The sequence below is a fragment of the Notamacropus eugenii genome, chromosome 2, assembly GCF_028372415.1.
Source record: "Notamacropus eugenii isolate mMacEug1 chromosome 2, mMacEug1.pri_v2, whole genome shotgun sequence".
NCBI classification, from domain to species: domain Eukaryota; kingdom Metazoa; phylum Chordata; class Mammalia; order Diprotodontia; family Macropodidae; genus Notamacropus; species Notamacropus eugenii.
Window position 1 is genome coordinate 531,665,826 of NC_092873.1, and position 72,089 is coordinate 531,737,914.

The window sequence follows — 72,089 nt, forward strand, 5'->3', positions numbered from 1 at the left end:
TAAGAAAGACAAAGGGCCAGTCCAGAAGGCTGGAAGAATTGTAGATAAGAATGAACCATCCCTTGTCCCTCCAATTCTTCGGGTTTTACTCATCTTAGCAGTTTCCTTCCTGATCTCCCTCCATCTTTCTCTCTGGCTCTGGGCATTAGCCTTCTGGGGTCCATTTCCTCATCTCTCAGTCTAGTCTTCCAGGCACCAGGAATCCTGTTTGATTTGTCCAAGATGGAGGCACCTGACTAGTGTTAGCTGCACAGTTTCATTCATCCTCTTCCTTGACTGGCTTTGGAGTCTTCTGGCCCAAGAGCCCGTCCCACCAATCATGGCCTCCTGCCCACAAGCACCTTTAGGTCTATCCACTCTTAGGTTGTCATTGCCCTTAGTCCACTGGCTACATCACCACTACTCTGACGATGGCCTCTTCCAGGTGGTTAGAACTGATGCTAGATGCAATGACCTCCTCATTCTTCAATCTCTTTGACCTCTTCTGCCTGTTCCTATTGGATATTCTCCTCTCTCAGCTCCATGACATCACTATCTCCTGATTTCCCTGTCTTTCTCAATCTCTTTTGATGGGGTCATCCATGACCATCAGTCTGTAATAGCAGCTAAATTTAAGATTTGCAAGGAGCTTCACATGTTCTTTCATTTGATCCCAACAATCCTGTGAGCTAGGTATTCTCATTTTACAGATGAGAAAACTGAGGCTGAATGATTTGCCCAGAGGCACAAAGCTAACAAGTCTCAGAGATAGGACTTGAATTCAAGTCTGCCTAAAAATTCTGAAGTTAGCCAGAGAAACTAAGAGAGGTGCAGAGGACAAATCTTGTGGGCCTAGAAGAGAGCCCATACTAAGGCTGAAGAAGAGAAACTGCATCATCTGTTAGAATGCCAAGTGGGATGCATCATAGAGTACCTAACAGGCCTGGAAAGTAGGGAAAATGTAGGGATTGTCTTTAGTACATTCCATTTCAGACTAAGCACCTAAGAATATTTTCTCCACTTTTTACAGGCCTCTTCTCACAAAGCACTAACCTGATTGAGGATCTTATTTCTTGAGGGGCAGCTAGGCAGTGCAGGTGATAAAGGGCCGAGTCTGGAGCCAGTAAGAGTTCAAATTCAGGCTCAGATACTCACTAGCTGTGTGACCCTGGGGCAAATCACTTAACCCCATTTGCATCAGTTTCTTCAGCTGTAAAATGAGCCAGAGAAAGACAGTATCTTTGTCAAGAAAAAACTAAAGAGGGTCATGAATGGGATGACTAAAAAACTTCATGCTTGGCCTGTCGTGATAACCTCATTGATCTTCCTGCCTTAGGTTGCTCACACTCCTGTCTCACCATGTGACTCCCCATTACCAGAAAATTCTGTTTGGTATTGAAAGCTGTCCATCCAAAGCCAGGCCCAAGTCTCGTAGGCATCTCCCATCTTGTCCTTCTACATCATAGGATGCAGTCAGCACAGCCTCCTTGCAATTTAAGACTGTTCCTCATGCTTGGAATGCCTTCTCACAAACATACTAAAGTTCATCCCATCTTCTGCAGGAAGGAGGCCTTTCCTGGGCCCCAAGGCTACTAGTGCCCACTCCTTTCAGATTTATTGCCTGTTCTGTATAAGTACACATATTCAAGTGGTCTCCTCAATAAGAATGTAAGCTCCTTAAGGGCAAGTCTCCCCCTTCCTATAACATTTCCTTCTATCCCCAGTGCTTAGCACAGTGCCTTGCATAAAGTCAAATGCATGTCCACGGAATCAAAATATGATAGCATGTCAAAATGCCCAACAGATTTAGAAGTCTACACACAGGATTAGAAATAATGAACTATTAAAATGTGAGTGAACTGAAAAAGAAACATTAGTTCAGAGCTTGGGATTCTGTATTTTATTTTAACAAACACCACTCACTTGGCTGCTTGATTCACAAGCTTTATTTACATTTGTCTACAGCATCATTTCTTAATGAAACAAACTAGTACAGTTTTAGTGAAACTAAAGAAAATCATAATCAGCAGAATTTTCTGTAATCTACCATTTGCTAAATTCATAAACTTGTATTTGCTAAGTACAGCAAAAGGTAAGTATACAAAACACAATAAGAAACCAATGGTAACATGGAGCTTCCAGATCATCTGATCTTCACAATTTAGAAGGTAAGACTTTCAAGAAGTCAGAGGCACAATTACAAGATACTAAGTGTTCTTGTGCAACCTACAACTACATTGAGCAAAGAAAAGTGTGTGTAGTATATACACGTACGTATGTGTGTGTGTAAGCATGAATGTATGTATGTAAGAAATTGTGGCGAATTTCAATTCTTTGCCAAAAAGATTATCAAAATATTTCTACTTAAAACATTTTGCTTTCATTTTTAGATCAGTCCAAGAGAAAATTAAAACTAGTTTATTTTGAAATCAAGAATGTAATATTTTGCTCTGGTTGCCTCCGTTTGTTAATTATTATTTCTGCTCCATACTTTTGAGTTTCCTCGTTCAAATGACCAAGACTGTTCCTTTATCTTTTCTCAATAACAGAAAGGCACCAAACTGAAACGGTAATTTCCTTCCATATACTTACCTTGAACTGCCACTCGAAGGAACTGTTAAAGAGAAACCCCCCTCCCTCTTCAACCAGAAGGCAGACTCAATGGAGTTCCAGAGACCAGATTTTGATACAGAAATCAAACAAAATTCTTGAAAGCATTTTAAGCCATAGATAATTTCAAGTGAATGGGACAATGACAATTTCCTGTTACATCATATAGGAACATTCGTTTCTCCTTCAGAAGTAAATTTCATGCAGTGTTTAAGAATAGTGAAAATAAATCTGAGCCCATGGCTAATGCCACCTGAGTGCAGACATCACACTGACTGGCTAGCCTTCTAACATACACTCTTTTCACACAAAAGAAGTTCTATTTCCCACGTGGTTTCTCCTTTTCCTCTTCCTTAAAGGAGTCTCAGATTTTTAGTCCTGTTTACCCAATTATATATGGATTTTCAGGAACATGTCCCATCCAAGCTCTTTTAAAAAAGCAAAACCAAAGCAAAACAACATCCCCCCCCCCCCCCCAAAAAAAAAGAAAAGAAAAAAAGAGCTTACGTTCACCACTGTAAATCAGTATTAATCAATATTGGAAATGTTAACATGGCCAAAAGGTCATATTGAGGAAATTTCTGCCTTAAACAGTTGTGCCAAAGGTATCAACACACAAGAGATAAATAAACTCTTATCAGACTGAGTGCTTAGCCCCCCAAATTAATTCAGGGAGAAACAAGCCATCTTCTCTGGTAACTTAGAAAGGGCCTGAACATTGTGTTAGGATGCAGTTTTGAGGAAAAGTAAGAAAAGGAAAAACAAAGCCACAGTGGTCTCTAGACATCATGGTTCAGTTCTCATAGATTTCTACAATTGACTGTTCTTAAGCATAATCTTAAACTGAGTCACTCTGACAAGGGTGACTATGTGAAGACTTATTTATCTCCCAAACTTGTGGGATAGCCTGTTTCCACCTACTTCCCCACAGTTACTGGCGGTCTACCCAAAGTTCAGGAAGCCTCAGGGACTTTTACTGACTCAAACCCAAAGTCGGCAGATTCTTTACCATCAGGAAATATTTGGAAATGAAGAACAACATGGTCATACTAGAAAACAAAGTTCTCTGGCAAATTAGAGAAAACACAGAATTTTAAATAATAGAACGATAAACATGTAACAACTACTGGGGGGGGATTATGGCTTAAAATGCTAAATATGATCTTAGTTTCCAGAATGAACACAGCTGAAGTTTTCCAGAAAGCAACGACAGACATGCACCTCTACTAGCAGATTGAGCACTTCTGACCAAGTAAGACACCAAACTTCTTAAAAATATGCTTCATGCACTGTACTGGAATTTTTTAGGTGTAAATTTTAATACATTATTTCTTTTTAGAGCTTGAACGGGAACCCGAATGGGATGATCCAGACGATGACCTGCGGCGCCTGGAAGATAAAAATGGAGAAAGCGTGCGAAGCATTGAGTGGGCGCTGACCAAGAGCAAGCATACCAAACACCTTGATGGTACAGGGGGGCTTACTCTAAAACTGGGACTGGGTCAAGAGTAGGTAGAATTCGGGCTTTCAGTCTGTGCTATTACCAGTATAATCTGAATTTACAGTTTCAGGAATAAAAAATGAAAAATAAAGATTCCATCTCAAAATATAGCCAGCTCTCAATTATTTAGAACAAAGAAAGAAAGCCCCTCTTCTTCAGGATGCCCTCCGAGAATCCCTGCCCACTCAGACTCATTTAATTTCTAGGGCAATGTGAGTTATAGATAACAGCTATCACTATGTCTTCAGTGAGGCTTGGTCTTGTCTTCTAAAACATAGCCTTATCCCTTGAATTTTCTGGAGTGTAGGATTATAAGCTGCTGAGAAGGATGATGCTCCTAGGATTCATGTGCTCAAGCTACCTAGCATCCTGTGGGGATGCTTATCTTCTACTTTCACTCAAGTCTGACCTGACTGATGGACTGGCTCGGGAGGCTGATGGGGCAGCAAACAACATGGCCTAAAGCCGCGGGGTAGAATGAGAAGTAGAAGGCAGGAGAAGCAAATAAAACCTTCTGCCAGGCCAAATACAGAACAGCAAAGAGAAAGCAGAGTGGGTATGGCAGCCCTAGGCTTGAGGGTAGTCCCAGCAAGCAGTCTGAGTGTGAGCTGCCTCTGCATGCACTGGGGCATGGAAAGTCTGCCATCAGGAGGGAACTGAAGGGGACTGAAAAGCGAATCACCCAACTTCATTGCCACAGGCTCCAAGGAGGCAGATGGGGGAATCCCCCAGCCCAGAGGACAACTGTCAACATTCTCTAACAGGAATAATGCAGACGGTGACTGGGGAGGAGGAGGAGGTGGTCAGAAGACAAGGGGAAGAAAGCATCAGGTCTCTTGGGGGATGGGCCTCCTCTGAGCCACATCCTCATCCATCTCTAGAGTGGCCAGGGGCTTGGTGGACAGACAGCTTTAGGCTTCAGACAGGCAATACCAAACTAGAGCTAAACTCCTGCGTTAATACTCCAAAGAGATTAATTAGCCTCTTCCTTTCACTTACTTAATGAAAGAAGGGCTAAGAAATAGTGACGAAAAATAAACAAGAACTAAAGACAAAGTGGGATGGAGACAAAATCCGTACCGGAATAACTGGGAGTTGGCTATAGTACTAATGCCTAAACATTTAGAAATGTCCATCAATGGGCAATTTGGCCTCTATCCCTCCTAGACGACAAGACTGGGTTTAAAACAAAACAGCATCATTTTAAAGTTGGAAAAGAAGGTGACTCCAATTCAGCCCTTTCCCAAGCCTTTAACGTAAATGTGTTCCACACTCAAATACACCCATTCTTATTTCTACAGAAACCCAAACCTTTCGGGTGACCGTGATCTGGTGCGCCTTTTTTTTCGATCACCGGGTGAAGAAGATCTAGAACGGCTTCGTTTTCTGCCTCTCTCAGGAGATGATGAGGAACTTGAATAAGATCTTTTTCGTGGGGAGGAAGACCCCCTGTGGGACCTGGAGCTGGATCTTTATTGATTGAGAAATAAATTAAACATGGAATTAAATGACAGAGCCAAGAACCCCATTATTTAGCTATCAGATCCAAGACTGATCACAAGTCTACAGTCTCCTAATGCAAACATACTTACTGCTTCCTCAATAGAAGACTCTGGTTCACCCATGAAAATAAGCTAATATTTAATGCCAGGGTTTTAAAACTTGCACCTTTTCCTGAACTACAAATATGATGCATTCTCGATTATTTTCTATTTGCATCAGACTAAATCTTTTCTTTAAGTCATACAAAAAAGGGAAGCAAAGGGGGCATGGAGAGCACAATGTACACGACAATGAAACATGTAATTGTGCACTTTAAAATTAAACTTTCCCATTGAAGAAAAGCAAAAACATCAAAATACCTTAAAAACAACTTCCTGAGGATAAGAAAATTATTAAATCCATTTGAAATTAGGCAACTTAACACAAGTTGCAATTGAGAAAGCAGGGATGGCAGTGGGAGAGAAGAGGGGAGGGAAGGAGAAAGAAACAGCAAATGTGTCAGATCAGCATATACTTAAATGAAAACATAACCAATAATTTACTAAAACTGGTTTAAACATTTACAAATCTCATTCAAGAAACACTATTCATGAAACATGACGTGTTGACATTCACATGTTTTACTCAGGGGAAAAAGTACATATTTTTAAGTGTAATGACTATCTTCATTCTCACTTACATAATTATGGCTGAAGCATTTAGCTCAAACATCCCAAAAAATTCACCTTTGGGCTGAGATTAAGAATAAAAAGCCCAAAAGGAGAATTCTTTGGAAAGTTGTGAGCAAGCAAAAATGTGAGGGGAAGGAGGCTGCTCCACTGTAAACTGGGGGGCGGCAGCACTCGCTTGCTAAGTGGGGGCCCTCCAAACCCAGGCAAGCCCTCACAAGCCAAGAGGACTCGATGGAGCTACGGCGCCCAGGCATGGGACTCCCAGCTGTTCTGATGGCCGTAATGCCTCAGGGAACTCTAGGAAAGACTAATGCCTTGGGTGGCTTCTCGGTTTGAGCACTTATTTTGCCAAAAAAGAAAAAACAGCCTATGTTGTTAAGATCTGATTGGGGTGTTTTAGATTCTCAAAATTGTCTTCTATTTCTTGCTAAGGGCCTCTGTAAGGCAGGTCTCAATAAATTATCTAAACAAATTAAAAAAAACAAAACACTGCAGCTCTAGACTTCACTTGATTTCTGCACAAACAAAGTTTAGGACATTGTTTCATTTCCTTCTCCCCCCATCCCCACCCCCAGTTTTCACAGTAAAGGCTACTCAATGCACGCTCAACCACCACCAAGGTTCCTTCTAGAGAAGCTGCCAACTCTACAATGTGTCCTGGGCAGACATTGGATGGAGAGCTGATATCTACTGCTCTGAGACCCAAACTATTTTAGGTGAAATGTCCTGGACAGTGGAATATTCCAGTGGCATTCTAGGTGAAGCCGAAAAGAGAAGGCAGATGATAAAGGGGTCTTAAAAATGTCTCAAAAGGCAGGCAGTTTGGATTTCACTGGAATTACAATAGAGGGGAACTATTACTGGTCCAGATGGCATTTCTGGGCTAAGCATTAGGGGGTAGCCCTTTCCTTGCTCTGGCCAGGAGGCATGAAATCATTCATCTTCTTAAGAGCTGCTAGCACATTCGTGCCATTGCTGCGTTGCGGGCTGAATGAGAGCTTCAAATTGGATCCTACCACCAACATAACAAATTTAATCATGGGAATGTCTTGGCACACTGCTCGCAATGGAAACATTTCAGGGTGAGAAAATTAAGCTGAGGCAAGAGCATTAGTTTTCTAATGCTAACATAAAACTGACAAGTAAAAGCAAAACAAAGTTGTCAAAGCAGCAGCAGCAGCCACGCCCTCGGGGTGCCTTTTGATTTCCTCTCTGCAGGGCAGAGCGAATGCTACCTCATTCACCTGGATTTCGACCCACGAGATCTCGAGAGTTCTCTGGAACTGGACCGAGACCTTGACCGGGAACTGGAAGAGCTTCCTGAACGGGACCTGGAACAACACGGAAGGGTTTTTCCAGTATCATGTAAGCAAGTCTTGGGCTATGAAGATGCACACAACATCTGACTTTCATGCAACAAGACAAGGATCTGGGACACACATTATCAGGACAAGTATTAACAAGGACTTTTTCCTCGTATGTCTTTGGCAGAGCTTACAAGGACTTGGGAACCATCACCAATATCCTAGTTATTTTCAAATTTTATAAAAAAAAGTCACTTCCTAAAAATGAACAAAAAATATCAACTTTATTCAAAATTCCTTGAAACTCTCTAAGAACATAGAAGGACGTCACTACCACTGATATAACAAGAAAAGAGTGTTTTTCTGAGTTTGTGGTTAAAAATTCAGTTTCACCTTCATTTACATTGAGTCAAACTGGGGGCCTGCACTTGTAGGGATTTCCACTGTCTTTCCACTTTTCTTTAGCACTCAGCTGATGCTACTTTTAGGTTGACTCATTTCTATTTCTAGTTAGTAAGAAGATGTTAACAGGCTGGTCTATTTTCCACTATTTGAATGTTTCAACAAGATTACCTATTGAAACACTCAGTGGAGAGAAAGTGAATCAAGTCCATCGGAAGTGGGAGAGAATGGAAGGGCATCCATTTAAGCCAGCTTTGGTTTCAGGTGCCTTTAACAGAGGATATTAGGAAATGGCAAGGCCACACATTTGTATTAAAACATATTTTTAACCTACCACCTCAAAACAAGTTTTCTAATTTATGTCAAAGAATAAGACCTGAAGAAATATTTCTGTGATCTTAAAAACAAAACTTAACAAATCTTTTTTTCTTTAAGAATGCTTTCAGTTTTATTAGTGTTTGAAAAAGAACATATAATATTATATTCCTTATATGCCACTATAACTTATTATCTACATCATTACTTCATAAAGCATACCAAGTTAATTTGAAACAAATGGTATAAACTTAGAGCACTGATGATTTTCTACCTGCGGTTTTCTTTTCAATCATAGAATTTAAATACTTCAGGGAATGACTATGGATAAATCCACAATACCCAAGTGAAATCCACTCAGTCATGCAATGGTCTCACTGTACCTAGGTGTCACAAAATACAAGTTATACTCAGGTATACAAAGATTTCAACAGGAAGGACCAACTAGAAGAAACTAGAGAAAAAGAAGGAAACAGACTTCTGGTTTTTACCAACCCACTTTTCTGCAGGTAAGCTAAGTTTCACATCTAATTGTTATGTGGAGGCAACAAGTGTACAACTTATAACACAAGTACACCAAAAAGAATAGTTCCATTCCAAGTACTGGAGAGTCAAATAATGACAGGAATCTGAAGGAACAGCCACAAAAGAAATTCTAACTGCTCTAAGATTAGTTACAATTAAAAAATAAAAATTTTAACTCAGTTCTGATCCACCCTCCATCAGATCAACACACCAGTGGTAAAGTCATGGATGTCTGCTGTCCTTCAAGTAATCTGCAGTGAATCACTGAGAGCTTCAGAAACATTAACAGAGGCCTCTCCAGAGACACAGACAGACAGACACTAATGACAGGAGACATCACTCCTCCACGTCTCAGCAGCTTAAATCTGATCTTTTCATCATTTTCCAGAATGTTAAGAAACATCAGCACCAAAGTTAAAAAGCATTCTTTTATAGCAACGGCTTCATTCAAGAGCCTTGTTCCATCCTCAGAAAGAGGCTTAAAAAAAAAAAAAAAAGGGGGGGGGAGTAAGCATTTACCCAGTGCCTGCTATGTGCCAGGCACTGTGTTAAATGCTGGGAATACTAGCAACATCACCAACTAACATTTAGACAGCACTCACTGCTGCGTGCCAGCCTCTGTGCTTATTATCTCATTTGATCCTCACAACAACCCTGGGGAAGTGCTAGGATTATCCTCATTTTATAGATGGGGAAACTGAGGCAGACCGAGTTTGAGTCTTACCCAGGATCACATAGCGAATAAGTGTCTGAGACCAGATTCAAACTCAGGTCTTTCTGAATGACTCTAGAAGCAGAGCTTTACCCCCTGCACCCTCTGGCAGCCTAAAAACAAAACACGTCTCTTCTCTCTTCATGGTCATCAACTTAATGTTTCTTCACAATCAGAGAACAAAAAGGCCAAATGTGTCTCACATATTAATTAATAAGAGTATATATATATGTGACTACGTGTTGGTTAAAGCTGAACGCATTCAGTATTTTATTTGGACTCTTCCCAGCTAAAATATGCAACACCTTAAAAGGAAGCTTCATTTGAAATCTTAATTTTGGAGAAGGGTTGTATAAAAACCACATTAACAGATTAAAAAGTTAAGTTCAAGAAATGCATTATCTAAAGGAAATCACTTGTTATCAAAGATGAATTCTTTAAAATAAAGTTGAAACGTTAATTCAATCAAGGAAAACCAAAATGAAATAAAGAAGTTAGATACTGACATTTTGCCTGGTGTTACCCTTGACCTGTACCCGTTTACCTGGACCTAGACCTTGAGCTCGAGTGGGAGGATGAGCGTGAGGAAGATCGAGAGGGGGAAGATCGAGACTTGGAGCGACTTCTTCTGTGGGATTTCTTTTTACTGCCGTCCTCCTCTTCACTGGCATCAAGATTGTATTTTGATAGATCTGCATCATCTTCATCCTCATCCTAATGAAAATATATCCATCAGAATCCATGAGATTTAGGAATCTAGGCACGTAATGAAAACTCTGTCCTCTGCGTCTGGCACAAGCTGCTTAGAGACAAATCTATTATTTACCTCAGCAGGCTGGTTCAGAGGGAAAAACATCCACAAGGCAGCTTCCCCGGCTAATGGAAAAATCACTCGGAAGCCATTTCTACACAGAATTGATAATATCAGGACAAAAGAGAGCTTCCCCAGGAAGCTTAAAAGGAGGGTACAAAGTTCAATTTCAGGGTCTGATCCTTCAAAGACAACTAGAGACATGTCCATGAAGGGATAAGATGTCTTCCCGGTAACCAGGGTCAGGGACAACCTCGGACAAGCTCAGCAGGGGACAGAATTAAGGGACGCTGCCTCCATTCCTCCCAGAAATCCTCCCAGTCTGGTCAGTTGTTGTTGTTACTGAGAATGAAAGACCCACTCCCTTCTAACTTGAGCACTGTAAGTAAGATAAGAGTTTCCTGGCTTCTGAGGGGAGCCCCCCACTATCTCCATTTTCATGATCTTCACTGGGAACTAAGTGGGTTACCTCAATTTGCTGTTCTTCATGAACCCACCTGGCAAAGACGCCGATGGAGTTGGCCATTCCCTTCTCCGGCTTAAGTGACCTGCCCAAGGTCACACAGGAGGAAGCATCTAAGCCTGGATTTGAACTCAGGTCTTTCTGACTCCACTGCCCTACCAAGCTGTTTTATTCCCATTTTACAGATGAGAAAAAGGAGGCAGGCAATAGTTAAGTGACTTGTCTAGGATCACAAAGCTGGTCAGTGTCCGAGTCTGGAATTGCACTCCTGTCTCTGTCTACTGAATATCCTTAAGTCTGATGCACAGGTAAGGTTTTCTATTCCAGGAAGATCAAGGACCTTAGATTAGGATACTATGTCAAAAGAGCAAGGAAAAAAAATCTTTAGAGCTCTCTGCTTCCTGTCTAAGTGGAGGTTCCACATTATCTTCAAATGTCACAGTCAGCCAGGAGGTAGCCTGGGGTGCAGGAATTCTCTGCAAAGATCAACAGGTGGGTCCCAATACCCATGGGTGAAGCAAAGCCAATCTTTGTAGGCCTGTGCCAGGTCCAGCTGGTGGTGTGGGCATATTTCATGCCTCCCTATTTCCACCAGGGTCCAGGGAGACACAATTGGCATGGGGTTCTGGGAGAGTATAACATTCCATCAAATGTGAAAAAGGGGATTGTGAGAGAGAGAGAGTATGTGTGTTGTGGGGTGGGGATGCAGAAATTCAGGTGGAGAATACTGAGTGGAACAAAAACAACAATGGAAAAAGGGCAGAAACAGGAAAGAGCTAAGTTCAGGAAACATTGCCAGCCTGGGTGGTGTAGCTATTCTGTTCTGGAGGAGGGGCAGGGGCTTCAGTGTCCACTACAGCTCCTTCAGTCTCAAGTTATGTTGAAACTCCATCCATTCAAAAAGTGTGAGAATCAGTAAGTGGGAATTCTATTTTGGATCTGACTCTCCTAAAAGAAGACTCAGATACTGGAATAAAATTATGATAATCTTGGGGGTTAGGGGGTAGAACCCACCCCTCCCGTTTGTAATGGAGAAGAAAAGGCCATCTGGGAATCATGTGACCTAGATTTGGGGAGATAAGACTTAAAGGGTTTTGAAGAAGGAACAGTAGGATACCATAGCGTTGGCCAAGGAGAGAATTCTAAGGAAGAAACGGTTCTGACAAGGATCCAAAGGACCGCTGTCTATGAAGATCAATGTGAATGCCCCAATCAGCTTCGATAAAAAGTCAGAGAAGCTTGCAGCTAGGCTGGTAACAGAAGAAGGGCAACCTGGGCCTGCAACAACAGTGCCAAGGGTGAAGTCTCAGAAGCTGAGGGGGAGGAATAATAAAAAGGTGCTGCTGTGGGGTGGTTACTAAGAGGCCACATAAAGAAGGCAGGGGTTTAATGAGAATTACACAGCCTCCCTCAGACCAGAAGAAAGACTAAAGACGGCTCATAGGGAGTTAATATCCAAGGTAAGTAAGGCCTTACTTACAGGCACCTTCCTGTGATGGATACCCTTGAGTCACCTGGCCGATGAACACCATCCTCTATTAAAGATCACAATCCCTCCTGCTATGTGCCTGGCAGTGTGCTGAGACCCTCATCACAAGCCTGGGAGGGAGGGGCTTTTACATATGAAGAAACAGAGGCTCAGTGACCAGCCAAGGTCCCACAGTCCAGTCTCCCTGACTCCAGGTCCAGCACTCCTTATCTCATGCTCCACTAGCTACCTCCCTTTTGCAACCAGAGGATGTGACTGCTGAACCACTATCAGGAATACTGAAAAGATCCCAGAAAATGGAAGTACCATAGGACTGGAGAAAGACAAATGATGTCTCAACCTTTAATGAGGGGAAAAGAACAGAAATCTGCAAAACACAGATTAGCGAGTTTGACTTGGACACCTGAGCAAATTCTTGACCGGACCATGAAAGAAACAATGAACTGTCTAGAAAAGGAAACGGTGACCTCAAGAACAGGTGATGACTGAACAACTTCATGCCCCCCTTCAAGTTACTAAACCCGGCCCAGGGACGCTCCAGGTTTTCATAAAGCACAAGAGCACTTCTCTTTTGGAGCAACCAGGTGGTCCCAACGTCTGCATTCCAAAAATGTCATCCTGAAGGGGGGTGCGATGATGACTGGGGGGCCAGTAGCTCAAAAGAGCCCCGGATGACCACCTTCTCAAACCTACAGACCCTCCTGCATTGCACTGGATGAGTCAGGCTGCAGAAGAGCATCGGCTTGGAGGACGAAGCCTGTGCTAGAGCATTAAGGGGAGTTCTCAGAAATGGAGGTGTTCAAGAGTCAAACCCTCCAGTTCAAAGAAGTCCATACCAAACCCCACAAGTACAAGATAGGCAAATGCAGGTGAGGCACGTGAGGGATAGGCAGTCCTCTGAGAGATGCAAAGGCCTAAGTGGAGCTGGGACATGGCGGTCAGAGAGGCCAAGCTTCCAGGAATGGGGGGTGGCTCTGATCCCTCCAGACTCCATTATGGAAGCCTTATTTTTCTTCTGGGTACCATCTCTCATCAATAATGATTACCTACTGAGTGCCCAGGGAGAACACCAGGCTGACAGTGAAAGGCTCTTGGCTCATGCCAAATGTGACTGGGCCATTCCCCAGCAGAAGATTAAGAGAAATGATGTCTGTTTTCTACTTTCTGAAGGGCTCTCATGTGGAGGATGGATCAAACTTGTTTTCCTCCTAAGCAGATGGCAGAACCCGGAGCAAGCAACAGGTGCAAAGAGGCAAAGTCAGGTTTTATGCCAGGAGACACTTCCTCACAATTAGAGCTAGTCTGGAGGAGGCCTGGCAGGAAAGAATGCATACATTCAACAAGCACTCAGAGAAGTTACCATTGGTGTGAAGATGGGCGAACCTTAAAGGAGCGGAAGACAGAAACAAACTTAGATCTGAAATAATATCAAACTGACCCCCGTGGAATGGACAAGGACCTACTGCCAGACCAAAGGTGGATGAGCCGCATGCCAAGACATTGCCTGCCAATGCTAAAACTGCACAACTCTGTGAACAGCATTTAGTTAAAAAGAGAATGGGTGGCCTTGAGGCCAGAGCTTCCCCCCATTCAAGGAGAGAATGGATGACCCCCTAATCACTTGCCAGAAGGATTAGGGAGTGGTGAAAAAGGACATTTGAAGTCCCTTTCAATTCTGGAAACCTATGATTTTGTAAGTTTAAAATCCAACTTTGCCACTCAGTTATTCTTGTAACCAGGGATAAATTACTTTAAAATGTACGAAAATGAATGACTTGCCTCTGAGAGTGATTGTGGAAGAGTGTTTTATAAAAATGAGATGTGGCTAGTTCCATACTAGCTGGGAAATAATGCTGAAAAAAGAACATTGTTACCTCATCCAACTTATATTTGGATAGATCTTCATCCTCATCCTCCTCTTCTCCTTCTGATTCTTTATCTTCAACTTCCTTTAAGATTGAGGCAGGACCAACTGCTTTCCCTCTATACTTTTTCTTTTTACGACCAAACTAAATAGAGAAAAACAGAATTCCTTAAGAGAATCTCTCCCTAGTCAACTAGAAACATGTCTGTTTTTGATTCTAACAAAAATTACATTCTGGACAACTACAATATTAAATCCCCCCACCCGTAATACTAAAAACATATTCTTGTTGTTTTCAGTTGTGTCTTATTCTCTGGGACCCCACTTGAGATTTTCTTGGCAAAGATACTGGAGTGGTTTGCCCTTTCCTTCTTCAGCTCATTTGACAGATGAGGAAACTGAGGCCACCAGGGTTGTGACTCGCCCAGAGTCACACAGCTAGAAATGTCTGAGGCCAGACTTGAACCCAGGTTGTCCTGCCTCTAGACCGGGTCAAAACACATAAGCTAGTAATACATAATTTTTAATAAGAAGGTACTCAAGTTGGGCAAGAAAGGGAAACGACAGTTTTGTCAAACAAAAATCTAACCCAAATGCCCATTTGCCTTTCTTCGTTCTCCAGACACACTCCTGGAGCCGGACTTTCCTTCCCGTGCTTCCCATTGGATTTACCTCGTCATACTCTCCATCCGATTCTTCCCGTTCAATGTACTCCACATTTTCTCTTTCATTAAAGCCTCCACCGTAGCCTAAAAAAAAAATCACCTAGGTCTTTATCGTGTGTTTATACCTAGAAATACCTTCTGGTTTTGGGCATGAGAGCCATAAGAAATGCCCTCCCTTTCGCCTTTCCTTCCCCTCTGCCCCAAGAGCCACATCCTGAGCTCTTTGGGGAAACGGTGCTGAACAGCAGCACAGATTGGGCAAGAGCTCGGTGTGTGAAGGCTGCTGAAGTCTGAGAAGATATTATTCACCGATAAATTGGTAAATAAATAACGAAGCTTGTCTTTCCCCACCTCTGTGAGATGGCATCCATCAATCAATTGATTAAGTACTTATAAAGGGCCTACTACATACCAGGTGCTGCACTAGGAACTGAAGATACAATCATCACTCCCCAGGTGGAGACTACCTTCTAAAAGAATAACAGAGAAGAGAAAAAGCAAACCCTTATCTAGAGAAACAAAGGTCAAACTCCTGGAATGGAAGGGGCAGTCATGTCCAATGGGACTGGAAAGGCAGGTGGAGCAGGGCTTGAATTCTGTTTAATTCTAAGGCCATAGGAAGCCAGTGGTGTTCACTGTGTAGGGGAAAGATGGGATCAGGTGGGCATTTAAGGAAAATCACTTGGGAAGCCATGAGGAGAGAAGCAAAAGGAGGCAGAGAATTGAGGAGGAGGACCAAAGGGGAGGCCTTAATAAAGCTCAGGCTAATCTTGTTACAGTAAACCTCATAAATCTGACATACCTTTGTCATACCAGAATTTTGCTGTTAAAGGACTGGGTGAGATCGAGCCTGGGGCTTACAGTGCCCAGGATAACAGACATCAGACCACGAGAGTCTGCTGAGGGCAATTCCCTTAATCCCATCTTACAAATGGCATCTAGGGAGATTCCAGACCTTGCCCAAGGCCACAGAGAGCAGCGGGTTTGGATCTTCATTCCTCTAATGGCAGACTACCACATACAACTTTATATCATCAAGACAACATATACCCTCTAGAAAATGTTGAAAATTGTTAGAACCAGCAACTTTTTAAGGGAACTGAGGCAAAGATTCAGTGACCTGCTCAGAACTCTGGTCTTCCTGACTATAGGCCCAGCCTTCCATCCACTGGGTCACTGAGATGCCTGTGCTACAACACTAAGAAAATGATAAGGCTGAGAAGGGATGAGCAAGATGAAAAAAAGAAACAGCTAAGAATCCAATTCTAGGGTTGGAAGGGACTTTTGAGAGCTGATCAACTGCCTAATGTCACTGATGAAGAAACTGACCCTGAGATCCAAGTAACCTGCCCAAAGTATTCCCTCTCAGAATCCAGGTCTGACTGGATTTCTCTTTCACTAAATACTGTCATTATTTGAGTGGAAAAATGTAAAACACAAGTGTTCCTAGTGAATATATTTTTAATATAATAGCATTATTTTTTTGGTACTGAGGTGACAGTGTTGGATCTGTGATTTACCTGGCACAGGAAGTTCTGAGTCAGTAAACTCTCAGGGGCCATTTGAATCCATCTTTTAACTTCAGACACCAGAGCTGCTTACAGCCCTCACACACTGCCTGGAGGATGTGTCAGTGGGTGCTGCCTGAAGTGTTTTCAATGTAGGAGGGAAGAGATAGAGAAGTGGGGCTGTCACACTGATTACTGTGAACAGCTTCTGCTTCCCTTCATTGCAGGTTAGTCAAGAGTCACCCTCATCCTTTGTCCAGTGACTGAGAACAGTTCATCACTTTACCCATCCTCCGTGCGTGTGTGCAGGATCTGTTGGTGGTGATGATCTGAGGGTTCCAAAGCTGTATGTGTGTGTGTGTGCATGCACTGTACTCCCCAGGTCAGCTTTCTATCCACCATACCAAACTACTTCTCAGAGCAAGTTGTTAGTATATATCTATACGTACTTTCTCTCTGCAGATATAATTTTAAGAATGTAGCTTATGTTTAGGCCAACAGGATATGGCTAAAATTACACGTGTCTACATTCTCTGCAACATTTAGTACACACATTGATGCCAACTTCATCTTTACTAGTTCATACATTCTCAAGTTTATGCAATGCAATGGAATGTTCTCGTAATGACTGCAAATTATATACAGCACATACACAGCAATCATATATATGAATAGCAATATAGACTGTTCTCAGAAAGATTTTATCAACGCACATGTGTAGACTAGGAACGGGCTTTTTCCACTGCCAGGGTAACAATAAACTTGCTGCATTTGGGACTTGTTGGTCCAATAATATTTAACAATAGTGGAACTCCATGAAGGAGTAAAGTGCCAGGTGATTATTAGACTCACAGAAGACCCGACGTTAGAAAAGGCAGCTAACGGGAGAACTGGACTTCATTTCTGAAGAGCATCAAGTAGAAGTTAAGGAAAGCTCTAAGAGATGCACAAAGGAAGTGCAGGACTGCTGCAGGCAGCACAGAGACTCCTCATACATGCCGAGTGTGAAGTAAATGTGCGATGACTTGATTACAGTCTAGTAAACGTGCTAGGATACTTGTGACTTAAGAAAGGTATACCCCTGGCCTGCAGGAAGTAAAGTCATCCTCCCTCCACTCAATGAAGTCAGGTTTCTTCTAAGGAGCCATGTTCAGATCTACAGCTAAAATATACAGTAAGTCTGGAGAATGCCAGAGAGAACGCACAAGACTGTTGAAAGTGAATTCCCATTAAGACAGACAACATTACAAATTCAAAAGTATACTATTTTCCCACAGAAGGCCCATAAATAGAAGACCAATTCTGTGCAATTCCGAGTAACCAAATCATCATGACCAACAAATCTTGCACACACACAAATGGAGGATGGACAAAGGAGGAGGGTAACTCTTGACGTGAATGGGGAGCAGAAGCGATTCACAGTAATCAATGTGACAATCCCACCTCCCCTACTGTACTGGAAACCCTTCACAAAAGGGTCACAAAACATTCTCCAGGCTCCGGACAACCAACAAATAAAGACGAGAACTAACTCCATGTTTAATTGTAGATGACACAAAGAAAAACGTGACGACAGCTATCCTGAAGGAGTTTACAGTAGAGTTGTTAATTCTGTGACAGAATACAGAGAGCTGAATCAGACGAGACAGAACAGAATGGACCTGCCAGTTAAGGGAAACATCAGCTGATCCAGAGTCATTTCATGCAAGAGGCAAATCAGAATGGATCCTTGAAAGACAAGCAGGATATAAAGCACCTTGATGGAGAGAAGGTGGCAGGAGAACATTCTAAACCAGAATAGTCAAGTCTTTGGGGAAAAGGGAGACTTCCAATGAATGAACACTGAGATACAGAAGCCCAGAAAGTCAAAAGACAGCTTTCAAGCACAGAGGGACAGGTCAAAAAGTAAAAGAAGAAAATCCAAGCCATCTCCCACCAGGCTTGTTGCCTCACTCCTGACACTCTATAGCTTATCAATGCCTTTCAGAAAACTTGGTTCTCAGAAGCCACTGGGTATTCCAGAAGTGATCTGACCATGACAAAATGCCTGACCACTGACTCCCTAAACGTGTACACTAAGCACCTAATGCAGGTGAAGATCCTCATGATACTTCTGCTTCCACAACACTGCTGATTTGCCTTCTACTGACACAAGCACACCTCCCAAACTGCCGTCCAGCTATCCTTCTCCCCTAGTCTATTCCCTTCAGATCCCCCTCTCCACAGCAGTTTTTCCAAACCTCCTGTGGCTCCTCCCCCGCCTGCTCAGCTGAGACCCTGGCCTCACATTTTGCAGAAATTTCATAGCCATCAGCCATGAAGAGCTCCTTTTTCTCTTTATCTCCTATCACTCAGATGCCTTCAGCCACTATCTTCTCCTTCACCTGTCACGCGAAGAGGTAGCCCTAACTTTTGGCCTTGTTGAGGCTAATCCCTCTACCTATACAAGCTCTTGTGTTCCTGCCTGCCTTCTCCACTACACTGTTCCTTCACTCATCCCCTCTCTCGCCTTCAATCTCCTAATGGCTAAAAACATGCCCATTTCTCCCCTGTCCTGAAAAAGCCCTCATTTGATCCATCGACCCATGCCAGCCATTCTTCTCTACCTCTCCTCCCTTGGATGAGTAAACTGGAAAAGGCCATGTGCAACTGAGGCTTCCATCTTCCCTTCTCACACTCTCAAATCCCTACAGATGAGTCCAACCTCATCATTCAACTGAAAATGTTCTCTCCGGAAGTGACTAATGCCATAATTAGGCCAAATCTAATAGCCTTTTCCCAAACCTCATCCTTCTTACACTCCCTGAAGCCTTGAACACTGGCTGACCACCCTCTTCTCCCCAGGTATTCATGACACTGTTCTCTCCTGGTTCTCCTCCTGTTCATGGGACCCTTCTTTCTCAGTTTTGTTTGATGGGTCTTCCCCTAGAGCAGAAAGGGCAACCTTTGGCCTTGAGGTCATATGTGGCCCTCTAGGTCCTCAAGTGCTACTCTTTGACTGAATCCAAACTTCATAGAATCCCCTTAATAAAAGGCTGAAGGTTCCCTACCCCTGCCCATGGGAGTCCCCCATGGCTTTGTCCTGGGCTTTCAGTCCTGCTATACTCAGTTGACAAACTACTGGGCTGAGCTAAGAATGCATTTCTACATTTTTAAAATAAAAGTTTTATTGTACTCAAAAATGTCAAAATCATTCTCAAGTGGACCTGTTCTTGACACCATTTTGCTCTTGGATTCAATGATCACCTCTAAGCAGAAGATTCTCAATTCTACCTGTCTTGCCCTAAGTCTTCTGCTGACCTGCAGACCCTATTTCTCCCCAAGGCCCCTCGCTGCCCCTAACTTTTCTGGAGCTCTCTCCCTCCTCCTCATTCTCACCTCCTCCAATCCTCACTAAAGTCTCCCCTTCCCACCCAGTCCTCTTGAATCCTAATACCTTCCCTCTGAGCCTTCCACTTCGGGTTCTGGCACACAGCTGCTTGCGTGCTGTCTCCCTATCAGATTGTTCTTTGAGAAAAGACTTTTGTCTTTCTTTATATCCCTGGTGCTTATCACCTCAGTGCCTGATACATGCCTGACGGGCACACATCAAGACATTCTGGGATTTGGGTTCTAACGTCCAAATCCGACAGCTTGGCTCTTCAGGCCTTTGTTCACATGACACCTGGGCTACAGAACTAGACAGCCCTCCCTCATTCTATCAAATCATTCAAGGTCATTCCTTGAGTCCAGGCCATCCCACAGACCCACCCAAGTGCCTCACCCACACCATTCTAGCTTTTGTAAAAGAACAGCATAAGAGAATTCCCAAGGCCCGTAATAAACAGCCTTCCATCTCGGACTTCATGAACAGTGTTCTCTGGTTCTCTGGGTATTATATTCCATTGGATGGTAACATCTGTGTGGGCACACAATAGATATGTATGGAATATTCTTTCCATCACCATACTCTAATCCCTTAACACTCTGTGCTGGTTTCATTAGCTATGAAATAAACCGAACACTTTCACCACTGATCTTGCTGAGAGGAACAAATGAAAATCACGCACATCCAAAGAGCACTTAGATCAGCAAAGTGGCAGAAATGTCTGCTATCATTTTTATACTAAGATTAAGGTTGTACAGTTGATATAGTCCAGTACAGGGTCACCAAGCCAGAGGATACCATGGCTGAGTTAAACTGCCCTGGTTTACACTGGGTACTCTCAAAGGGACATTTATTTTTCAGAGTACAGTGTACATGGAAACAGGACCTGAGAGTAAACTAGGCCTGTTTTCTGTGCGTGTACTCATTGCTGGGGTTAAATATATCCCAAAGTGGCCGAGTTACTCTCTGGAGTACGGCTCTTGGCATCCACTCTTGCATGTGACTTATGAATTGAAAATAAAATTAGAGGAATGCATAAAAAGGTAAGTGAACCAACTGTTTTTGTCCACAAGAGGAAGAGCATCCCCAAATGCCATCATTCCTTTAAAAATTACCAGTTTTCTTCAAATGTGACTATAACTTACCCGTCCTTTCCTCCAGCTTGGCGTACTTGGGAGTGTTGCACATATTACACTCAGATCTCCTGGCCCAATTCACATTACTGCAGCTTTAGAATGGAGAGACGAGCATATCAGTAGAATGTAGCAGCCCATCAGAAAAGACAGAGAAAACAGAGACAATTAACGACAAAGTGAAATGGAGCTAATGTTCAGCACCATAAAGAATAAGTTATTGAGACAGAAAAGCAAGAACACTGACCTATGACAGACTTGTTTCTGAGTTTTAGACAAGATATGTAAACTTTTTAGCTACTAAAGGATGGAAAAATAATCTCTAAAGTAGATAGAGTGGGGCTATAAAGACATGTCTTTACTTCAGGGAAAAAGTCACCAAATTCCAGGCTGGATAGGAGGATCTCTGAGGGACATCCAATTCTAAGATTCTCTGATATATAATGAATCCAAAATATGGGTTAGTCTCTAAACTCATGCAAATCCATTAAGAACCCCAAACCCCAAGTTTCAAGTGTAGTGTGTGACAGCAATCCCCACACTCAATGCTCCAGCACCCAGTGTATGCTTAAAGACAGTGTAAGAATGGAAAATTGTACTTTGTAGCACCCAAAACATCAGAAACTTATGTCAGCATCTTTTAATTCAAAACACTCGTACTCAAGTTCACAGCGAAATCAAGAATGGAACCTGGGAAATCAACAAGGAATTAAAAACCAATCTCAACATCACTGAAAGAGGCCAAACATGACCAGAGCCCCACTGAACAGCACACCAAGCCAAACACATCTCAGGGGGAAAAAATCATAGGATGTGCAGCTATAAATGCTGTCAGAGATCCTCTAGTTCAACAGCTTCTCACACATGGGGAAAATGGGGTACAAGAGTGCTGGCCTAGGTGGTCAAAGGCTGCCTGGTTTATGGCTGTCAAGCCGAGAGCACTGTCACTCTGTCATACTGCCCCACAAGGGCAAAACTTCTAAAAAGCCAAATTAAACTTCTTAGGATTCCGTCACATAAACAGGAAAATGCTATCAAATCTTTGGATGACAAAAGCAGACGTTCTCTTAAGTACTTAAGACTGTCTAATCATAACATGTTACAACAGAGAAGTAGCCTTGGAGAGTATCTATCCCAGCCTTCACTGGATAATGAAATAGCAGAAGGGAAGCAGAATGACTTAAGATCAAAATGGCAGAACTAGACCAAGCCCAGCTCTCCTGACCCGTAATCAGTCCAGTAATGTTCTATCTACCACACAAGGCTGGGACATGTTTTTATTCAAATTTATTTTGTTACGGTGATTGTGTATGCTTACAGTCAAAAATTAACAGCTGACATGGGGCAAAGAAAAGAGAATTCAAAGGCCTTTTACACAACAGGGAATATGAGTTAACAAGAAAATGACAACAGAACAAAGCCTGAAAAGGATACTCTGGTCAATGAGACATTTAAGGAAATTAGGGTGATTGTTTTTTCCAGAGCATGACAGCTAACATTTTTTAACAGGAGAGAGAGATGGCCTTAAAACTCCATTTAATTCCATGGATATCTGATAAAACTGGCAACACCAGTGATAAGCTCTAATTCTACATACAGATACAGTGGTGAAGTCAAAACAAAAGAGTAATTCCTAAAGACCTACGTTTTACATTGCCAGTCATTAGCACTAAATAGGCCCCGGCTCTTCTCAGCAAGGGTCTTTCCAATTTCAGTTCCACCAGCTTTCATCATTTTAGCTTCAGTTGTTTTTTCTGCAAGTAGAAGAATAAAGATATAAAATGTGAAGAACTAGACAAAACTGTCTACCTGGTCCAGAGGCAATGCTACTTGTATATTTACCTCGACCACACCGGTTACAACTGGTTCTTCTTGCAAAGTTGACGTTTCCACATCTAAAACAAAATAAAGCACACTTCAGAGAAATCCACATTAAACATCCTTTTTACATATATAGTACTACCCTAAGAATCTTCCTAATTATCTTGTGATAAAAAAATAGTGGGGTTTTTTTTTTTTTTTGGTTTCATTTTCAGTTGCGTCCAACTCTTCATGACTCGAGTCATTTGGGTATTTTTTGACAAAGGTACTGGAGTGGTGTGCCATTTCCTTCTTCAGCTCATTTTACAGATGAGTAAAGTAAGGCAAACAGGGTGAGGTAATCTGCCTAAGGTCACACAGCTAGTAAGTGTCTGAGATTAAATCTGACCTTGGGGAGATGTGTTTTCTGACTCCAGGCCTGGTACTTTAATACTGTGCCAGCTGCCTACTAGATTCTATAATATCCTATAAAGCAATAATTATAACTATCTGGTCTTGGAAAAAGAGAAGAAAAATAGATCAATGGATGAGAAAATACGGTCCAAAGTCAGTAAATCAGCAAGTATTTACTATGAGCTAGACCCACCCTGTACTGAGTGCTGAGGATACAAAGACCACATAAAGCATGCAATACACCACAGTAAGCTAAGTGAATAAAGGAACATGGGATTTTTCCATGTATACATGGAGAGCTGGTAAGGCAGAATTCTACTTTCTTGAATCAGTGCTTACCAAGCATTAAACTGAGCTAGATGCTGGGGACACTGACACAAAGGATAAAAGAATCCTTACTCTCAAGGAGTTTACCTTCCAACGAGGGAAATGAGTGCATAGAAAATACATACAAGGTATAAGTATAAAGTGAATGCAAATATAAAGAAAGTGGTCAAACATAACTTAGAGAGATTAAAATACGTGAGTACGTATAAAGCTACTGTCTGACAGGTTCTCGATGTAATAAGGTTAGTGACGTCCACAAGGGTCTGATCTCCCTCCCTCTTTCAGGTCTCTTGAGAAGCTGTCACTGAATGCCCACAAGGCTGTCCCACTTCCTGCACAGCTGCTCTGTTCTGTCCCTTCTTTGTTTTCTACAGCAGACCATGACGGGGAGGGATCAAATGGGGCAGCTCAAGTGCCTCTGAGAAAACAAAAAAGCTTAACCCAAAATCCTGCCCAAGACTTTCCCATCTTCTCTCTGGTTTCACCCTCAAATGCCCCCGGATGCTGTGGCTCAGCTGACTTTCTCGCTGAGCCTTTGGCAAACTTGCTTTCCCTCTGCTGCTTCTCCACACTGAATGAAGTAACCCTTCCATCATCCTCCATAAGATTTTGCAAATACATTTCTATTCCAAGCTGGGGTCGCCCTGGGCAGTTCCCTCTGCTTTCTCAGGAGATTCAATGTTTGCTGGTGAAGACAACTTTATGGTGATTCACTTAAATCCCAAGAAAAAGCGATAATCTGCGCCTGTCTTTTCTTCGCCCACTACCCATTTTTTTTCTGTGTCAGTAGCTTAAGCTGGACAGTGTGGAATTACCTCGGTTGTATGCTAATATAATTTCATTTTTGTTCTTTCTTCTAAATTGGTATTGATTTTGATACCTGCTCCAAAAAATTAGTGTCTGACTATATAACAGAAGGCCAACTTGGAAATGGAAACCAACTATTTCCTGTCAGTTAAAACACAATTTCACTTTGGTGATATTATTTGGAATTCATCTAATACTGCTTTCTTTTTGTCATATTTATGCAATATCAGAGTGACTTTTGTCTCAGTGACAAGCCTTTGGCTTTTTGCATTTTAGTCTTTTAACATCATTTTGCAATTTTTTGTCTGCCTTAATTCAAGTCACTGAATAGTAAAGTTTACATTCACTTGATTTAGAAATCTTCTATCAAGTCTTTCGTAAAATTTCTCCACCTTCTGATTTCTGGAACAGGTGATTTTCAGACAAATGCTTCTCATAAGTACTGTAAGAAGAGGTATCAGATCTCCCATGAAATGATCTTTTCTGAGACAAAACAAGCATAGCACATCTTCTTGCCTATTTAAGGAGAACTTGTGCAACTTCCTTTTGTCTCCTGGTTTCATTTACAAGGAGAATGTAAGGGAAGGACTGATAATAAATTATATTCTAGTAATACATCCAATTACTCATCCTTGGACAAGTGACTCACATTTTCAATACCAACAGCTAAGAAAATGTTCCTAGGATGTCTCCAAACTGAATCCAAAGCATTCTTTTACTCCCCTGGACCATGACTGCCAGTTATTTCAGAAACAGGAGGGGCTCATATATTCCATTTTCCTTTGATTGATGGATTTCCATGATTGAAGAATTAATCGCTAAGTGTTGGGTCTGCTGGTTTCACTGAGCTAGTCCTTGGGAAGCAGTTGGTTGCTTAGGAGGACAAGCAGGAGACATTCTGCTGCTGTACAAAGCCAGGTCTGGACTAGTACTGAATGCAATTCTGGTCAGCTGTCTCAAAATGGACCTGGAAAAGGACACTCACCTGATGAAGGGTGAAAGGGAACTGCTTGCAAAAAGAATCACAGAACAGTAAAACTGTAAGAGGCTACCTACTCCAACTGCCTTATTTTACAGATGATGAAGCTGAGGCCCCCAAAGGCCAAGGAACTGCAAAACTTGGAAGGAGCAGCCAGACTAAAGACAAGTCACTGCCAAAGGGACAGTACCAGCAGCAGCAGCAACTCAGATCCCAGTGGAAGAAACAAGCCTAAGAAAACATGCTTAATCAATCACTGTGATTACGGTTCTGGTAATATCAATTTCCCCTCACTGAATCTCAAATATTAGTACTGAAGGACTGAAGGTCTGAAGTCTGAAAGGTAATTTTTCTATGAATTAAGTATAATAAAACTCTGCTGTAGGATACTGCAATTTACTAAACTGAACACATTTTACTTCAAACCAGCTTGCAGGGCACAGCTCCAGGTCAGCCAGCCGAGCTGGGAGCCCTGCTAGGCACATGGAGAATGCGGGTTAAAACTGGGAGGCAGTAAAACACTCCCAAGGAGCAACATGTTTCTCTACATAGTATTTATTGAAGCTATAAAGCAGGCTACTGCATGCTAGAGAGACTTTCAACAGAAGCCAAAATGAGGATTTTCTGGTTAGCCGGAATTAACTACAAAAATTAATTCCCCAACCATCTCCTTTCCCAAATACTCTATTTCCTTGTACTGATTCACATAGCAGGAAACATACTTGCAGACTCTGTTAAGTCTCAAGGAATATGCAGAGGGCTCAGCAGGGTTTCTTGGGGGCATCTGGGGGTCTACCCTAGGTCTTCTGAAGTAGACACAATAAAGGGCAAGGAGCACTCTGCCCTGGACGGCCTCAGTGTGCAGTGTTCTGCAGCGCCTACTATGTGCAAAGGACTACGCTAGGAACTTAAAAAGATGACCAAAATGTGCTTCATTAGGGGCGCCCTACATGCTAGGCACTGAGCTAAAAGCCGGGGCTACAAACACAAAAAGTCCAGGAGCCCCTAAATACGGGAGATAACACACAGGCAGAGGGGGCTGAGGGGGGCTGTGCTGGCTTGGGAAGCTCTCAGAGTAACTGGAAGGGGCCCGGGGAGGTGCCCCCTGGCTGCAGCCCCAAGGGAGGATGACCGTTGTCCGTGGCAGGGCCAGCACCTGGAAGGAGGCAGTCTGCGGGCAGCGAAGGCCACAGAAGGAGCCCAGAGGGCCTCCCTGGCACGGGCAGGGTGAGAGGAGGGGACCAGGCCGGGAAGGCACAGCGCAGAGCAGGGGCGTGACCTGCCGCCTGCTGCGGGGTCCCAGCCCCGCGGTAACAGGACCAGACCAAGCTCCGGCAGCTGGCAGCGGGGCAGCAGGGGGCACAGCGCACGGGGCCCAGCCTCAGGCCCTCTCCAGCTGTGTGACCATCTGCCTCATCTCCTCCCTCCAGCATCGTCCCCAAGAGGGAGGCCCGCCTGGACGCAACCAGAACCGAGGACCCCGGGGCAGTCTGGGGGGGGGGGGCTAGGAGAGAAGACCACCGAGAACCGCGCTGGATGGGGGAGGGGAGAGAGGAGGCGGCGGCTGTGGGTCGGACTGGGGGCTCCAAGGGCGGCGCCCCGCACACACGGGGAAGCGTGGAGGGCCCCCCGGCCCCGCTTCGTCAAGGCCCCGCTGTCGCCCCCTAGCGGCGGCGAAGCGCAGAGACGTGGACGCCCCGACATGCTCCGTGGGTCACTGAGAGCTCACGTCCGCTGCACCGGATAAACGGGGGCAGGGGCCTCCGGGGCAAGAGCGCGGGCTCGGGACGTGGGCTCTGGGTTCAAGTCCCGGCTGGGGTCGCCGGACGCCCTCGGGCCAAGGGCTGGGGCGGCGGAACGGGAAAGGCACCCCGCCTTCCTTTTCCCCAAGTTCCGACAGAAATGCAGCAGCAAGCGCTCGGGGAAGGGCCCGACGGCCCCCGTGGATCGCTCAGAGAGGGTCCCCTGCACCCACGCCCCGGGCTGGAGGCCCGCAGGCCGAGGAGGGCACGGGCAGCGGCCAGGGCTGCGGCGTTCACGGGGCCTACTGTGACACGGGAAATGGGGGACGGGGGGAGCAGCCCTGACGCCCCTCGGGCCGATGATGGGCCCGCTCTTTAACCCAAGCCGCCAATCCGGCGGAGGGTCGAGCCGAGGCGGGAGGCCGGGCCCGGGGGTCTGCCGGCCGGGCCCGAAAGGTTTAGGCGAAGCAGCCGCGGCCCCACGAGCCCCTTCTCCGGGAGAGCGGCCCGCGGAGCACACAGCAGGCGCTTAATGCGTGCTGATTCGGAGGACCTGGAAGGCCGAAGAGCCAGCGGCCGCGACGGGTAGGACAATGGAGGGAGAGGGATCCCGAGCCACGTGACCGCTGCGGGGCGGCCGACCCTCGTGCCTCAGTTTCCCCGCCCGTACCACGGGGCCCGCTCCCCGGCCCGGATGGCGTTGGCCCGGCGCCCCCGGGGCCTGCAGGGGCGGGGGGCAGACCGGGCTGGTCCCCGAGGCGCCCACCCGCTCCCTCCCCCCGGCCCGGGCCGCGCCGCCGCACTCACTTCTTATCCGGGCAGATCCAGTCGCCGTCGCTGACTCGGAAGTTCTTGGTGGACATCGTGGCCGCTGCCGCTGCCTCTGTCGTCGCCTTCACCGCCGCTGCTGCCACCTCCACTTCTCCCCCTCCTCTTCCTCGGCCGCCGCCGCTGCGCCAGGACCCCAGGAAGCCGGCCGGGGGCCTGACGCAGCTCCAGGGCTGTCCGCTCCGCGCCTGACTCGAGCTCTCCGCCGCTCGGGGCCTGCTGCGGGAATATCCGGCTCACCGCAGGCGGAGCCACGGCTGGCAGGAAGCGAACGGCCGCGACCTGTGGGCTGAACCCCCCCCAAAATGAGATATTATATTCACTTCTCCGGCGGAGCCGACAGGCGGTGCCGGGGACAGCCCGGAGGGGAGACCGCCGTGGCGCCGTGCGTATGGAGCAGGCGCGCACTGCCACCTACGGGACCGGAAGACAGTCAGAGGAAAGTCCTCCCCACCCCCCCACCCCCCCGGGCGGGGGGCGAGGGATGGACTTCTCCAGTTCCACCTGGTCGGAAGAAGGGTGGGCGATACCAACGTAGCGCGGCGGGGGGGGGGGGGTGTAAAAGGCTGGGGTTAGAGACCATCCCACCTGCGCGGGCTGAGGGGGGAGACACAAGTGTCATCTCTCTGGTGCACACGCGTGTCTCTGGAATGTCACCTCCTGGAGCGTGTCATCCCCCTCCGAGGGTCACAGGCCTAGTGGATGTGAAGACCCCACCGAGAGAGGGAGGGAGGGAGGATGAATGAGTGAATGAATGGGTGAATGAATGAATGAATGAGTGAATGAATGGGTGAATGAATGAATGAGTGAATGAATGACTGAATGAATGGGTGAATGAATGAATGAATGAGTGAATGAATGGGTGAAAGGGTGAATGAATGAATGAGTGAATGAATGAATAAATGAGTGAATGAATGAATGAGTGAATGGGCGCCAGCAGGGTGCGGCTCCTCCGTGCTTTTCTCCAAAGAAAAGACCCCCAGAACTCAGCCCCAGGACACCCACAGCTATTTTAAACCAGTTGTTTTAACCTCGGGTGAACGCAGGAATCTAACGCAAGCCTGCGAACCCCAGACTGCCGTGGCGTTCCTTAATAATTCTGATCACAGCCTTGAAAGCTTGCAGCACTTTCCCGGACTCGCCTCTCTAGATTTTTACCGTAGATAGCCCCTGGGGACAGGTCCAGCACTTACCCCATTTACAGACGGGGACACTGAGGCAGACAGGCTAGATGAAGTAAAAAGGGGCTTCAGTTCTTCCTGCTCCTTTCATCCTGACGGGATCTTGCCTCGCTTTTCGAACGCTCTCACCAGGCTCCCAGGACTTTGGGTGTCTGGGATTCCCTCCCTGCCCGTCACTGAGTGTTTGCCGGGGAGGCGCCCTGCTTCTGTGGTCAGATGCCAGGCAGTCCTGAGGGATTCCGACTGCGTGCTAACTCAGAGTGGCCGCCGAGTCCCAGAGTTGGGAGCCTGACCATCAACGGAACTAGCTTCTCGTGCACATTTTACCTGATAAATGCTCATGCCACCTCTGTTGGAAGGCCACCAGGAAAGACCCCTAGAAAATTCCCCATCATCCTTCTTCTGGTTGGTCGTTGCGTTGAGCAGAGTCCTCAAGTCTCTCATGGTTTGTCTCTTTGTTCAAGCTCATCCCCCCGGGAGTGAGTAGCAGAATTGGATTCCAATGTAGAGCCTCCAATTCCAAATCCAGGTCTCTTCCTGCTTCTTGCCACTGTCTCCCTGCAATTCTGTCTGTCTCCTGCTTCTGCCCTCTGAGACTAAGCAGTGACTGAACTTTCCTGGCCATCTGAATAAAGGCACAGATGGCATTGATCAAGGTGACAAATGACCCGAGGCTGGGAGAGATCCATAGATCGTTGGTTGACAGTCAGGATCCAATAAGAATCCCAATAGACTGGAACTAAATGAGGACAGATTTAGTCGGGACAGCTGTGAGTCTGAAGCTTGGGCTCAACTTCACATGTATAAGGTGGGGGAGGTGTGGTTAAACAGGAGTTGATCTAAAAAAGATCTCGGGGTTCTAGTGGACTCCCAACTCAACAAAAGTCAACAGAGCAATATGGCAGCCAAGAAAACAGGAATGATCCCTGGCTGCATTAAAAGAGGAGGGGCTTTGAGGAGTGAGGGCCTGACCCCCCCACACCCTGCTCAGATCGCAGGAGGACTATTTTGTTCTGCTCTAAACTCTCCATTTGAGGAAGGGCCTCCTGAAGAACAGCCAGTTAGGAGGCTAACCTGATGAAGGAGGATGGAAAGTTTATATCAGATCACAACAAAAGGCCTGGAGGAGAGAAGACAGATATGATATGATCTCTGACTCCAAGCATTTGAAGGACTTTCACATGGAAGAGGGATTGGCTCCAGAAACCAGAACCAGGAGTGGGGGGAGTGAGGGTGGGGGAGTTGTAAAGTTGTGAGTTAGGCTCAAGGACCGGAAAAACCTTCAGAACAAACTGGTGTCATCCAAGAGTATGAGGGGCTGCCACCAGAGGCAGGGGCTTCCCCAGATTAGATGTGTTCCAGTAAAGACCAGATAGTAATTTGCTGAGGATGACTTCTTTTTCAAACTTGGATTGGATTGGATTGGATGGGTCCCTGCCAGCAGCTATGGGACCTGGTGGATAGAACATTGAACTTGGAGTCAGAGTCAGAACCTGCCTCAGTGGCTCACTCAGCTGTGTGACCCCGAACAAGTTCCTTTCCTCCTCCCCCTAGGGGTCTCTGCTCTAAGTGAGGATAATAGTAGTCCCTTCCCTTCCTCCTGGGGTAGTTGTGAAGAGAAAATGCATGCATTCATTCATACTTATATATATGTGTGTATGCATGTATGTAGGTGTATGTGTGTATATATTTACACAGAGATATGTGATCATCTTAGGTCATAGCACATCAACATGTGTGTATGCACATACATGTTTAGCTGTAGCTATACATATATAAGTTGTGGAGACAAAATGAGACAATAAGCAAACCAATGTGGACAAACAAACTCTAGATGGGATAAATAATGAACGGAGGGAATGAAAAGGGAGGGGGAGGGCTTTCTGCAGAAGGTGGAAACAGCCAAGAGGTGGAGAACTGACTCCATGGAGTTCAGAATTGCACTGGGTATGCCTCACCCTAAGTGAGTACCTGCAAAGGTCCTAAAGGGCTCAAGGTCTCCCAGTGCATCCTGGGTCATCTCCAGTCATCCTGATGAATATCTGGTCACTGGATTCAGATGGCTCTGGAAGAGAAATGAGGCTGGTGACCTGCACAGCCCTCCCTCACTCAAAACAAAGTCAAGTGCAAGTCATGTCATCGTTTCTCTGATGGCATGGTCTTCTTTGGCAATGAAGGACGAACATATTCCCTGTTATGAAAAATATTAAGAAATCATATTTTTCCAGTCGAAATTACTTCTGAACCTGTGAGAAAAAAATGAACCTGGTTGATATCCAATCACTTCTAAGGAGTGTGTCCTACTTTAGTCAGTCAACCAACAAACACTAATTAAGTACCCACTCTTTACCAGGCGCCAAGCTCAGTGCTGGGAGTACAGAGAAAGGCCAAAGACAGCTCTGCCCTCAAGCTGCTCACAGACTAATAGGGGAAACTAGAGGTGGGGGCAGAGGAACCTACTGAGGAAACGGGACTTGAAACTGAGCACCAATGTTCAGCCTTTCTGGGGCAAGTTTGAGTGAGGCTGCAGCCCAGCCCCTGGTGTCTCCACAGTAGCTACTTTTTTATTCAATAAGCATTTATTTGAGCATCTCCTATACATGTAGTGCCCTGTACCAGGCACTGGAGAAGGTCTAAGGAAAATGAGACCACGGAGCTTACAATCTAGATGAGACATGAAGAAAAAGAGCAGCATTCCCCCCTGAAAATGTGTGTGCTTGCATGTTAATAAAAAACGGAAAAGTTAAAAAATCCCAACACATACAATTGAAATGTTTTATAAAAGAATTTATTTTAAATTCCTTTGAGGAAGAATCCAGTGGTGGTTGAAATGAGAAATAACACCCTTCCATTGTGTAACCACAATGCATCATCACATCCCTGGAGTGGCCCTGGCTATTGATTTGTGGCTCTGGATTGGTAGATGGAGAGGGCATTTTGTAACAAGGTCAAGGACAAGAGACTGACTTGGGACTTTAACTTCTTCCTTTGACTCTGGCTTGAAGCTTCAAGGTTGAAATTGCCAGTAGGTGAGCAGCCAAAGCACATTTGAGAAGTATGCCACTAACATCAATTATTTACTAGGAGGTGCATAGAGATGAGAGCAGAGGCTCTTTCACCTGTCTCAGCAGGTTGAGGGCCAGTTAATTTGAGAACAGAGTCAGGGTAAAGCAGCAAATAACCATTGCAAGTCAATTGAATTTTTCATTCATTCATTCATTCATTCAACAAGCATGTGCCTTCCTTTCACCTGTCTATGATTAATAAATATTTTTGATCGAGTTGATTGAATTTATTGAGCTCTAAAGTATATTGTTAAACCTATAACAAAAGGGACATAAGGACCACGTTGGTTCAAAGTAAGATGGAAACTACTTTAGGCTGAATACATAAGGGAAGCCTTTGGTGGAGTCTCAGCTGTGCCTCAAAGGACAGGGTGGAATTCTGTGGGCACAATTAGAGAGAAAAGCATCCAAGGTGAGAACATAGTATGTGTGGCTCCATATCCATGTATGGATATCAATGCTTTACCCCAGGATTGTGGGATTTCAAGGAGGTGATAATGACTCAAGTCCTTCTACAGTGAAGAAACCATGCCAGATTTAGCAATAACTATTAAAAGCATTTATTAAGTCCTTACTATGTGCTAAGTACTGTGTTAAGTGATGAAGGATGAGAACACAAAAGCAAACGCAGCCCCTGGTACCCTCCAAGAGCTTAACTTCTAATGGGACAGACAACAAACTGAGGAGAGTGGGTGGCAGATCGTGATGCTCTGGTTTAGAAATTTACAGTTGGAGGTAGAGAGGAAAGGAGTGGTGACCTCAGGGAGTAAATCAACACTACTAGAAGTCAAAGACTTAGATGATGACTGTGGTTCATAGTGGAATAAGGTGGAATCAAAGTACATGAGAGTGAAAATAATTTCCAAAGGGGTTAGAAAGGTAGGCTGAGGTCAGATCTTGAATGACTTTAAATGCTAAACCGAGGAAATTGTATTTTATCCCTGAAGTAACTGGGAGCCACCAGAATTTCTTGAGTAAGAAAGTGACATGGCTAGCATGGAACTTAGGGAAATGATTTTGTCAGCTGTAGAGACGATGAGTTGCGGCAGAGGATACTATAGCGATAGGCCAGATGAGAGTCTAACCTAAGAAAGTATTTGAATGAGTGGAGCGAAGGAGCAGATGTAAAGAATGTTATAGAAACAGAAATAACAAAATTTAGCAAATGATGGGTTATGGGAGTTGAGTGGGCATGATGAATTGAGGTGGTCAAGTGGGCCTACTGAAAGGATGATGGATGATGCCTTCAAAAGGAACAGCTTGGAAGAAAAGTCGTTATTAGGGGAAAGATAATGAGTTGTGTTGGGTGTGCTGAGTTTGAGATGCTTGCAGAAGATCTCCAGGAAGCAGAACAGTGGTGCACTGGATAAGTGTTGGACCTGTAGCTAGGAAGACTTGTGTTCAAACTTTACTTACTAATTGTGTGACTCTAGAGAAGTCATTTAACCTCTGTGTGCCTCAGTTATGTCATCTGTTAAAAAAGAAGCATAATGGCAACTACCTCCCAGGGTTATTGTGAAGATAAAATAATATAACATTGTTCAAGTGCCTAGTTATTAAGCAGGCAGGACAGCTATACGGTGCACTGGTTAGAGCACTGGACTTAGAATCAGGATGACCTGAATTCAATTCTGACCTCAGACACTTGCTAACTATGTTTTTACTAGCACTTACTAAGTGCCTATTTGCACAAGAGACTGTTCTTCATGCTTCAAAAATATTATCTTATTTCCTCCTTTCCCTCCTTCTCCTCCTCTTCCTCACAGTAGTGGTATTTATATAGTACCTACTATGTGCCTAAGACCTAATAATTATTATCCCATTTGAAACTCACAACAATCCTTTGAAGTACATACTACTATTACCCCCTATTTTACAGTTGAGAAAACTGAGGCATAGAAGTAACGTGACGTACCCACACAGCCAATAAATGTCTGAGACAGAATTTGAACTCAGAATTTCCTGATTCCACGAGCACTGCCCTCTCTACTGTCTTATCTCTCTCTGCTATAAGACAATAAATCAAAGGATCAATTATTCTATTTTTTTTAGCTCCTCTATAACTGTTGGAATGGAATGATCACAGATTTAGAGTTGAAAGGGGTCTCAGAGGTCAACTAGCCCAACCCTGTCATTTTACAGATGAGGGAACTGAGACCTGAAAAGATTAAATATTTAATGCAGACTCACACAGGTGCTAAATGGAAGAGGTCGCATTAAAACCTGGGTCCTTGGGCTGATAAGGTAGGTAAGGGTCAAATAGAAGAAAAGCCTTGAATGTCAGGTTCAAAGATTTCTGATTTTTCTCTCTTAGACAGTGAGAATTTTCTCCCATGCTCAAACAATGAAGAGGCCACAAAGGTTCACCATTCAGAAAGAATGGCAGCTCTCAACGCCTCTTCTGTGGGCCACAGATTTAGCTACATTTTCCTTGTACTCCGTAAATCACAGAGAATAAATACATTTTAAAAAATGTAAATTACATGATATGATGAATAACTGTGCATTAACATTAAATGTCCTGTCTGTATCTGTCAGTGATTACTCTCCTTTTCCCACTCAGTTCACTTACTTTGTTTTCTGTGACCTCACAGTAAAGCATTCTGCCTGCTCCATGCTGGGTGTTACCCTCCTAAGAGTCAAAGGTCTTTGCGTTCTCACTTCAAAGGAGTCAGAGTGAGCTGACTGTGGAGAAATGATCACTAATTAACCAGCATTAAGAGCTTCCTCCCTAAACAGGAAATCTAGGAACTGTAGATTTTGTCCACGAAAATGGTCCTTCCTTGGACAGAAATGACAGGCCATTTCCCTTCTCAGGTACTAGTGAGCACCAAAGGGAGTAACCAAGTTTCCCCATTAGAGGATATCTGCCATTGGAAAGGTCCCTTCTTTTCCCCATCTGCTCAGTGATTGATGACTGACATTCTACCCCAGGAACTCCATGTCTTTCTTTAACTTAAGACTTTGATCCCAGTTAAGTTGTAAAAGCCTCTGGTGAGTGCAAGTATAATCAATAACCAGTCAATTGTACTTGAGTGTAGATGGGTTTCCAATCCTTGCGTGACAGCAAGTTTGGATAGAGACAGTAAGTTCTAGCCTAGGAGTCAGTCACTGGGGAGGACTGGGGGTGGGGAAGGGAAGCATGAGTGGAAGGCTGGGGACACAGAACAAAAGCTTCCTATGCTTAATACTATAATCAGGGTTTTTGCATTAAAGGGACCCTTAAAGCTATGGACATACCTTTGTGTTAAAGACTACAGAAGGGAGAAATTGGCTGTTCTCAATGAGGCCTAGGCATCCTCAAATTGGGGAAAGCCTACAGGTGCCCCCAGTGTGCAGAAGAAGTCTCTACTTTATGATTTTTCCTGGGGGCACCTCCGATTCACATAGGGTCTCCACAGATTAAGGTGTCCAAAGTTCAAGCTGCTGTGAGGGTCAGCATCCAGTCAAAACCCATAGCTCACAAACTGCCCCTGATACAATTACATTTGCAGTCAGTCAGAAGATATAATTTGTCCTTTGTTGCCAAAGGAGACCATACCATCAGGGAAATGATGATATGACTTGCACTTGACTTTGTTTTGAGTGAGGGAGGGCTGTGCAGGTCACTAGCCTCACTTCTCCTCCAGAGCCATCTGAATCCAGTGACCAGATATTCATCAAGATGACTGGAGATGACCCGGGATGAGGCAATTGGGGTAAAGTGACTTGCACAAGGTCACACAGTTCGTGAGTGCCAAGTATCTGAGGTAAGATTTGAACTCAGATCCTCCTGACTCCTGCCCTGGTGCTCTATCCACTGTACTACCTAGCTCAGAAGATATAATTAATTAAAAGCAAAAGCATTTATAAAATGACATCCTCATTCTTGTTAACATTTCTATAAAACTTTAACACATGCCAGGTACTCTACAGTTATAATTTCATTTGATCTTCAAAACAACTCTGGGAGATAGGTGCTATTATTATCCTCATTTTACAAATGAGGAAACTGAGGCAAATAGAGGCTAAATGACTTGTTTACGGTCATGAACCTAGTAAATGTCTGAGGCTGGATTTGAACTCAGGCTTCCTGCCCAGTGTTCTAACCACTGTAACACTTAGCTGCCAAAAGCAAGAAAAGGTAGTAATACAGCATTTTCCCCATAAATTTGGGAAAAAAATCTCCCACAAAAACACATGCCATTCATAGGAAGAGTGAATACACACATGGTGTGTAGTCTTGGTTAGGTGTGTGTCTCTTTTTGGGTGTGTGGGCATGGCATATAGTCTCTGCAAGGTTTTGCTGTCTGCCAGGTTCCTATGTGGCCCCTGGGGTCATTCCTTCCACTGGACATGGTTTGTGAAGCTTCTCTCTTTTCAGCTCTTCTTTCAGCTGTAATCTTCACTGAGGAGCTGTTTTCATGACATAAGATGAAGAGTGGGCTTAGTGTTTTGGCTTAAAACCCAGAGCTTTTTACCTCTTAATGCTCTTTTAAAAAGTCATGGTCTTTACATATCTGTTTATTGGACAAGTAAAAAAAATAGTCCTTAGCAACTTTTCCTCCTTCTGTCCTCAGAGTACTGGCTTCTTAAAATTTTTTAAAAATTAATTTATTTGTTTTCAGCTTTCTACAATCACTTCCGTATAACTTAGATTTTCTCCCCTTCCCTCCCCCCTCTTTCCAAACTCTCCCCATCCCTGCCTGAGATGGTATGCAATCTTATATAGGTTCTACAACATACATTCATATCAAATACATTTTCAACTTAGTCATGTTGCATAGAAGAATTATAATGAATGGGAGAAACCATGAAAAAGAAAAGAAAACAAAACATAACACAAAATAGTCTGCTTCATTCTGCTTTTCAATTCCATAATTCTTTCTCTGGATATGGAAGGCATTTTGCCTCAAGTCCACTGGGAATTTTTTAGGTCATTGCATTGCTGTGAAGGGCTATCTACCAGAAAAATTCCTGGCACATTGTGGTGGTTGCTGTGTACAAAGTTCTCCTGGTTCTGCTCCTTTCACTCAGCATCAGTTCATATAAATCCTCCCAGGGCTCTCTGAAGTCTTCCTGTTCATCATTTCTTATAGCTCAATAGTATTCCATTACATTCATATACCACAATTTATTCGGCCATTCTTCAATTGATGGGCATGCCCTTGATTTCCAGTTTTTGGCCACCACAAAGAGAGCTGCTATAAATATTTTTGTACATGTGGGACCCTTTCCCATTTTTATGGTCTTTTGGGGGTACATGTGGGACCCTTTCCCATTTTTATGATCTTTTGGGGGTACAGTCCTAGAAGGGATATTGCTGGGTCAAAGAGTATGCACATTTGTGTAGCCTTTTGGGCATAGTTCTAAATTGCTCTCCAGAATGGTTGGATCAGCTCACAGCTCCACCAACAATGAATTAGTGTTCCAACTCTCCCACATCTTCTCCAACATTTATCATCTTCCTGTTGTGTCCTGTTAGCCAATTTGTTTAGTGTGATGTGGTACCTCAGAGTTGTTTTGATTTGCATCTCTGTAATCAATAGGGATTTAGAGCATTTTTTAATATGACTATAGACAGCTTTAATTTCTTCCTCTGAAAACTGCATGTTCATATCCTTTGACCATTTATCAACTGAGGAATGACTCGTATTCTTGTATATTTGACTCAATTCTCTACATATTTTAGAAATGAGGCCTTTATCACAGACGCTAGTTGCAAAAATTCTTTCCCCATTTTTTGCTTCCCTCCTAATCTTGGTTGCATTGGGTTTGTTTGTGCAAAAACTTTTCAATTTAATGCAATCAAAATTATCCATTTTGTACTTCATAATGTTCTCTATCTCTTGTTTGGTCAAAAATTTCTCCTTTCTCCATAAATCTGACAAATATACTATTCCTTGCTCTCCTAATTTGTTTATAGTATCAATCTTTATACCTAGATCATGTATCCATTTGGACTTTGTTTTTGTGTATAGTGTCAGGCATTGCTCTATGTCCAATTTCCACCACACTGTTATCCAATTTTTCCAGTGGTTTTCATCAAACAATGAGTTCTTATCCCAGAAACTGGGGTCCATGAGTTTATCAAACAGTAGATTGCTATATTCATTGACTACTGTGTTGAGTACCTAACCTATTCCACTAGTCTACCCCTCTATTTCTTAGCCATTACCAAGTGGTTTTGATGATTGCTGCTTTATAACACAATTTGAGATCTGGTAGGACTAGGCCACCTTCCCTAGAATTTCTTTTCATTAATTCCATTGAAGTTCTAGACCTTTTGTTCTTCCAGGTGAATTTTGATATTATTTTTTTCTAGCTCTAGAAAATAACTACCTGGTAGTTTAATTGGTATGGCACTGAATAAGTACATTAATTTAGGTAGAATTGTCATTTTTATTATATTAGCTCAGCACTAGGACATGGTCAATTTTTGTATATGTGCCATGTAACACTTAGAAAGAGGTATATTCCTTTCTATCCCCATTCAATTTTCTCCAGACATCTATCATATCTATATTATCTAGAGTTTTATTCACCTCCTTAACTTTTTTCTTGTTTATTTTGAGGTTAAATTCATGAAATTCAGTGAAGGGGAGGTTGAGGTCCCCCACTAGTATGGTTTTGCTCTCTATTTCTTCCTCTAACTCCCTTAACTTCTCCTCTAAGAATTTGGATACTATACCATTTGGTGCATATATGTTTAGTAATGATATTGCATTGTTGTCTGTGGTGCCTTTTAGCAGGATATAGTTCCTTCCTTATCTCTTTTGATTAGATCTGTTTCTGTTTTTGCATCTAGCTTACCCCATTGCATATAATGCTTGCTGATGCTTTTAGGTAGATAGTGCTTATTATTTTATGGAAGGCTCCATTTATTCCTATGCTCTCCAGTGTTTTCAATAGGAATGGTGGTTGTATTTTGTCAAAAGCTTTTTCTGCATCTATTGAGATAATTATATGGTTTCTGTCAGTTTTGTTGTTGATATAATCAATAATGCTGATAGTTTTCCTAATATTGAACTAGCCCTGCATTCCTGGTATAAATCTTAACTGATCATAATGTATTTTTCTGGTGATAAGTCGCTGTATTCTTTTCACTAATATCTCCCTTACAGGAATGTAAACAGTTTGTCCATATTGAATAACAAGTATTTTTTCACCTGTTTACCTTTTTATGCCTCTCTTTAGACTTGCATTTGAAGATCAGATTTTCTATTGAGCTCTAGCCTTTTCATCAGGAACATCTGGAAATCTCTTATTTCATTGAATGTCCATCTCCTTGCCTGAAGTATTATGCTCAATTTTGCTGGGTAATTGATCCTTGGTTGTAGTCCCAGCTCCTTTGCCTTACAGAATATCATATTCCAATCTCTCCAATCCTTTAGTGTAGAAGCTACGAGGTCCTGTGTTTCTGTAGTTCCTCGGTATTTGAATTGTTTCTTTCTGGCTGCTTGCAGTATTTTCTCCTTCACTTGATAGTTCTGGAATTTGGTGATGATATTCCTTGGTGTTTTCTGTTTGGGATCTCTTTCAGGAGATGATCAGTGGATTCTTTCGATGGTGATTTTGCCCTCTGGATCTAGGACTTCTGGGCAGTTTTTCTTGATTTCTTGGAAGATATTGTTCAAGCTCTCAGAGTTCTGGCTTTAAAAGACATTTCCTCTTGAATGGGAGGATTCTTAACCAATGAACCAAGATCCAAATACACAGTCATCTCAAATCACTGATGCTCACAGATTTAAATCCACTTTTTAACCTTAACTTCCTGCTCACTAAGAGAAAGGTTATTATTAAAAGCCCTGCTCTGAGTTAGAGTTAGAAATTCCCTGAATATCCCTAATTAATCTCTGTTAAACTACAACCAGCTCAGAAACTGGCCTTCAAATAAATTCTCTAGGAGTTTCTGAGTTCAAGGTCTTCAGTTTTTCTCTATCCCAAGATTCATTCATTCATTTTCTCACAAAAATGAATGGGAGGTGAAAATACAGGATCAACCCTAAAAGAGAGTAAAGAAAGAAAGGTCATTGTCTTCACACAGACTGGCTGCTTTTTTTTCATATTAGGAAATATTTTTTGTTTGGGATTTACTTCTCTCTGGTTTTTTTCTTCTTCTCTGAGCTTTCATTTCCTCATCTGAAAAATGGGGATAATAATAGCATATTGTTGTGAATTTCAAATGAGATTACTTAAAGCTCTTTGGAGACTTTTAAATGCCACATAAATGTAAGTAGCAATAATTAAAACTTATTATTAATACTAATGACTAAAATATCTACCCTACAGTAGTAGAAATGATCACAACAAAGTTCTTGATATACATTATAATTAATAATTGCTCATTTTGTAACTGAATCCTATGAACTGGCTGGCCTTGGAGGCAGTGTGGATTGATGGATAGAGCCTTAGGCTTAGTTCAGATTTCACTCTGGACCTTAGCTATGTTACCTGGTACAAGTCATGTAAACTGTCCTTGCCTTGGTCTCCTCATCTGTAAAATTGGGTTGTTGGAGACTGGGAAATTATGCCTCAGATTTTTTTGGGAAATGTGTCACTACTTTTCTTGCTGTTACTTCTTTTCTCATTTGACTGTGAGGTAAGTGCTAATATGACAAAAAGCTTTGCTTTTTAATCCATGGTGTCATCTGGCTGACTACAAGAGTAATCACATCAGTGGCAGCTTGGGAACTATAGGTTTGGATTGGATGCTGACCTTTAAAGTGACTTGAATTTGGAATACTCTCATCTGAGGGATCCATATAGGAACTGAGGGTGCCCCCAGGTGCCATGCTGTTATACAGCTAGTAACCAGCATTAATCCTAGAAAAAAAAGCTGGGAAATGGACTGGGGTGTATGCATGCTGAGGGAGATTCATCTGTAGACCTTTCCTTTTTTGAGGATCTCATTCAGAAGATTCCATTTCTCCCTACTCCAGTTTATAATATCCTGCCTTTAATTATGCATGTGACCAGCATGAAGACCTACTGTACATGTTTTTTATATCCCTTTGATGTACATATCTGTATCCCCCAATATATCTTCTGATTCTAAGTTTTACTGAGACCTTTCTAGAATTTCAACCTAGAGCACCCACCCAATGTACTAGGAGACCTTTAATATCTCAGAGGTTCCAGTGTAACACTTGGGCTGAATATCTGTTATTTCTCATTCCTTCTACATTAGAAATCATAGTAACAGCCACATTTACAAAGCACTTTAAGGTTTGCTAAAGCTTTACAAATATTATCTAATTGAATCCTCCCAACAATCCCTATGAGATAAATGATGTCATTATCCCCATTTTACAGCTGAGGAAACTGAGACAGACATAGGTGAAGTGATTTGTCCAGGGTTGCATAGCTAGTAAGTGTCTGAGGCTGAATTTGAACTCCGAGGCTGACTCCAGGCCTGGCACTGTATTCATTGCTCCACCTAACTGCCTACAAATGAATGAATGGATGGATGAGCATTTAGTAAATGCTTAGCGGACGTGGATCTAGTAGGTTTCTTGCTGCTCCACAGGGCAGACTGGACACCAAACTGGTCACAGACTCTGCTCTTTACCAAGGCTAAACCCTTTACCTCCATCCTATCTCCTCCTCCAGGTTGCTCCCTCTCTCAAAACCACTCTTAGCACTTACTTTAAACCTCTCTCTGCCACTTGCTCCTTCTGTGCTACCTACAAACATGCCCACGCCTCTCCCATTCTCAACACAAACAAGCAAAAACCAAAAAAATCTTTACTTGATCCATCCCCTCCACTTATCCTTGTATCTCTTTTGCCCTTTGTGGCTAAACTCCTTGGAAAGGTCTTCTATAGCAGCTGCTTCCACTTTTTCTCCTCTCATTTTCACTTAATTGTTCACAATCTGACTTCTAGCTGCCTCATGCCACCAAGCCTGTTTTCTCCAGTTACCAATGATCCCCTCATTGCCTTATCCAATGTCCTTTTCTCAGCACCCATTCTGCTCAACCTCTCTGCAGCCCTTGATGCTGTTACTCACTCTATCCTCTTTAGGTTTTTGAGATACCCCTCTCTCCTGGTTCTCCACCTACTTCTCAGACCTCCCCTTCTTGGTCTCCTTTGCTGTATCCTCACCTAGATCACACCCTCTGTTCTGTCCTGAGACCTCTCCTTCCTCTACACTACTTGACTTGGTGATCTCATTAGCTTCTAAGGATTTAATGACCATTTCTATGCTGATGATTCTCGAATCTACTTACCCTGTCCAAAATTCTCTGCTGACTTCCTATCTCACATCTCCAACTGCTTCTTAGACATCCTGGATGTCCTGTAGACATCTTAAATACAACCTGTCCAAAATGGAACTCACCTTTCCCTCTAAACCCTGCCACCCTCCATGCTCCCACCCTCTCTATTCCTATAGAGGGTAACTCAGCTCCTCCTCTCCTGTCTGCCTCTCCCTCCCCTTCCTTCTCCTTTGCAAAGGAAGGTAAATTTGGATGGCCAAAAGATGCCCAGTTGACTGGGTTTTACTGGTTAGTTCCTCTCCTCTCCTCTCCTCTCTTCTCCTCTCCTCTCCTCTCCTCTCCTCTCCTCTCCTCTCCTCTCCTCTCCTCTCCTCTCCTCTCCCAAAACCTTAAACCTACTGTACTCTGAAGCTGGGATGCCAATGGGGCTCTGCCTAAGGTCTAGTAACTGTTGCTGTTTCCCTCCAGCCTGATGTCTTTCTTTATCTTGGCCTCATTAAAGGAGCTATGCCCTGGCTACCTCTTAAACAGTCCTATTCAATGAATGGGTGTTGCCCTAAGTGAGTGCCTGCAAAGACCTTAATCTAAAGGGACCAAGGTCTCCCAGTGCATCTTGGGTCATCTCCAGTCATCCTGATGAATATCTGGTCACTGGATTCAGATGGCTCTGGAGGAGAAGTGAGGCTGGTGAGCTGCACAGCCCTCACTCAAAACAAAGTCAAGTGCAAGCCATGTCATCATTTCTCTGATGGCATGGTCTTCTTTGGCAATGAAGGATGAATGCAAGAGGGCAACACCAACCTTCTAGTCACTCAGGCTTGCAAGCCAGGAGTCATTATTTGATATTCAATTTGATCATTTTCGAAGTATTCAGTGGTTAGATTGTAAACAGAGAGCTGACTTTGTAAGGAATCACCTGTTTGTAACCAGTCATGTCTGAGGTGTGACTAGTGGACAGATGGAGAGCTGCCTATACCCCAGATACTCTCTAAGATGAGAAACTGCAGGGCAGGTGCCAATATTGCTTGGTGGAACAATATTCCTGGAAGGAATGAGTAGCTCACCTTTGCCAATGAAAGCACAGGTTTGGACTCCACTAAAATACCTAGTCAATTTCATTTTTATTACATCATTCAAGGTTCTTCACGCCCAGAACTTGCAAATTCAGTTCCTGACAAAAATATGTGTGAAGTGCAGGAATAAGGCTTTGGAGACATGCACAGGGCTCTGGCCTCCTCATTGCTTAATCTTGAAGCACATTTTCCACTGAGGTGTAATTCCATTCGGTCTAGTCCAGTTTCCCATGGACAAGCTGCTTATGACTTCTATTCCCCGAGTTCCGGTGTCACTTTACTGCAGCACAGTTCCTATCAGTGGTAGGACAAGGGACTCCTTAGCACAGCTTAGATGCACCTTTTAGTCAAGCAATTCCATGGAGTGGGGAGTGGGAGGGAGGAAGGAATCCTGAGGTTGAAAGTACAACAGCAATAGAGAAAACATGTTTTTTCTTGATTGTACATTAAAATGTTGACAATTCAGTGACATCTTGGAAGTGTTCTTTTTAAGTCATGATGACAACTCACTTTCTCTGGACATCCAGCCTAATGAACTCATTTAAAAGAAGAACACAGTGGATGATGTGTAATGCACATTAGAGGTTAGGAATATGGAATGCCTTTATTTTATCAGTCAACCAGGTAACCTGGAAATAGGAAGAGATTTTCAAAGTTTGAATCTCAAAGAATCAAGTGCAGACTCAGTTATCTGGGTTTCTTCAATAGGGTCAATCAAAAATGGCCCCCCACCGCAATCCTGTGGGCTCATTAGAAAGAGATGTTCCCATTACATGACACTGGTGATTTCTTCCCCTTAATTGGTGATTAGTGTTCCTATCACATTGATGATTTCTTCCCCTTAAGATTACCTTTTGTGAGCCTCATTTTCCTCATCTGTAAAACAGAAAGAACAATGAGATCATGTGTGGAAAACACTTTGCAAACGCTAAAAGCACTCTATCAACATCAGTAACAATAATACCTAGCACTTATATAACGCTTTAAGATTTGCAGTGTTCTTTGCAAATATTATCTCATTTTATGCATATAATAACCTTGCAAGGTTGGTATTATCATTATCTCCATTTTACAGATGAGGAAACTGAGGCAGACAGAGACAAAGCAGCTTGATCAGAATCCTATAGCTAATAAGTATCTGAAACGAGATTTGAACTCAGTTCTTTCCGACTCCAGCTCCTGTACTCTATCTATTGGCACTAACTGGCTGCCAGTTAACAACAACGACAATAATAAACAACTATTAGTATAAAGTAATGATGCTTAAAAACAGCATTTCTTCTATGGCAGATGTTAGTGTAACAGAGATAAAATTATTGATATGTAATACCATCCTTCAGCCTGCTGTGGAATCAGGTCACCTAGGTGACCTTAGAGGCAGCATAGATTAAAGAACAGAGTTCTGGGCTTGGTTCAGGTCCTAGCTCAGGGACTGCCAACTGTGTGACCTAGTGCAAGTCACTTTATGTCTCTATGACTCCATTTCCTCATCCGTCAAACAAAAGTGTGGAACCAGGTTACTAAGCTTCCTTCCAGCTTAAGGCAATGATCTTATGACCTTGAATCATAAAAGAAGCTGCAAGGAGAAAGAGAGAGAGCCTTTAAGAAGAGAGAGCCTCTGTGCTTTCCGAATCTTGGGTGAGGAGAAAGAATTGAGACTAAATTCTGCCACTAACTGGCTGTGTGACCTTGGGCAAATCACTTAACCTCTGAACTCCCATTTCTTTATCTACAAAATGAGGGGGTTGGATCAGAGGATCTCTAAGGTTTTTTTCATCCCTAAAGCTATGATCCTAGACTTGTGATATTACATCTATGATCTTCGATGCCTCCAGCCAGTTCCCCTTACCTTCTGATGGCTCTACAGCTTTCAAAGACCATTCACAACCGATCTTAACTGGACCTCACAGCAACCTGTTGGTGTGCTCGTGAGCCTCTGTGTAATGTTACATTGTGTCATTATCAGTTACATTATATTGTGTTATATTGTATTATGTCATGTTGCTTTGTACTTTGCTATGTAACTATTATGTTACATTGTGTTGTAACATTACATCAGTTTATATGATTATACTATACTATGTTACATTGTATCATGTCATGTTGCATTGCATTGTACTGTGGTACCTTGTGATGTTATACTGTGTTCCTGGCTTGGCTGTGCTCATTAGAAGAATGAAATTCCCAACATTTGTGATTTTCTTAGGTTCAAATTAGTCTGTGTTTCTGAAAGGCCATGGCTACTTGGGGGCCTCTGGGCAACAATCCTCACTCAAGAGATGAGCAAGCTAAGACCCAGAAGATTTAGTTATTTGCTGAGATTCATACTGCTAGGAGGCAGTGGACCCAGAACAAGGATTTGGGCTTGAGAATGACCATGCCACAAAGGAAAGAACAGCAGGAAAAGCAAGATGGATTAGTGGCTAGAATCCTGGGCTTGTTGTCAGGAAGACCTGGGTCTGACACGTAAAATGGGGATAGTTTTAGCACCTACCTCACAGGGTTGTTGTTGCATTAGAAGCCATACAATTCAACCTCCTCATTTTACAGATGGGAAAACTAAGATCCAGGGAGGTGAGGTGATTCCCTCCTGGTTAGATGGGAAGTAATCATCTGAGATAGAATTTGAACCCAGGCCTTTTCACTCCTAATCCCAGGCAATTCTCACTGTTTCCTGCTGCTTCAATCATCTCATGCTTTTCCAGCTCTCTGTGCTATGGCCTGTGATTTTCTGGGAGAGTGCTAGATTTGAAATCATTCAATTCTGAGCCAAACCTGAGCTCTTCCTAACACCTGACAAGAATGGGGCCTAGGGCAGGTCATTTCCACTTTTTCAGCCTTCATTTCTCCCCTGCAGAAGAGGGATAAGAATATTTGTATTACGGACCTGCCAGGGTTATGAAGAAGTAAGTCCTTTGAACACTCTCCATTCCTATGGAAACATGAGTTACTATTATTATTCTGAATTACTGTCCAGCAGTAATTTTTCCTTGCTGCCTCTCTAGATAATAGAAAAGGAAAAAAAAAATCAAATCAAATGACAAAATTGTACAAAGTGCATTTATAAATTACTATAACTAGTAGGTCAGTCTGAATGGAATCCCATAAATGTCTCATGGAAAGGGTACACAGCTCTTCTTTACTAATTACATTTCCCTACTGGATTTGAATAAACATCTGTTTTACTCCAAATATTAATCATAATTCCCAAGAGAAATGTTATTTTGTTTTCCAGTCCTTTCTTGTGCATAAATAAAAAACCTATAAATATAATGAATGTGATACTTTGATATTTCATGGATCTAATAAACATAATTGATGAATACATTTATTGCCATTGTAGTCAGAGAACCATATTCCATTTTTTCCCTAAGGAGCTACTTGCTCTTAAGTTATAGAAGCTGAAACTAACTGTCCCTTCTCTTCTGGGCACTAGAATACAAATGTTACTGGGAAAATTATGGGGGAGGTGAAATTTGTCTTGGGGACAGAAGGGGAGTATAGAGGATAGGTGACCCTTTGGGGATATTTCCTCTTCTCTTTACTTTCATTTGCCTGACCAAACTTTCTCTTTTTTGGCAGAGGTATAACTAGTGCAGGGCTGATGAGGCTTTGCCTCAGGGTTCTGACCTGAGAGGGCATGCACTTCCTCCCCAGATGGTATGCTGATTCCCTATCACTACCCTTCACTTCAGACCCTCCAGGGGTGTGGTGCCAAACCCTCATTGTGACAAACTTGGTGACAAACATCTCAGAATTAAGAAGGTAATGGATACAGCATCCATTTCCTGGCTTCTATTAGACATTTTTCTAGATTGCTAGGACTTACTGAAACTTATCCTTCAAGAAACCAGGCGGTTGCTGAGCCAGTTTGAGGTATCTGAGGACAACTGGGTTTTTTTTCTTAGAAGAGAATAAACTGATGCTTCAAGACAAAATAGAAATTCACAGGAGGTGGCATAAAGTGCTGTATGAGGGAGCTGAGGAAGTAGAATTCAATTTCATTTACAGGGTATAAGTGGTTCATTTTGTGCAAACACCTTGAAGGGTGTGTATGATTTCAAAGGCAAATAGGAAGTTGGGGGAATGCATTCCAGGAATAGGAAAATAGGAGCCAAGGGATGGAAATGATAAAAGGTGAGATGTAACTGAGCATTAGTAAATAATCAACTGAGTTGGTGGAACAGGAAAGCAGGTAAGAGGTAACATGGGAATGTCACTTAATCAAGAACTCAGTTTCTTAATCTGTAAAATGAGGGGGTTGGAGTAGATGGTCTCCCATCACCACCACCACAATCCAATGAGCTTCTGCTGTTATTCTATGAGAAGGCTGGTCAGGTAGGTTGAATTTATATTTGGGGGGGACTTCATGCTGTAAGAAGTTGGACTTCAGTAAATAATGGGGAGCCACTGAAAATGGCTTTTTCAAATGCCTTGCTCTGGGATAAAATACTACTTCCAGGCCTTTGCCTCACCTGCCAACCTGGAGTCTGTCTGAAATGCCAGTATGTTTTGCCTGGTATAACATTTTTATATGTAGTCTTGCTGATTCTCAGTGATTGCCCTTTTTTCTACATTGTCACAAACATAATCTTTTAAGAATTTTATTAAGAACCAACGTCAAGCTCATGAGCCCACCACTGGCAGTATTCAACCTCTCTCTGCTTATGCATCTAGCCATTTGGCCGTCTGCAGTCCAATGGCACCTCTCCATCTCTCCTGCTCATCAGGATGACTTCTTTTTTTGGCCCAGGTGAACATCAAACTAACTCTGTCTGACGTCTAACCTGCCTTTTCCCATCTTGACCTCAAGGATATCATGAGCAGCCTTGTTGAATACTTTGCTGAAATTTAGACCATCTCTACCGACAATACGCACCTGATCTGCTAGCCCACTAGCCTTGTCAACAAAAAAGAAAGGAATTAGGTTAGTCTGGTTTGTCTCGTTTTTAATGAAGTCATTAATTAATCATTCAAATCACTAACATTCATTAAATGTCTACCGTGAGCTAGGCACTGTGGTAGGTGATGGGGATAAGAAAACAAAACTGAAAGTCTCACTGTTCTCATCCTACGGGGAGACATAAGAAATACATAGACATATGCGATGAATGTCCCTTCCTGATCTCCCTTTTGATTAGAAAATAAAGGGTAGCTTAATCAGTCCATACTATTTTAAAGTCCTTAGAGGACTTTGCCACTCTCTTGTATTCATCAATCCTTAGTTATCTATCTTGGCTTTTATCTCTTGTATGTTTCATTAAAAATGAGTTTGTTAATGAACTCCTTATTCAATCATATTGATTTCTTAGAGACATCCCCATGTTGCTCCTTATTGGAATTGATTATGACCCTTTCACCAGAATTTACTTCTTGAAAGCCTCTCATCCCCTTTTACTAAAATGTTCCTTTCTGAGTCCCTGACTGTGGGATCCTGTCATAGCCTGTTTTCTTTTCTGTTCCTTTTTCTTTTCTGAGCCCTTTGAAAGCTGTTCCCCCAAATCTAGGAGAAAAATAAGTTTGTGCCCCAGCATCCTCATTATTTCTCACAAGCTCTTCCATTACATGGTCCCTGCATCTCATGTTAACAATCACCAAAGGGGCAAGGGAAGAAAGCTCAAAGTGAAATTCTGATGCTCTGTTGCTTTTGTGTTCAAGAGGAAATAGAGCGTTGTCACAGACTGGATCAGATTCTATGCTGATAGACAGTTGACAAACTGGCTGACCTTTGTGAATTTCATTACATATTGTGGGAGAGGCCAGAATGGGCAGCCAGGGGAGGCTTCTGGGAGCTTGCATCAGCTTGGCTTCTCTCCTTGTTTTGTGCTTTTATTGTGTGCCCTTCTGGAAAAGTCAACAGAGAGACTGTTGGGTGGCATTTCTGCTCCATTTAGTTTAGGTGGATCTGTGTCAGGTCTGAAGCTAAGACACAGAGTCAGAGGGGCTTGAGCATTGCTGATGGACCTCAGTGATTCTGCCCATGACCAGGGTCTGAAGACCTGAACCCAGGGAGTGGACAAGTGGTTGGGGAGAAAGGGTCAGATGGGAAAGATGTTGTGGCTAACTGAGCAAGAGTATTGAGAACGATGAGAAAATTTGTCTGGCTGGGTGAAGTAGGGCCAGATTATGGGAGACCTCTGTCACTAACTAGTTGTTTCACCTTGGGGAACTCACCTAACATCCTTGACTCACAGTTTCTTCATCTATAAACTGTAATGTCACCTGAGCAGTTATTCTGAGATAACCATGTTTCCATCTGAGCTGTTCTGAGTTCTTTCTGAATAAGGGTTTCAAAATGGCTGCAATGATTTGACTCTGTCCCTATATTTGGCTACTGATTGGGGTCAAACAAGTATGATGACTGGAGTTAGTAATATTTGTAGAAGCATTGGCAATCAAGGTCATCATTCCCTTTGTGTTACTTTTTAATCTTTCCCCACATTCCTGTCCTGTTCAAACACTTGACCATGTCTACATTTTTTTCCATTAGTTTTCATAATCCTAACAAGTGAATGAACTTGCCCTGTGATCATTTGCCACTCTTGTGGTACCCTTACTCCCATTATATTCATTCTCTTTATAAGAAATTAATATGTAATAACAATAAATGAATCAAAGGACATAGACCTACATTCCGTAACTGAAATAGCCTTGGCATGCCTTTCCAGTGATGGTCTGTCACTAGCAGATGGAAATATTTTTCAAATGTTTTTCATCTAAATCACTGATCTGAATTTGATAAAAATATTGTCCATGCTTTTATATAAACACAGAGTTTTGATTTAGAGATAATTAAATCTAACCCCTTCAGTTTTAAAAATAATGGAGCACAGGTAGAGATGGGGAAAGTGACTCACTTAAAGTCAGACAGGTAAAAAATAGAAAAGCTGAAAATGGAATGAAGGTGCTCTGACTCCTACCTTAGAGCTCATGTTGAAAAGGAAAGAGCCCAATGTTCAATGGCAACAGAGCTTCCTAATTAGTTAATCAGCACTCTTTGGGTTTATTTGCTCAATCAGCTATTGATCCACCTGTTTGTGCTCCCATCCGTAAGTGTTCATATCACTCTGGTTATCTGCAAGGACATAGTGTCAAATGCCTTGTGAAAAACCCAGCTATATCAGTCTCACTCCCAATCTTATATTCCAAAGGGATCAAAGTCAAGGCAAGGCAAGTCAACAAGCATTTATTTAGTGCTTTCTATGAGCCAGTCACTGGGAAGACAAATATAGATAGAATGAGAATCTTAAGGATTCTCCTTAAAGAAACTAATATTCGAATGGGAGAAGACACAACAAATACATAAAAGGGATGTGAAAAGGGGAGGGGGAAGAAAAGTAGAAAGAAAGGTATCTCGTAGACTGAAATGTTCATAGCAGCACCTTTGGTTATGGCAAAAACAGGAAACAAAGATTTTTGCTCATTGACTGGGGAATGTGCAAACAAATTGTGGCCTATGAATATAATGGATGATTATTGTGCAGTATGACATAAAGGATTCAAGGAATTCAGAAAACCATGGGAAGATTTATAATAACTGATGCATTGGGAAATGATAAAAAACTGTGACAAGATATCATAAATGGGGAAAATTCTACCTGGCTTATGATTAGTGGTAGTGACTAATTTTGGCTCCAGAAACCAAATGACGAAACATACTACCCTCTTCTCAGTAGAGAGGTGGGGGACTACAGGTATAAAATATCACATGCAGTGTCAAATGTATTGATTGATTTACCTTAATGTTTCTTCTTTATTACAAAGATGGCTTGATGGGATATGATAGGGAGGAAGTTTAATATCTATGACATCCCCATATTCAACAAAAAAGAAGAGATTAGTTCATTTTGCTGTCAACAAGAACTGGCTTTTATTTCAAGGTTCAAAGTTGAGAAAATACTTTACATAAAAGTATAGTTATTTAAAAGATGAGGAAATCAAGGCTCAGAGAGATTAGGGGACTTTCCTGTGATCATACAGACAGCAAATAGGTGGGACATTAACACAGATCTTTTGACTCCAGTTCCAGTGCTCTATTTACAAATTGCCTATACCCTGTTGCCACTCTGTTTATTCTTTGTGAATCCATATTGACTCCTAATAGTTAGTGTGTTCCTTCCTTGGCATTCATAAACTAAAGCTAATAACCCTTCAAGTAACTTTTCCAGGCATGAGTCACAAGTTCGTTATTATTGACTATTAAATTTGTTGTCAACATTACAGTATTGCTTATCATTCTGCTGGAGTGTAGGAGAAGAAAGTAAAGGATATCGGACAGCATTTGAACACTGCGCCTTGAATGTTTTTTTTGAACAAACCCCCTAAGACCTGTAAGTTTTCTTGTCATATGCTCCTTTCTCACCATAGTGCAGAAAGTATAAGAAAAATGACATTTTTTGAGTACTGTCTTGCATCAATTTGAGATAAATGTAAGTTTACTAGATAGGTAGGCTGGAGAAAATAAGAAGGTTGTCTTCAAATATTTGAAGGAACTTCATGTATAAAAATAATTAATAATAATGGCTAGCATTTATATGGCACTTTTCATTTTACCTCATTTGATCCTGGTAACAATCCTGGAGGGTAGGTGTTATTATCATTCCCATTTTACAGATGAGGAAACTGAGGCAGACAGAGGTTAAGTGACTTTCCCAGTATTACACATCTATTAACTACCTGAGGCAGGATTTGAACTCAGATCTTCCTGATCCAAGTCCAGCACTCTGTTCACTAGGTCATTGAGTAGATGTGTTCTGCTTGTCCCCACAGGACTGAATTAGGAATACTCAGTAGATGTTACAAAGAAGGCAATCATCTTAACAGATACACATTCAAACTTCACAATCGCAGTGGTCTCCAAGTAGAATGGACTGCCTTGAGAGGTAGTGGGTTCTCTCTCCTTGGAAACTATCAATTAGAGACTGGAAGACTGACCCCCTCAGGGGTGTGCTGCAGGGGATTTCATTTCTAGTATAGGTTGACCTAAGTGCTTCAGAAGTCCTTCCAAGCACTGAGGATCAGTGACTATCCGTGGCAAAGAACTGGGAATCGAGAAGGTGCTATCATTTGGGAATGGCTGAACAAACTGTGGTGTATGACTGTGATGGAATACTACTGTGCTGTAAGGAATGAGGAACTCAGTGATCTTAGAAAAATATAGGAAGACGTGCATGAAATAATGAAGAGTGAAATGAGAAGAACCAAGAAAACCTTATCAACAGTAACAACAATATTGTTTTAAGAATCACTGAGTGAATAGGTCATTTTGACTATTATAAACACCCAAATTAACTATAAAGGACATATAAAGAAAGATACTATCTGCATCCAGAGAAAAAAATGATAAATAGAATATGCACAGAATAATTTTACACATATAGACCCTATTTGTATTTAATGGTATCCCTCTCTAGGATGGGGGGAGGGGAAAAAAAGGAAAAAATAAGAAATATACATGACAATTTTGTTGTACATTTGAAAAGAATAACAAGTTGTGCACATTAGATTTGTAGTTTTATGTACAAATATCTTTTTGTTGTTGTTGTACTATGTTATGGAAATGCTTGTTTTATTCCATAAATTAAAAACTTTTAAATGAAGAAAGATATATTTACAGAGGATAAAAAAGACTCCCAGGGCAGAAAAAGTAGTAGAATTGTTGCATAATTTCCTAGTCCTGAAAAAGGACATGATCAATCAAAAGGTGCCCATGGAGACCAAGGATTCCATGAAGTGTTTTGCAAGGGGTGTTCTTTAATGAGCATGCCCTTAAGAGCTGGGGATGGGGGCGGGGGGTGAGGGGCATTGCAAATCTTAAGACCTTCAGAAAATCAACTCTTGTCTCCCACTGTCTGGTCTTCATGGTACTTTGAATAATCCAAGTTGGAGATGATGTAAACAGCTTTGATTATACTGTAATTAGAGAAACAAATCTTCCCAGAGTTTTGGGAGTGGAGATTGTTAGGAGAAGGAAAAAAATAATTGGAAGAAACCATTTAAAAAGTTATGTAGTCATTAAACAGAGAAGACTATGTATTGGATGGATTGGTACAGCAGATGGCACTTGTGTATCACATAATATTTTATTATGATTAAGAATTCTTTAGCAGCCATTCTCTTAGAAAATGTAGAAAAAGATACACATAATGTACATATAAACACATTTTAGAATTATATTTAGAATTAAATGCATATGTGTGTGTGTGAGATATTCCTTTGTGAAGTTAGAACCTGCCATCTTTATGATTGATCCCCATTGGTTTTTAAGAGGCAGACTTGTAATAAACATGTTAGCTAACATGGGACAGAATGTGAGCATCATCACATCAAAGAATTGTCATTCCCTATCCTATTGTGCTAACATCAGATCACTTCCCCCACCACTGCATGGATGAATGTGGTGAGATACTCTGCCTTTGATATCTGCACAACTAAAGAAGCACTTAGAAATGGTTTTCCCCTATGGAATCAGACAAACAGAATGATGGCCCAACTCTGGAATTCTCTGCAAAGGGCTATGGAATTTCAATGCTTTCTTTGACTTCTCTGGTAGGAAGGTCAGGGATAGAAACTGTCTGTGACATTCTTGGTTTCAGGAACTCCCAGGGAAGCAAATTTCCTGTCCCAAAACATGTTGGCACTTTATAGGGCACTGTACAATCTTAGAGAGCTTCCTGACACTGAGGAGCTAAATGATTTGCCCAGGGTCACAGAGCCAGTGGCTTTAGAGGTGAGACTTGAACTCAGATTTTCCTGGATCTTCACTGTATCACGTTGCCTCTTGTACATTAACATTGTCATATAAGAAAGTCATTCCTTCCCATAAAAGTCTTCCTCAAATGCCTCCAGAGTCACTTGTGTTCACCTTGGCCTATAAAATAGGGATTACAATAGCATTTACCTCCCAGAATGGTTGTGAGGGTAAGAGGAAGGGGAGGACAACAAGCTTTTGAATAGGGACTAGTCACTGTACTAGGCACCTTTATAAATATGATCTCATTGAATAAATGAAGCTTTTCACAAGCCTTCAGGTGCTGTAGGGGTACAGTGGATAGAAAAATCAGCCTTAGAGACAGGAGGGCTGGAGTCCAAATAATTGTGTGACTCTGGGAAAGTCACTCAGCCTGTGTTTGCCTCGGTTTCCTCATTTGGAAAATGGGAATAATAACAGCATCCACTTCCCAGAGTTGTGCTAAAGATCAAATGAGATAATATTGATAAAAGAGTGCTTAGCACAGTACCTGGCACATAGGGGATACTATAGAAGTGTTTATTGTCATTATCATCAAAATTCACTATGTGAGCTGCTTCTCTTGGAGGAAAAGCATCTCAAGAAGTCAAACAAATGCAATAGATGGAAAGAAGGAAGAAAAAGAGGAGGACACTGGAAACAGGGTCAGCTTCTGAAGTGAGGAGACTTTAAAAGACACACAAGAACATACATGCCTGTGCACATGCACGTGCGCGCGCACACACACACACACACACACACACACACACCACACTCTCCTTATGATCTGAGTGAACGCTAGAAGAATCTGTCACTTGTTCCTTGGGATTCGCCAGCTGATCCAGGCATCAGGAATGTTTGGTCCATAAGAACTTTCTGATGAAAGCTGACTACTCTTTGGTAGATGACATCCAACCATCAAAAACTCTGTATTAGTATAATTGAGCATACATTAAATTCTTCAGTGGAATAGCTTTTGTCATGCTATGCTGTTTTTTTTCTCCAGGCACACCAGGGCCTGACAGATTTCTCAGGGAACTGAACAATTGAGAGTGGAGCAATTCTGACACAAAATAGGGCCCACGCATTAGAGCCATTACATCAGGCTTGTTTTCTGATCGCTTTCTAATAAAATAAAGGCTCTTCTGTGATGGTAACGGAAGGCAGGTTTAGAAACACATCATAACATTTAAAGTGCGTTGGTCTTGCAACATTTGTTCCAATTTTCAAGTGTGACAGACACTGAGTAATGGAATTTCTCAAACAGATGCTTTCATGATGGGCCCTGGCCTGTCCCTCCATATGACAAGGTTTCAAAAAATGCTTCATTCAGCATGTTATCATTTTGAAAGATTAGTAATTGCATATCCTTTCATTTAAGACTTCATTTGAAGGAATAGAGGGCACACAATATAGCTTATTCTAGAGATATTGTGGGTAACAGAAAAACAGAGGTTTCCCAAGGTTTCAGTAGCTAGTTTCAGCGGCTAGTGGCTGACAAACTGTGAGCACAGCCCACAACTTAACGAAATCTTCAACCTGGCTATAAAGGAAGATTTTTTGGCAATACATGCAAGGATTTCTAATTCCAGTTCTACATCTTTCTGTTTGTCAGGAAGACCAAGTACGTGGCCACTGTGGTGGGTTTGGGATTGATTTACTTCCCTAACGGGGCAGGTGGCTTCAGTTGGTTCAATCTCTTCAGGTTATTATTATAATCCACGTCCATATCCTTTCTTTTATCTATTTCCCTTTTTGAGGGCATCAATAAAATAGGTTTGGCTGGTATTGTTCTCATTGCACAACATTTTTCCTTCATTTTTATCTTTCTGATTTATGTTCAGTCTTTGCTCAAACAGACCAAGGACCTGACTATACATAGACAAGCAATTCAGAGAGAACTCCACAGTGAAGTTATGTGAGGACATAGATGGGCAGGAATGAATAACAGATGAGCTAAGATGTTGTTGTGGGGAACATTCACATTGTTGAGACCACAGGTCATTGTGAATAATGCTAATATGGAAGAATGTATAGTCAAGCCCCTTCAGAGCCAAAAATACCTGGGTTCAAGTCCCATTTCTGAAATATACCAACCATGTGACCCTGGATTATACCTCCAAACCAGAATTCATTCCTTTTCCCTTCAATTCTCTTTTCTAATTTCTTTATTACTGTCAAGGGCAACACTAATCCTCCCAGTTCCCCAGGCTTGCAAGTTACCTTCATCCCGCTCCTCATTTTCACTCACCACTCATCCAAGTGCTGTGGTTGCTCATAGGTTGCTCACCCAGCCCCCACCATGCTGCAGACCCTCCTTCCCTCATGCAGTAGCCTAGGCTATGGTGATAACCTACTGCTTGGCTCCCCAGCCTGAGAGTCTCCCCTCTCCAGTCCTTCCTGTAGGCAGCTTTCTAAAGCTCAGTTTCCCTACTCAGGAAACTACAGTGGTTCTTCATAACTGCCAGGATCAAATATAGACATCTCTGTTTAGCTTTTAAAGCCCTTCCTAATCTTGCCCCTTCCTACCTTGTATTCTGTGACCCTGTGATACTATTCACTCGGCTCTCTCTCTCCCACCACATACTCCATTTCCTCATTGTGCTTTTCACCTGTCCTCCTGCATGCCGGGAATACCCTTTCTCCTTTCCTCTATCTGCTGACTTCCTTGGCCTCCTTGAAATTTCACCTCAGATCCCACCTTCTTCTGCAAGAGGCCTTTCCCCAGCCCATTCAATGCTAGTGACTTCCCTGTTGAAATTATTTCCCATTCACCATGTATATATCTTGTTTGTACACAGTTCTTTGGATGTGGACCTCTCCAGTAAGCAGATTGTGAGCTCCTTCAGGCAAGGTCTGTTTTTGCCTTTCTTTGTATTTCTAGCAGAAGTAGAGCTAAAAGTCCATGGAAATCTTGATATTAGAGTCAGCATGTCTGAGTTCACATCCTGGTTACAACACGGTAAAGGTCAGATCCCAAACAAATCATTTAAGCTACCCAGCCTTAATTTGCCCATAAGTGACATGGGGACAGAGATACCTCCACTGACAGTCTTGCTAGGCAGTGGTGAGACAAGCACTTTGTTAATCACAGGTGACTCTCCAAATGTGGGCAAATTTTTGTTAATAATAAACATGAATACCCGTAAGGTCCCACTGTCACAATATTTAGAACCAGAACAATGCAGCACAGACAGACACCTTTCCTCCCCTCCCTCCTTCTCTCTTCCTCTCATACGTTTATAAATAAGGCACACACAAACAACCCTACAGAATCCCCCTCTCGGCATCCATGGGGAACAAATCCTGATGATATTACAGAGAAACAGAGGGACGACATAACACTTGGCAGCTGGTGTTCTATGTACGCTAGATGTCATTTTGAATCCCTCCTTACAAAAAGGTCCTGAGAGATTTTCTTTCAAGTTGTCTCCACATCATGATGACTGTTTTCTCTTATTGATTCTGGGATGCTAAAAGCAGCTATTATTTATTTATCTTCCACTTTAAGGTTTACAAAGCACTTTCCTCAAAACGCCCCATGAGAGAAGCCATTCAATCACTATGACTCTCATTTCACAGATGAGGAAACTGAGGCTTGGAGATGTGAATCTTTCAATCAGTCAACATTTATTAAATGCCTCCTAAATGATCAGTGAAGTAACTTGCCCAGGGTCACGTGACTTGGAAGGGTCAAAGCCCAGATTCAAGCCGGGTCTGGCTGGATTACCAAGTCTAGTTCTCTCCCGTATCTGTCTGAGTCTGTTTTGTCCTCACGTGTTTCTGAGATGTTTTTTCCTTTCCTTTCTTTTCTTAGACCAGGCTGCACCCTGAGTGCACTCCTTTCCTGTGAGCTTCTTTCAGCCCTTTATACATTTCCTGCCCACTTATTAACTTGGTGATTTTCACAGATACCTTTTGTATAGATTAACATACATTAACAACACAGCCCCATGGTTCTTCTATTCCTGCTTCCTTTTGGAGGATTAAGTCACTCTGTAATTTGCTCTTGCAAATTACTTCCTTGTTCCACTAATACAATACTATAACAAGCCACTTCAGCAATGTGATTTGTTTAAAACAATCCAAGATTGATTCATTACTGTGGCATTGATTTTCAGTTGACTTGGTTGGTTGTTGTCCTTCATGTTCAAAGAGGACCAAAATGACATCACCGTTGTAAAGTGAAATTTCAGTGTGTTTGACTGTGGCTAATCAGACTAATATGAGCTCAGAATGCTCCACCACAGGTTGAGCACAGACAGTCCATTTGAATATCTGGGGTGAATATCCCAAATTTGCGCATCCTGTGTTTACTTTGTGCTGTCTCAATTCTGGTTTGCTCAAAGAGCACAGCACCCTTTCTGATGTGGGCACACCATTCTGAGCGGTCCTGTGCCAGCGTCTCCCATGTTGCACAGTCAAATCCAGAGTTCTTGAGAGAGACCTTGAGAGTGTCCTTGCATTGTTTCTTCTGGCCACCATGTGATCCCCTGCCCCATGTGAGTTCTCCATAAAATAGTCTTTTGGCAAGTGCACATTTTGCATTCAAACAATGTGGCCAGCCCATCGGAGTTGCTCTCTCTGAAGCATAGTTTGAATACTTGGCAGTTCAGCTCAAGCAAGGACTCAGTGTTTGGTACCTTATCCTGCCAGGTGATCCTCAGAATCTTCCTAAGATAGTTCAAATGGAAACAATTCAGTTTCCTAGCATAGCGCTGGTACAGTGTCCATGTTTCACAAGCATGTAACAATGAGGTCAGCACAATGGCACTGTAGACCTTCAATTTAGTAGTTAGTCTAATACCTCTTCTCTCCCAAACCTTTCTTCAGAGTCTCCCAAACACTCAGTTACTTCTGGCAATGTGTGCATCAACCTCATTGTCAATGTGTACATCCCTGGAAAGTACACCACCAAGGTAAGTGAACTTATCCACAGCATTCAAAACTTCTCCATTTGTTGTAACTGATGGTTCCACGTATGGATGGTGTGGTGGTGGCTGATGGAGCACCTGCGTTTTTTTCATGTTAATTATTAAGTCCAAAATTAGCACAGGCAGCAGAGAATTGATTCATACTTGGCTGCATCTCAGCTTCAGAGGCTGCATTGAATGCACAATCATCTGCAAATAGAAAATCATGCACCAACATTCCCTCCACTTTGGTCTTGGCTTGTAGACTTTTCAAACTGAAGAACTTGCCATCAGCATGGTAGTTGACCTTGATGCTCTGTTCATCCTCATTTGTCAACATGACTGAAAACATCATGCTAAAAAAGCATGGGAGCAAGCACACAGACCTATTTCACTCCATTTGTGACTGGGAAGGCATCAGAGTTTTGTCCATTATCCAGAACCCAGGCAAACATGCCATCATGAAATTGATGTATGATATTGATGAACTTCTCTGGGCAACCAAATTTTGACATAATTTTCCATAAGGCCTCACGACTAACAGTGTCAAAGGCCTTGGTCAGATCTACAAATGTTGTGTACAGACCTCTGTTCTGCTCTTGGCATTTCTCTTGGAGTTGTTGAGCAGCAAGTACCATATCAACTGTTCTGTGATGGCTACTGAGCCCTTTTCAGCTCTATTTCTACCTTTGGTGTTCATCTGTTCCACCTAACTCTCACCTGTGGCTCTAAGAAGCTATGGCATGCGCAGGGGCCACACCCCAGTAAACCGTTTTGGCAGACGGGTCAGACCAGGTTGAGGGTAACCAAGGATTCTCAAACCCATTGGTGAGTTAGGGGGGGTGTCTACCCCAAGCATGTCCAGTTGACTGTCACTACAGTGAATCCATAGACTGCCCACCACACAACCCGAAGACCCAAATTCTCTGCCTGTGTCAGGTGGGAAGGGGCCAGTACTAATGGTAAGAGCCATGTTTAAGAAAAAAGCAAACCCTAAAAGAACTTGAGCCACAAGGTCAGACCTGGCATTCAGTGGACCCTAGGGTCCTCTAGGAGCCTGTCCAAGGGCATTGAATTACTCAAAATGCTAAAAGGACCTTGTTAAAAAAAATTCAATCTGTCATTCGTAACACAATTCCACTTAACTAGACTTTCCATGTTGCCTTCATAGGAAGGGTTTAGGAAAGTGCAATAGAAGAAAAAGTAGAGAGACCTAGCATTCAAATGGGACAAAACTTTATACCTTCAAGGGAAAAGACATTCTAAAATCAACAGCCTGATTTTGCATTCCTTGGAGGACTATTTTGGGAAGTAACTGATAAAAGGCTATGATAATGCATGAGGAGATTTTCCATATGCATATACACATTTCTATCTGATTTTTTAATAGTGTTTTTTATGTTTGTGAAGCATTTTACCTAGGTCATTTCATTTGGTCCTAACAAAAAGTCTATGTAGTAGGTGCTGCTGTGATCCTCATTTTGACTCCTTGGTGAACCAGTTCAGTTCCATACTGTCTTCTTCTCTTAACTATGTTATTCCTTTAGTCAATTGAACATTGTGCCCTGGAAAACCTCAGTCTTGTGTTATTTCCACTTTTCATGTGCTGTTGGACCAACCTAGAGAGGATCTTCAAACTCTACTTACTGGGTTCACTATAAATTTATGTTACATAATCTCAACTGGGCTCTCACTGTGGCAAGGTAATCCTTCTATACCCCCTGGCTTATCATGAAAGCACTCCCCACTTCTAAACCTTTTCATACTTCTTTAAACCCCTCAAAGCTCCCTCCACCTCCTCTCTCTGCTGAAGACACCACCTCCTATTTTACAGAAAAAGTTGAGGCTGTTCACCAAGATCTCCCTCTTCTCCTCCCCTTCTGATCTCATAGCACTGAAATGTCTTCTGCCACTTTCTCCTGCTTCATTCTTGCCCCATATGAAGAGACAGCTTCTCTTTTTTCCAAGACAAACCCATTTCCATGCACAAATGACCTGTTTTCTCCCCTTTTCAGCAAACTATCCCCTTTATCCTCCCCAATCTCATTTGTCTTCATTCTCTATTAGCTACTCCTCTACTGCCTATAAACATGCCCATGGCCCCCCAACTTGAAAAACTCCTCATTTGACCCATCTGCTACCTATTATCTTATATCTCTTTCCCCTTTAATAGCTAAACTCTTTGAGAAGGCTGTCTACAGTTGGTGACTCCATTACCTTTCCTCTCACTGTCTTCATTTTTTTTCCAAATTCTGTCTTCCAACCTCATCATTCAGCTGAAGCTGCTCTCTCCAATGTGTCTATCCCAGTTCATTCTGTTGGCCCCAGAATCCTCCTGGAATTTCTATTTCATCATCAACAATTCCCCTTGCTAGAGATGTCTTCCCCTGTTCCTTCTATCTTTTAGCAACCAGAAAATCTGGTTCCCTTTCCCAGAAGATACCACCTTTCTGTCACTGTCTCATTAACAGGAAGGGGAAAACCAATCCCACACTTAGATGTGCGAGTTTAACTCCTCACCAAGTGTTACTTATGCAAAAATTACCATCACTTTGTGAATAAACCTATTTTTCCAAAGAGTGAACAGAAATTTGAGACAGAATATAGATTAGAATAGACCAGAAAATATAAAGATAAAATGAACTCTTCCCCTGGAATCTCAGTCAAGAAGGGGATCTGATCTCAACTTAAGGGAAATTTTTTGATATCTCTAGAGGGAAGCAAGGAACAGATCGGCCTCCTTTACATATCTCTAAGAGAGTTACTCTTTTTCTTCTCCCTGGAGTGGGCCTGAAGAGAGCCTAGAGCCATGGGTCTCCCTTTGCTCTTGTATCATTTCCCCTCTTTCTCAATCTGGACCCCATAGTAAACCAATTCCACATCTGTCAGATCCATTGGCTCCTTGTCTTACCTCTTCTCATGCCTTGCTAAACTTATCCTAGATCCTTCCAGACCTGCCTCCTCTACTCCTAGAATGGTTTTGCTGAAACGAGCTGGAGGGTTTGGGGCCACCCTGAAAGGTGAGGTCTATTCCAGATTCGTTATCTTTTCTCATCTGGGCCTCAGTGTTCATTACTTTCGTTACTCAGCCATTCCTTTCTAATTATCTGTCACGATATTCACAGCCACTGTCTGATGCCTCCCACACCACCCCATCCTTTTATTTAAGGACGTTGACTGTGAAAACAGAATCCATTCCCTCCAAACTCCTTCTTTTCCTCTTCTCTATACCTCAAAACCCCTCGACTTCATCTTCCACTTTCTCTCTCTCTGTTGAAATCCTGAAGAGTCCACAGTGGTAAGGCCCTCCCAATCGCTGTATGTGCGGGGAAAAGGCTTTAGGGATAGCTGGAAGAGGACCATAACAGAATGGACAACTTAAAAAAACTCCTAGTATTTATGTGGTACTTGAAGATCTGCAAAGAGATCCACATATTTGATATCATAGAATCCCCACAGCGTCCTGCTATGAGACAGGTGCTGGTCTTCTTATCTTTGAGATGGATAGCCTGGGGTTGAGAACAGTTACCCATCTGGTAGATGCTAAGGCAAGATTCAAGCTCGAGCCTTCCAGACTCCTCATACTCTACCCACTAGACCACCTTGCTGCCTAATTAATGAAGAGATGTTACTGAGTACTGCAGAGGAAAGATCCACATTTTCAGAAATTATAGGGGAGTGAAATGGAAAGGACAGCTATTCATCAGCATGAGATCAAGAGAGAAGTAAAGAAAACTATTTAATGCTGCTTGATAGAAAGTAGGGAGGGCCAGTATTTGAGGACAAGTGGCCTCAGAGGGTGTTCAGTTGAGCCTCCCTATTTTACAAAAGAGAAAACTGAGGACAGAGACAGTGACCACCTCAGGGCCACATAGCAAAATGGCAGAGATGGAACTGAGACCCAGGTCTTCTAGACAGAGTCAATGAGGTAGAGGAGAAAGAGGCGGAATCATTAGTGCTGAATTTGGGACCATAAGACCTGAGTTCAAATCTCACCTCTACTAATTTCCTGCTGCCACTTAAGTGACTTGGAGTGAGACAACGTTCCTCTTTTGGACCTTCATCATTTGTCCCGTGATGAAGCAGGACTAGATGACCTCTAAGGTCCTTTCTGGCTCTGCATCTATGATTCTATAAGGCAAATTCAGGACTCTGAACATTGAACATTGAACATTGAACATTGTCTCAAGAGTGATATATTTGTTGTAGTTCAGTTGTTTTAAGTTCCCCATTTGGGATTTTCTTGGCAGAGAAACTGAAGTGGTTTGCCATTTCCTTCTGTTACTCATTTTACAGATGTGGAAACTGAGGTATAAACACAGGTTAAGTAACCTGCCCAGAGTCACATAGCTAGTCAATGTCTGAAGCCAGATTTGAACTCAGGAAGATGCGTCTTCTTGACTCCAGGCCCAGGGCTCTATCCACCAAGCTACCCTAGCAAAATATTTCCTAGCTGCATAGGTGTCCACTTCTTCTATACATTACACAAAGTAAGTACTGGATGTCATTGTTCATTGTTAGGACTCCATTGTTATTCATTTTAGTTGGTGGCTTTAATGTTGTGATGACATGTAGAAGTGAGATTGGATTTGTTCTGCCTGAACCCTGAGGACAGAAGGAATGAAACCCAACCCAACCCAATCCAGTTCCATTCAATGAGCATTCTTTAAGAGTTCATGATATGCTAAACACTCTTCTGGAATAGGAAGACCAAAGCAAAGGAGTCGAGGCCCTGAAGGATTATGCTGGGTGGGTGAGGTGGAGAGAATGCTACAATGTAATCAGATGAGGAAATTGAGAGTAACCGTGTGTATGCATATGTGTGCGTGCGTGCATGTGTGCACGCGTGGGCACATGTGTGTGCATGCGTGTGGGTGGTGGGGATGGTATTTCTGGCAGAGAATGTTACCAGCTAGTGGGTGTCAGGAGAGCCTTCATAGACGAGGTGGCCGGTGAGCTAAACCTCACAGCAAGTGATGGCAGGGCTGGAAGTTGCAGAGATGCCAATCTGGGCTTGAGGTGAGGAGAAACTTCCTAAAAACCAACTGCACAGACATGGTATGGGTTGGCTTGGGAGGCTGCAGTGCCTGGAGGTCTGCTTGCCAGGTTTGCCAATGGGACTAGCCGATGATATCAAATCCTTTGTGGTTGTTTTTTTTCCCCTTTATCCTTGCTGGTGGGTTCTAGAAAGCATAGGAAAGTATTTCCTCTCTGGCTCTAATTCATGTGAAACTTGGGGAGGGGACAGAGCTATTTCTAGTCATGTGTGACTGAGGACCAGGTCTTAGGGAAGGAGAAGTCTCCTAATTGGATGGATGAACCAGAAAGGCTGATGACTCAGGAGGGGCTGAGTAGGGACTGAATTCATGTGAAAAAGGGGTGACCCTCCCTTTTTTGCTTTTTGCTCCTTTTCCTTCTTGGTGATGAGGGAGAAGTGAGTTTCCACAGAGGGGATAGGGCAGCTACCTTCTTCTGCCGGTGAGCATATTGTTACAGTCAACCTTGTTTCTGTTGTGGTCATTCTGTCATGATCTCAGGTGAGTGAATATTCCAAGGTAAGAGTGTCCACGAAGAAAGGAATCTCTCAAAGTCCTCTGAGGTCCCACTTGTCCCAAAGTTGGGAGTAGAGCCTGCAGGAGTGGTAGTGTCTAAAAACAGAAGAGAGACCTGCAGGGGGAAGTAGAAAGACAGTCAATCATCTAAGGATGGTAACAAGCTCATGGATCATGACCCCTCAGCATGGAGAGAAGGTTGTTCATAGATGCGAGAAAAGGATCGATCGCTGGAATATAACAAGGAGTTGTATCCAAGGGGAAGTTCATGGAGAGCCAATGAAGAGACAGAAGCATTTCTAGGATAAGGAGGAAGGTATTTCTTAGACACCATGTTAGCATCACTACCATTGTACTTCACTTTGAGCCCACTCTTCCTAAAGATCTTGAGCACATGAGGAAAGACCATGCTCTGGTATTGGAAGACTTTCTTTGTGTAACCACTATTCCTGTTATGCTTTCTTAGTAAAATTCTCTTTCTAAAGTAATGTGCTCTACTGACTGATTGATAATGGGAGCATGCCAGATTGGGGCCCAGGTGCTCTGGTTCTCTAATCCCAGTGACCCTTAAGGCTACTCCTGGAATGCCAAGGGGAGAGGTAGCCAGTAACCCTCTGGGCACTGAATTTGCTGGTGTGAGTGGGATTTGGAAGAGCCAGTGCACAATGGGGATTTCCTTGGTATTTGTGGTCAGATCCAGGTTGGATTAGCTAACCTCTGAGGTCCTTTCTAAATCTGAGATTCTGTGACAGATAGCTGCCTCCCCCACCCCATTTTGGCCAGGACTGCATCACCTCAGTCCTGGTTTTCTCTCTTTAGCTTTGTTTGTCAGACAGCAATGCTCAATGCAGCTCTTCCACTAAAACATATATGAACTCATGATGAGCCAGGACCTAAATTACCACCATAAAGACCAGGTACTTACTGGCCTTCAATTCATCTAACTTATCTCACCGACTGGGGAGCTCATTTAACAGCATCAAGAGAGCTGGGCTGGAATTTCATCCCTTCTACTATGTACCTTTGGGACCTTCCAGTGGAACGTTAACATTCAGTCTTAACCAACTTGACAATAAAATGATCCATTTATCCAAAATAAGGAGGCAGGAGAGGCACGGGTGAATTTTTTCTCCATGCCTCCCACTCAGAGAATAAGTACGATGCTTCCTCTGGGCCAAAACACACACACCAAACACTTCATCAACAATTCTTCATGCTTCCTGTTAAATTGGGTTTATTTTTCTTCTGTGAATTTCCCCCTAGATACAATCTCCAAACAGCACTGGAAGTATCTGAGGTGAAAGGAAAAACTTTTTAATAACAGAACTTTGCACTTATGCAAGAGTTTAAGGAGCACTGAGAGACCAGTACAAGTAAACAGGCCTGCCCCTTGAAAGTGGAGGAGACAAAGGAATGGGAGAGAAAACAGTAAACCAAAGGAGGCAGGAGAGAATGCAAAGAGCCTGCTGGGCTTGGCCCACTGCCTTGGAAGGCATGGACCCAAGTTTGAATCCCAGCTCAGCTACTTCTTACCTGTTTGATCCTGAGAAGTCACCAATCTTCCTCTGTCCTCAGTTTCCTCATTTGTAAGATGAAGGGGTAGATAACCTCTCATGTCTCTCCCAGCTGTAAATCTTGGACCCTGTGGCACAGGGCAGGACTGGGCCAATTATCCCAATGACCCTCAGCTGCTGTAGGTAGCAGTTAGCTTATGTTCAGCTGCTCTGAGGGACCTACAGTCCCTCAGAGGGCAGTGCTGGGAGATAAGGGAGGTCTGGATGTGTTGGAGATAAGCCCATATATCCATTATATGTGGTTATGTATACATATGACATAATCATATCATACCAGATAGCCATGATTGGCTATCACAATGAGGATCATGCTCTGATTGGTTGACCACATACCTCTTGGAGTCAGGCCATTGGTCCCTCAGACTGATGCCTCTTTGGAGACCCTGGTCTAGAATATGGAAAGGATGCTGTCCAAACAAGGAGCTCCAGCCAGATTGAGATAGCAGGAGGATGTGTTGTATTGGGAATAGGAATGAAAGGGAAGCACTAAAAATAGGAGGTGAGGTCTTACCTGCAACAAACCCCTCATTTCACGCTTTGGCCTAAGATGGTCTTTTGTCTCTCGCTCAGTTCAGTTATTCCACTTATACCACTTCAGGGTGCAATTGAATCGCTGTAGGAAAGATCACCCTTCCTATTAATCAATGACAGTCTCATAGGATCATCACTGGAGAAATGGAAAGGATCTCAGAGGTCATGTGGTCTAGGCCTCATTTTGCAGATGAGGAAATTGAGTCCCAGAGAGGAGAAATGATCTGCCCACATGCCTAGTTAAGAGCTCCAGGCAAGAATCAATCCAAGGTGCAAGATTGCAAATTAATCCATCAGAAGGATTAACCATCTCCTATTAGCTAGACACCAGCCTTTGGGGATACAAAGAAAGGTGAAACTAGTGCTTGTCCTCAAGAAACCTACAATCTAGTCAGATCAGACAACACTGGTGTACAGAGATATATACAGAATAAACCCCTTTCCACAAAGTATCCTGGCCAGAGCTGTCACTTGTAGGTCTGGGGTCGTGTGGGGACTTCTGAACTAGATGGAAATTCATTGTCCTGAGAAAGTCTTCAAGGTTTTTCTGAGATTCAGTCCATGTGGCCATAGCCATCAGGTAGGCCAAAGCCTAAGGTTGTTTTATGGGTGATTTCAGAGAAGTCAAAGGCCATGTGAGCTTTCAGAACCACAGTGATTGTGGAAACTCAGGCCAGTCATCTATGTGGTTCTGTCGACGTTTTCCCATCATTGTGAAAAAAGGAGCATTTCCTTCTCTTATGACAAAGCCTTTCTGGTGGTGAGCTGACTCCCATGATTAGTTGGTCATAACCCTCATTGATGTAACTCTCCATAGGAACAGCTCCATTAGCTTGTTTTGGTTTTTTATGACGAATTCGCCTATTCCCAAGATGGGTTAGTCTATATGAGACCTACAGGAAAGCTTGTCTGGGGCTGTTTAAAAAATCCATTTTAGTAAATCTGCTCTCCCCATTGCTGTATCCAATTTCCCTTGGTTCCCTCCAGTGGAACTCAAACTAATCGCAGGGTACCTCTGTGGGAGGGTCTTCCGAGTTCTGTTAATCTGTTCTTTTTAAAGAAATTTTCATTTTTAGCTCCAAATTTTCTCCCTCAATCCAGCCTCTCCTCCAACCACTGAGAAGGCAAACAATATTATACCCAATATACATATGAAGTCAGGCAAAACATATTTCCACATTAGCCATGTTGTAAAAGAAAAGAAGCAAGAAAGATAAAGAAATGAAAAAAAAATCTACTTCAATCTGCATTCAAAGATCCATCAGTTTCTCTCTCTAGAGGTAGATGACATTTTTCATTAGGAATCCTTTGGAACTATCTTAGATCATTATATTGATCAGAATAGCTAAGTCTTTCACAGCTGATCATCCTTACAATATCGCTGCTACTATGTACCATGTTCTCCTAGAAATGTTCAATTCAATTTGCATCAGTTCATATGCCTTTCTAGATTTTTCTGAACCCATCCCCTTTGTGGACTGTTATGGCGCAATAATATCCCATCACAGTCATTTATCACAACTTGTTCAGTCACTCTCCAATTGATGGGCATTTCCTCAATTTTCAATTTTTTTGCTGCAACAAAAAGAACTGCTATAAATATTTTTGTGCATATATGTCCTTTTCCTTTTTTTAAAGTCTCATTCCAATACAGACCTAGTAATTATATTTTTGTGTCAAAGCTTATGCACAGTTTTATAGTCCATTGTTCCAAATTGCTTTCCAGAATGGTTGGACCAGTTCACAACTCTACTGACTGTGCATTAGTGTTCAAATTTCCCTATATCCCATCCAATATTTATCATTTTCCTTTTCTGTCATATTAGCCAATCTGATAGGTATGAGTTGGTACCTTAGATTGTTTTAATTTTCATTTTTCTATTCAATCATGATTTAAAGCATTTTTAAATGACCAAGTGATAGCTTTAATTTTTTCTTCTGAAAACTACCCATTCATATCATTTGACTACTTATCAATTAGGAGATGACTCATTTTTTTAAAAAAAGAAATTTGGCTTAGTTCCCTGTTTATTTGAGAAATGAAACCTTTATCATAGGAATTTTCTGTAACACCCCCACCCCCACCCCTGACGCCAGTTCCCTGATTTCCTTCTTTTTTGGCTGCATTGGTTTTGTTTATACAAAACTCTTAATTTAGTGGAATCAAAACTATCCATTTTATCTCTTATCATCCTCTCTGTCTCTTATTTGGTCATAAATTCCTTTATCCATGGATCTAACAAGTCATTTTTTCCATGCTCCTCTCATTTGCTTATGGTGCCCCCTTTTATGTCTAAATCCTGTTAGTCTGTTCTTGACGAGAGTACCTGACAGTGTATGCCCTTAATAAATGCTTGCTGATTGAGGAATCAAGCCCATCTCCTGTGATTGATCACTGGGATATAGGAAGATCTACACTGACAAGGAGACCATAAGGTCCAACGGAAAGAGTCTGACCTTAGAGTGAGAGGTCCTGCTTCTGAAAGAAATTTCCTCCTTGTGGGACTTTGGGAAAATTGCTGTGCCTCCCTCTGTCCCAGCTTCCCCATCTCTAAAATGAGTCCAAATTCAGGGGCTTTTAAAGTCTCTTCTAGAACTATGACCCTGAGATCTTGGGCAAGTCCCTGGGCCCAGGTCTCCTCATCTATAGAAAAGGGGGGGATTGGAAGAAATTAGGGAGCTGATCCTATCATGAATAAATGCATAGGAGAGAATCAGCTCCAGCAAGTTGAATGTAAATGAGATCTGTCCAGCTCACTAACCATAGAGAAGAGAGTTTTAAAGGAAAGATGAGAGCAGGTGTTGTTGGTCTAAGATTTATTAGTGGGATTCAGCTGAGACAGCCATCAGAGAACCCACTGATGAACATCTGTGATAGGACACATGACTATCATTGAGTGCAGCTCATTCAGGCTCTTCTGGAGAATGGATATTTTAGGAAAAATTATGAAAGGAAGGCGATGCGGGGAGTAGCAAGGTTTCTTTCCACAAAGCAGGTATTGTTTCAACTAGATCATCAAATCTCACATTAGGAAATTAGGAATCATGAATATTTAAGTCTTTAACAAGTGATGGGTAAAGAATTTGTCTTCTATTCTCTTTCTTTCTTCTTTATTTTTTCCTTCCTCCTTTCTCTCCTTCCCTTTTTCTTTCCTCCTTTCTCTCTTCTCACCTTTCCTTCCTTCCTTCCCTTCTTCTTTCCCTTCTTTCCTTCCTTCCTTCCTTCCTTCCTTCCTTCCTTCCTTCCTTCCTTCCTTCCTTCCTTCCTTCCTTCCTTCCTTCCTTCCTTCCTTTCTTTCTTTCTTTCTTCCTTTCTTTCTTTCTGTGGTTAATACAGGAATTTGTTTTCCTTGACTATACATATTTCTAATAAGAGCTTTGTTTTTCTTGCCTTCTCAATGAATGAAGTAGGAAGACATGGAGAAGAGAGAATTGAGAATTAAAACTAAACTAAACACTTTAATCTAAAAAAAGAGAGAGATTGAAACTAGATGATCAGTAGATGGAGTGCTGTAAGTAGATGAAATCAGGAAGACCTGAGACCAAATATAGCCTCATAAACTTATCAGCTGTTGTGACTGGACAAATTACTGGTCCTCTGTCTGCCTCAGTTTCCTCATCTACAAGAAGGGAATAATAATAGCATTTACCCAATGGGGTTGTTGTGAAGATCAAATGAAATGATATTTGTAAAGTATTTTACAAACTTTAAAGCATTATAAAATGCCAATTATTAATGTTGTTATTAACAAAGATTACAAAGAGAGAGGGAATGATAGAAGGGATAGAAGGGTTCCCAAAGGAGATAGGAAGGAATGGGACCAAGGTCACAAAAAGAGGGACTGTCTTTGGCAAAGAAACGGCCACCTCTTCCTCTGAGATTGGAATAGGAGAGTAAAAGTGGGCAATGATATTTATTAGATTTGAGGTACAGAATTGGGGAGAAGAGAGAGTCATTGAAAGACTTCAATTCTCTTGGTTAAGTGTGGACCCTGTGAATGGGGGAGATGAACCTCTGGCTCTGAGTTAGTCTGAATGACTGATGTTGAGAGGTGCCTGGGCTCTGGCTAGTTAAGGAAGGTATAACTGGTTTACTCACCTCATTATCAACTGGATCCATTCCAGGCCCTAACTCATATAGAGATTTGATTTTCTGTCCTTAAATTGGAGGGGCAGAGAGGGCTATGGAGTGGTCCTATAATGATTTGGGTGGATGGGTGGCAAGTGGTTAGTGTTTGGGTCCTCAATGGTTATGGGTGTATCAGTACACAGGACCTTATAGTTAAACTAACAAATGATTATCTTGAACAGTAGAAGCATTGATAGATACTTTAAAAAAACTTGCTAATTGTACTTCCTGTGGATGTCATTCAGTATTCTATCATAGACCAACTGAAGAAATTATGAGGCTCTTTTTATGGCCACAAATGTCTCCTAGAAACAAAGGGCTATCTTTCTAATACCAATATTTTACCAGTGTTGCAATATAGTTGTAACATGAAACTCAATAGTCTCCAAAGAACTGAAAATTAATATCACACAGAAGGCAATGTAGAAATGCATCAAGAGTGTGAGCAGGTTGCAACCCATGACCAACGAGGAACTTGAAAGAAGACCAGGAGTAAATAATGCTTTTAAGCAATCACGTGTATGGTAGGAGGCAAAGGTGGGTTGGCCATTTAGCGAGGGCAAGGGATGACAGGTGGGTGGCCACAATGATACCCTCATGATGTCAGGAGAAGTCGGGAGGGAGGCCTCCATCACTTTGGGTAGACACCCCAAGGACAAACATGGACAATAGCTCCACATGATGGACAGTCACAGGTGAGTAATCTGCATCATAGAAGGGGACTCCCTCTTCAAGGAGGTCATATCAATTTGAGCATTTAAGTGTATTTGACTACAACACCTGAAAAAAATAAATAAATAAAAGTAAACAGCCAACAGTTTCATCAGCTGTTCTACACTATGGTGAGCAACTGTCTGGATCCATTCATGTTTTGGCTGAACAGGATGAATTTGAGTGGCTGTTCCATTGCTCTGTGTGCCATCCATGAGGTTTGAGAGAGCTAACTAATGTAAACCGAAGGGGTTACATGAAATGGCAGCTGTTCTTATTCCTGTTTGTATTAGCAGTTAAAGAGGAAAATGGCCTCCAATTCTTCCTGTATGTAGCTTGTTTGTACACAGTTGTTTGCATGTTGTCTTCCCATTAGATTCTGAACTCCTTGAAGGCAGGAACCACTATTTGCCTTTCTTTGTATCTCCAGCACTTAGCACAGTGCCTGGTATATAGTAGGTGCATATTAAATGCTTGTTGACTTGACTTGAAGATGGTAAATCACTTGCCTGTTGACTTTAAACATAGTTACTCATTTATGAGACCATTGTCCTCCCAAATGACACTTTATCCTCAATTCAAAATTTACCTGTTAGCTTCCTTTCCCCAACCTATGCTGGGCACCACTTTAATAGTATTAGACCAAAATAACCCACCTGGTGTCTGGCTAGGAGGAGAAGCCTTGGTCTAAGCCTACAGCCAAGCAGGTAAACA

At 42.6% G+C, this 72,089-nt stretch overlaps 1 protein-coding gene and 1 long non-coding RNA gene across 2 annotated transcripts; one reads left to right on the top strand and one right to left on the bottom strand.

Annotated features, from left to right (window-relative positions):
* Positions 1-1,910: 1,910 nt before the first annotated feature.
* ZRANB2 (zinc finger RANBP2-type containing 2) lies at positions 1,911-27,925 on the bottom strand. Its single transcript, XM_072649842.1, has 10 exons — positions 27,699-27,925; positions 22,665-22,717; positions 22,468-22,576; positions 20,835-20,917; positions 14,822-14,898; positions 14,160-14,294; positions 10,067-10,236; positions 7,509-7,595; positions 5,402-5,560; positions 1,911-3,978 (listed from the first exon to the last, which is right to left on the bottom strand). Exons 1-10 carry the CDS (start codon positions 27,752-27,754, stop codon positions 3,915-3,917), a joined length of 993 nt encoding a protein of 330 aa, XP_072505943.1. The 5' UTR covers positions 27,755-27,925; the 3' UTR covers positions 1,911-3,914.
* Positions 3,945-5,603, top strand: LOC140530321 (uncharacterized). The gene is made up of 2 exons (XR_011975899.1): positions 3,945-4,057; positions 5,392-5,603. It is a non-coding gene; the product is annotated as an uncharacterized lncRNA (long non-coding RNA).
* Positions 27,926-72,089: the final 44,164 nt, after the last annotated feature.

Bases quoted from the DNA above. Each gene is read 5' to 3' on its own strand.
- ZRANB2 (XM_072649842.1), bottom strand. From the start codon at position 27,754: ATGTCCACCAAGAACTTCCGAGTCAGCGACGGCGACTGGATCTGCCCG. The intron at 14,295-14,821 runs GTAAATCCAATG...TTCTCTATTTAG, and splicing joins CGGATGGAGAGTATGACGAG to TTTGGTCGTAAAAAGAAAAA. The intron at 10,237-14,159 runs GTAACAATGTTC...TATTTTCATTAG, and splicing joins CCAAATATAAGTTGGATGAG to GATGAGGATGAAGATGATGC.